Source organism: Trachypithecus francoisi, unplaced genomic scaffold (assembly GCF_009764315.1).
Source record: "Trachypithecus francoisi isolate TF-2019V2 unplaced genomic scaffold, Tfra_2.0 Lachesis_group4, whole genome shotgun sequence".
Classification (NCBI taxonomy): domain Eukaryota; kingdom Metazoa; phylum Chordata; class Mammalia; order Primates; family Cercopithecidae; genus Trachypithecus; species Trachypithecus francoisi.
In genome coordinates, this window is record NW_022681469.1 from 150,935,647 (window position 1) to 151,004,737 (window position 69,091).

The 69,091-nt window shown below is 47.8% G+C and overlaps 3 protein-coding genes and 2 non-coding genes across 17 annotated transcripts; 1 reads left to right on the forward strand and 4 right to left on the reverse strand.

Annotated features, from left to right (window-relative positions):
- Positions 1–2,833: 2,833 nt before the first annotated feature.
- LOC117073532 (phosphorylase b kinase gamma catalytic chain, skeletal muscle/heart isoform) lies at positions 2,834–15,762 on the forward strand. 4 transcript variants are annotated; one of them, XM_033194567.1, is made up of 11 exons: positions 2,864–2,997; positions 6,867–6,983; positions 8,033–8,211; positions 8,762–8,816; positions 11,467–11,568; positions 12,013–12,078; positions 12,286–12,449; positions 13,457–13,547; positions 13,664–13,817; positions 13,955–14,080; positions 14,401–15,762. In XM_033194567.1, exons 2-11 carry the CDS (start codon positions 6,901–6,903, stop codon positions 14,644–14,646), a joined length of 1,266 nt encoding a protein of 421 aa, XP_033050458.1. In that variant the 5' UTR covers positions 2,864–2,997; positions 6,867–6,900; the 3' UTR covers positions 14,647–15,762. The 4 variants fall into 4 exon arrangements, with proteins under 4 accessions (XP_033050454.1, XP_033050458.1, XP_033050455.1 ...); XM_033194563.1 differs by lacking the exon at positions 11,467–11,568 and having other exon boundaries at positions 2,834–2,997; XM_033194564.1 differs by lacking the exon at positions 11,467–11,568 and having other exon boundaries at positions 8,033–8,171; positions 8,767–8,816.
- Positions 15,024–31,030, reverse strand: LOC117073533 (inactive C-alpha-formylglycine-generating enzyme 2). Of its 9 annotated transcripts, none has more exons than XM_033194577.1 (9): positions 30,698–31,030; positions 27,700–27,856; positions 22,006–22,120; positions 20,898–20,942; positions 20,397–20,547; positions 18,820–18,875; positions 17,490–17,574; positions 17,170–17,314; positions 15,024–16,156 (listed from the first exon to the last, which is right to left on the reverse strand). In XM_033194577.1, exons 1-9 carry the CDS (start codon positions 30,813–30,815, stop codon positions 16,072–16,074), a joined length of 957 nt encoding a protein of 318 aa, XP_033050468.1. In that variant the 5' UTR covers positions 30,816–31,030; the 3' UTR covers positions 15,024–16,071. The 9 variants fall into 9 exon arrangements, with proteins under 9 accessions (XP_033050468.1, XP_033050463.1, XP_033050464.1 ...); XM_033194572.1 differs by lacking the exon at positions 30,698–31,030 and adding an exon at positions 30,419–30,686 and having other exon boundaries at positions 15,031–16,156; positions 20,898–20,957; XM_033194573.1 differs by lacking the exon at positions 30,698–31,030 and adding an exon at positions 30,419–30,683 and having other exon boundaries at positions 15,031–16,156.
- Positions 31,031–31,381: 351 nt separating this feature from the next.
- LOC117073529 (T-complex protein 1 subunit zeta-like) lies at positions 31,382–44,354 on the reverse strand. 2 transcript variants are annotated; one of them, XM_033194560.1, is made up of 14 exons: positions 44,004–44,354; positions 43,508–43,571; positions 41,515–41,649; positions 40,329–40,406; positions 39,300–39,403; positions 37,610–37,720; positions 37,192–37,351; positions 37,016–37,098; positions 36,086–36,182; positions 35,315–35,462; positions 34,479–34,612; positions 33,563–33,665; positions 32,625–32,697; positions 31,382–32,364 (listed from the first exon to the last, which is right to left on the reverse strand). In XM_033194560.1, exons 1-14 carry the CDS (start codon positions 44,138–44,140, stop codon positions 32,292–32,294), a joined length of 1,500 nt encoding a protein of 499 aa, XP_033050451.1. In that variant the 5' UTR covers positions 44,141–44,354; the 3' UTR covers positions 31,382–32,291. The 2 variants fall into 2 exon arrangements, with proteins under 2 accessions (XP_033050451.1, XP_033050450.1); XM_033194559.1 differs by having other exon boundaries at positions 40,233–40,406.
- LOC117073869 lies at positions 34,822–34,955 on the reverse strand. Its single transcript, XR_004433419.1, has one exon. It is a non-coding gene; the product is annotated as a small nucleolar RNA SNORA15 (small nucleolar RNA).
- Positions 40,528–40,658, reverse strand: LOC117073877. Its single transcript, XR_004433427.1, has one exon. It is a non-coding gene; the product is annotated as a small nucleolar RNA SNORA22 (small nucleolar RNA).
- Positions 44,355–69,091: the final 24,737 nt, after the last annotated feature.

Genomic DNA, 69,091 nt, shown 5'->3' on the forward strand with positions numbered 1-69,091 from the left:
ATTAGCCCGCCTTGGTGGCTTGCGCCTATAATCCCAGCTACTCGGGAGGCTGAAGCAGGAGAATCACTTGAACCCCGGAGGTGGAGATTGCAGTGTGCCAAGATCGTACCACTGCACTCCAGCCTGGGCAACAGAGTGAGACTCCATCTCAAAAAAATAAAATAGGCTGGGTGTGGTGGCTCACGCCTATAGTCTCAGCACTTTGGGAGGCCGAGGCGGGCGGATCACCTGAGGTCAGGAGTTCAAGACCATCCTGGCCAACATGGCGAAACCCCATCTGTACTAAAAATACAAAAATTTCTGGATGTGGTGGCGGGCGCCTGTAATCCCAGCTACATGGGAGACTGAGGCAGGAGAACCGCTTGAACCCGGGAGGCAGAGGTTGCAGTGAGCTGAGATCACACCACTGCCTTCCAGTGCAGGCCACAGAGCAAGATTCCGTCTCAGTAAAATAAAACACATAAAACACATAAATAATTTTTAAAACCCACAAATCTGATGTAAAATTAAAGGAAGGTTTTTTGTTTTTTCTTTTTTGTTTTGAGACAGAGTCTCGCTTTGTCACCCTGGCTGGAGTGCAGTGGCATGACTTTGGCTCACTGCAACTTCTGCTTTCCAGGTTTAAGTGATTCTCCCGCCTCAGCCTCCTAAGTAGCTGGGATTACAGGTGCTCACTACCATGCCTGGCTAATTTTTATATTCTTGGTAGAGATATGGTTTCGTCATGTTGTCCAGGATAGTCTCAAACTCCTGACTTCAGGTGATCCACCCACCTTGGCCTCCCAAAGTGCTGGGATTACAGGCGTGAGCCACCGTGCCTGGCCTTAAAGGAAGGTTTTTTAGATGAAATTATGGAGGGTAGATCAGAGGTGGATTCCCGCAGGGGAAATCCCTTTTTGATTGATTGATTGATTGAGACTGAGTCTCTGTTGCTAAGGCTGGAGTGCAGTGGCATGATCATAGCTCACTGAAGCCTTGACCTCCCAGGCTCAAGTGATCCTCCACACTAAGCCGCATGAGTAGCTGGGACCACAGGTGTGTGCCACCACACCTGGCTAATTTTTTAATTTTTTTGTAGAGCCAGGGTCTCACTTTGTTGCCCAGGCTGCTGTCAAACTCTTGGACTTAAACAATCCTCCTGCCTTGGTCTCCCAAAGCGTTGAGTGTGAGCCACTGTGTGGGGAAAAGAAAGAAAGATCAGACTGTTACTGTGTCTATATAAAAAGAAGTAGACATAAGAGACTCCATTTTGTTCTGTATTTGAGATGCTGTTAATCTGTGACCCTACTCCCAACCTTGTCCTTGCAAGAGACGTGTGCTGTGGTGACTCAAGGTTTAATGGATTTTGGGCTGTGCAGGATGTGCCTTTGTTAAACAAGTGCCTGAAGGCAGCTTACTGGTTAAAAGTCAGCACCATTCTCTTAATCTCAAGTACCCAGGGACAAGTATACTGCCAAAGGTTGCAGGGACTTCTGCCTAGGAAAGCTAGGTATTGTCCAAGGTTTCTCCCCATGTGATAGTCTGAAATATGGCCTCCTGGGAAGGGAAAGACCTGATCATCCCCCAGCCTGACACCCGTGAAGGGTCTGTGCTGAGGAGGACCAGTACAAGAGGAAAGAAGGCCTTTTGGCGGTTGTTTGCAGTTGAGATAGAGAAAAGCATCTGGGCAATGAAATATCTCCGTATAAAAGCCAATTGTATACTCTGTTTACTGAGATAGGAGAAAACCGCCTACAGCAAAAGGTGGGACTTGCTGGAGCAATGCTGCTAAAAGGTTTATGGAGATGTTTGCATATGCATCTCATTTTCCTTTAAACTTATTCATGTCACAGAGATCTTTATTCATATGTCTTTTTTTTTTTTTTTTTTTTTTTTGAGACGGAGTCTCGCTCTGTCGCCCGGGCTGGAGTGCAGTGGCCGGATCTCAGCTCACTGCAAGCTCCGCCTCCCGGGTTTACGCCATTCTCCTGCCTCAGCCTCCGGAGTAGCTGGGACTACAGGTGCCCGCCACCTCGCCCGGCTAGTTTTTTGTACTTTTTTTAGTAGAGACGGGGTTTCACCATGTTAGCCAGGATGGTCTCGATCTCCTGACCTCGTGATCCGCCCGTCTCGGCCTCGCAAAGTGCTGGGATTACAGGCTTGAGCCACCGCGCCCGGCCTATTCATATGACTTACTGCTGATTTTCTCCCTACAATGATCCTATTATCCTGCCACTCCCTTATCTTTAAGATGGTAAAGATAATTATCAATAAATACTAGGGAACTCAGAGACCGGTGCTGGCGCTGGTCCTCTGTATGCTGAGTGCCAGTCCCCTAGGCCCACTTTTTCTTTCTCTATACTTTGTCTCTGTGTCTCATTTATATTCTCAAGTCTCTCGTTCCACCTAAGGAGAAACGCCCACAGGTGTGGAGGGGTAGGCCACCCCTTCACCACTGCACCTGGCCTCCCTAATCTGTACGGGTATGCATTATATAGGGTAATCATGCACACTGTTCCTAAATGTCCCTGGGACAGCCAGGGCAGTCAGCTGCTGCAGTCGTTCACTGAGAAAGCCTCCAGGGCAGTGCTGTCAGCATACGGGGAAATCAAAATTGCTCCCAGTGAAGCAAGTGCCCTCCGCACAAGGCTGGATTTATGTTCTCTGGTCCTGGAGGCCAAGGGAGCTCCAGAGGGAGGATCAATACATCCTGTCTGGCCCCGTCTCAGGCCACCCGAGCTTCCCTCATCCTCCACCAGAGGTCCCCCCCAGTGATACTCGGCCCCATGCCCTGTCACTGCGGAGCCTTGGCCTGCCTCCCGGGTTTGCAGTTGTGATTTATTTTTGGCACGTTAGCCTCCGGTCATCAAATAGCAAAACCCAAAACAACAGCAGACGATATCTTCCAAGTGTCTGCTCAGGACACGGCTTCAGCCCTCTGTGGTCCCCTCTCCCTGGGGGCTCTGAGGCCTTTGGGATTCTTGTCAAGCTCCTTCAAGAGCCTGCAAGGACTTAACCGTGAGTAGCTAGCCCGTTGATGGACAAAAGCCAGGTGACAGGCAGGGAGCAGGGAGGAGTGAGGGTAGAAAAGATAGAAACTCCCATATCCATTCCATCCATGTCTCTTTTCTGAAGGCGAATGGACCGGGGAGAGTGGCAGCATTGACCCTTGAAACCCCCATCTGGGGGACTTCCCTACCGAAAAGAGGTCCCTGAGGCTGATCTGGTTTTTGGACTTTCAGAGTCCAGGGGAGGGAAGTTATGTGCCAAAAAGGACCAGGCCAGGTAGGCACAGTGGCTCACACCTGTAATCCCAGCACTTTGGGAGGGCAAGGTGGGAGGGTCACTTGAGGTCAGGAGTTCAAGACCAGCCTGGCTAATATGGTGGAACCCCATATCTACTAAAAATACCAAAATTAACTGGGTATGGTGGCTCATGCCTGTAGTCCTAGCTACTCAGGAGGCTGAGGCAGGAGAATCGCTTGAACCCAGAAAGCAGAAGTTGCCGTGAGCTAAGATCTTGCCACAGCACTCCAGTCTGGGTGACAGAGCGAGATTCTGTCTAAAAAAAGGACTGGGCTGCCTACTCCCATGTGGGAACCCTGTCCACAGGGGTCTTGGGAAAAGTGTGAGGGTTGGGTGGGGCAGTAGACAGAGGCACTAAGTTGGCCCCAGTCAGAGCTGGAGCTGGGGCAAGATAACCACCTCCTCAGCACCCCAGGAAAGGTGAGTGTAGCCACAACTTGGCCAAGTTGGCTGTGCCAAGGACTGGAGCCTTAGGCCTAGGCTGGCATCTCATAGGGGGTTCCAGGTGTACTTTCTGCTCATGGAGGGCTGGGGGAGAGGACAGAACTGGCACTACCCAGCTTTGGGAGGTGATGAGGCACAGATGCCCATTGTGAGGACTTAGAAGGACTTACCAGCAAATGGGCTTGTTTTTATGGGAAAGAGACAGTCCCAGGCTCCACCAAGTTGCTGATGGGGCAAGCAGAGAAGGCCTGTGCGTGAGCAGCCCAGATGCCTGGCACCAGCAGAGGGTACTTGTTATTCTAAACCTTCCTCTGGTAACCAGGCACCCAGTAGTGGGGCCACCAGGATTTCTGGAACAGCCTGCCCAATCCTGGAGGCAGCCAGAGCTGCTGCTTGGCTGGTCAGCACATTGGCTCCTTTGAGAGGCCAGGCCTTCTTAGGCCCAGAAGCAGTGGGGAAAAGGGGGTTGGAAGCAGCTTTGGCCCTGCTGAGTGGCAGGTTGGGCCTGTTTTCTATCTGCCCTTTTCCCTGTTGGTAAATGATATTTTCTGCATTCCTCAAATCCTGCATCTGATTTTGTTTTGTTTTGTCCCGGTTTTTTGTTTTGTTTTGTTTTTGAGATGGAGTCTCACTATGTTGCCCAGACTGGAGTGCAATGGCACAATCTTGGCTCACTGCAAGCAACGTGTCCCGGGTTCATGCCATTCTCCTGCCTCAGCCTCCCGAGTAGCTGGGACTACAGGTGCCCACTACCACGCCCAGCTAATGTTTTGTATTTTTTAGTAGAGACGAGGTTTCACCGTGTTAGCCAGGATGGTCTCAATCTCCTGACCTCGTGATCCTCCCACCTCGGCCTCCCAGAGTGCTGGGATTACAGGCATGAGCCACCGTGCCCGGCCTGTTTTGTTTTGTTTTTTGAGGCAGAGTCTCACTCACTCCGTCACCTAGGCTGGAGTGCAGTGGTGTGATCTCAGCTCACTGCAACCTCCACCTCCTGGGTTCAAGTGATCCTCCTGCCTCAGCCTCCCAAGTAACTGGGACCACAGGTCCGAGAGCCATCATGCCTGGCTAATTTTTGTATTTTTTGTAGAGATAGGGTTTTGCTATGTAGCCCAGGCTGGTCTCGAACCTCAAGTGATCTGCCCACCTCAGCCTCCCAAAGTGCTGGGATAACAGGTGTGAGCCATCATGCCAGGCTCATCTGAAGCAGGAGCTGAGTTCCCTGGTAGGAGCCTCCATGTTCCTGACGCAAGGCGGGGTAGCTCAGCGCCTCTGTGTCCAGGCCTGAGTGCCCTGTATTGCCTCTATGCTGCAGCAGGACCACTCAGGGCTCACTGGCCATTGTTAGCTAGGACATGGGGCATTCTGCCAGCAGGACCCTGAGCACCAAAGGGGTACCTGCCCAACCATTGACTTACATTCAAGGAATAGCCCCTGCCAGACACCCGCACTGGGTATGGGGGGCAGAGACAGCTAGGACATCCTAGAGGTGACAGTCTAGCGGGGGAGGTGAGAGCATACACTGGTGAGTGACACCAGAGGTAGGGACCGGGATGGACCCACCCAGCTCTCCATCCCTCAGAGCACCCAGCATAGTGGTTGGCGAAGAGTGGGTGTTCAGTGTCTGCAGAATGGAGATGTAATGAATGAGTGAGTGAGTGAGTGATTATGAAAGTCCCAGTTATGGATAGAATACATGAGGAAGGGCCCGGTGCAGTGGCTCATGCCTGTAATCTCAGCACTTTGGGAGGCCAAGGTGTGTGGATCATTTGCGGTCAGGAGTTCGAGACCATCCTGGCCAACATGGTGAAACCCCATCTCGACTAAAAATACAAAAATTAGCCAGGCATAGTGGTGCGTGTCTGTAATCCCAGCTACTCTGGAGGCTGAGGCAGGAGAATTGCTTGAACCCGGGAAGGGGAGGTTGCAGTGAACCAAGATCACACCACTGCACTCCAGCCTGGGTGACAGACCGAGACTCCATCTCCACACACACACACACACACACACACACACACACACACAAAACATGAGGAAGGAGCAGTGGGATGGAGTGCAGGAAACCTGTCCTAGAAGGGGGTGTGTTTTCAGGAAGCACAGTCACAAGGGGAGATAAGGAGAGGCTACAGGAGTGGCCTATTAAAAAGGAAATTGTGGCCAGGTCCAGTGGTAGCTCATGCCTATAATCCCATCTCTTTGGGAGGCTGAGGCGGGAAGAATGCTTGAGGCCAGGAGTTTGAGACTAGCTTGGGCAACATAGGGAGACCCCGTCTCTACAAAAAACTTAAATATTAGAGCTGGGCGTAGTGGTTCACGCCTGTAATCCCAGCACTTTGGGAGACCAAGGCGGTCAGATCACCTGAGGTCAGGAGTTCGACACCAGCCTGGCCAACATGGTGAAATCCTGTCTACTAAAAACAGAAAAAATTAGCCAGGCGTAGTGGTAGGTGCCTGTAATTCCACCTACTTGGGAGGCTGAGGCAGGAGAATCGCTTGAACATGGGAGGTGGAGGTTGCAGTGAGCCGAGAGCCAAGATTGCACCACTGTACTCCAGCCTGGGGGGTACTTTAGTCCCATCTACTCAGGCGGCTGGGGGTGAGGATCACTTGAGCCCAGGTGGTTGAGGCAGCAGTGAGCTATAATCGTACTACTGCACTCCAGCCTGGGTAACAGAGCAAGACCCCATCTCTACAAAGAATTTATTTTTTTTGAGCCGGAGTCTGGCTGTGTTGCCCAGGCTGGAGTGCAGTGACGTGATCTCCGCTCACTGCAATGTCTGCCTCCTAGGTTCAAGTGATTCTCCTGCCTCAGCCTCCCAAATAGCTGAGACTACAAGCGTGTGCCACTGCACCCAGCTAATTTTTGTATTTCTAGTAGAGATGGGGTTTCACCATGTTGGCCAGGCTGGTCTTGAAATCCTGGCCTCAAGTGATCTATCTGCCTCAGCTTCCCAAAGTGCTGGGATTATAGGTGTGAGCCACCATGCCCGGCCTCAATTCACAAACATTTATTTGGAACATTCACTATAGGCCAGTGTGGTGCCAGATATAAGGATGAATGAGAAACAGTTCCAGGCCCCAAGGAGAACACCCCCTGGGTCAGGAAGGCTGACAGCTTCTTTCTGTTCCCCTCTCAGAGCCACTCAGAGTTCCCCTGCTGAAGATCTGAGCATGACCCGGGATGAGGCACTGCCAGACTCTCATTCTGCACAGGACTTCTATGAGAATTATGAGCCCAAAGAGATCCTGGGCAGGTAAGGCCCAAGCTTTCCCCACGAAGTGCTGTCCTAGGATCCAGCAGGCCCTGTAGGCTACAGCCAGCTCCGCTCCACCCCGAGTACCGACCCCACTTTCATCCCCAAAGCGCTGTTCTCTTGGAGAAACCCTTGGTTTGGGGTCCTGCCCTCCTGAAGCCAGGAAAGATAAGAGAAACCTCTCCCAGCCAAAAGTTCCCAGGGGTAGGTGCAATGGCTCACACCTGTAATCCCAGCACTTTGGGAGGCTGAGGTGGGAGGATTGCTTGAGGCCAAGAGTGCAAGATCAGCCTGGGCAACATAGCAAGACTCCGTATCTTTTTTTTTTTTCTTAAGATAGGGTCTTGCCTGTAGTCCAGGTTGGAGTACAGTGGCATGATCTTGACTCACTACAGTCTTTGCCTCCTAGGCTCAAGTGATCCTCCCAACTCAGCCTCCCTAGTAGCTGGGACAACAGGTATGTGCCACCAGGTCTGGCTAACCATCTCTATTTAAAAAAAAAAAGCGAGGGGCTGCCGGGCACAGTGGCTCATGCCTGCAATCCCAGCACTTTGGGAGGCCAAGGCAGGAGGATCACCTGAGATCAGGAGTTTGAGACCAGCCTGGCCAACATAGTGAAACCCTGTCTCCAGTAAAAATACAAAAATTAGCTCTGTGTGGTGGCAGGCGCCTGTAGTCCCAGCTACTCAGGAGGCTGAGGCAGGAGAATTGCTTGAACCCGGGAGGTGGAGGTTGCAGTGAGCCAGGATTGTGCCACTGTACTCCAGTCTGGGCAACAGAGTGAGCCTCTCTCTCTCAAAAAAAAAAAAAAAAAAGAGCACTGAACTAGGAGTTACACGGCCTGCGAGCAGGCTTGATACTCACCAGCTCTGGGCAAATCACCTGACTGTGCCTGTATTTATTCATCCACCATTTCCAAAAGCTCAGAGGAACTTGGGGGAAAGTGTAAATCTATTGACAAGGGCAGGACATCTCTGCTGCAGCCTTGAATCTGGGACTCCCCATGGGGTGAGGGGCCCCCCGAGGTCATTTGTCCTCTGCACTCCCAGGGGCATTAGCAGTGTGGTCAGGCGATGCATCCACAAGCCCACGAGCCAGGAGTACGCAGTGAAGGTTATCGATGTCACCGGTGGAGGCAGCTTCAGCCCCGAGGAGGTGCGAGAGCTGCGAGAAGCCACGCTGAAGGAGGTGGATATCCTGCGCAAGGTCTCAGGGCACCCCAACATCAGTGAGTGATGACCCCAAGTCACATGGCGGGGTGCGCCCCTGTGATTCTGCCCTGACAGCCCAAGCCAGGGAGTGTGGCCCCACCACACAGCCAGCTAGAACCACCCAGGCTCAAGGCTCCCAGCTCCACCCTCACTGCTCTGACAGAAGGGGTCCCAGACTGGGATGGATGCAGGCAGGGGAATGGGGGTTTGATGTCCCCGGGCTGAATTAGCCAGGCGTGCTGATGCATGCCTGTAATCCCAGCCACTCAGGAGGCTGAGGCAGGAGCATCACTCGAGCCCGGTAGTTTGAAGCTGCAGTGAGTTATGATTGCACTATTACACTCTAGCCTAGGTGACACAGTGAGATCCTGTCTCTAATGATAATAATAATAATAAAGTCCCTGGGCCTGCCCATACCCTGGGTTGATGTCCTTTGAGCACCCTCCTGATTCCCCTGTCAGCTTTTGAAGTTAGCCCACAGCAGCCTCGGTCCCTGACCCCTGTGCCCCGGCTGCCCCTACCTGGGCTCCCCTGCTACTTGAGACAAGCTAGCCATTTCCATTTCAGTACAGCTGAAGGACACTTATGAGACCAACACTTTCTTCTTCTTGGTGTTTGACCTGTAAGTACCCAGCCCTGGAGCAAGCCACACCTGAGAGAACCTCGACTGTCAACTGTCATCCGCTCCCCAACCCCAGGGCTGCCTGGAGACCACAGCCAGCTCCTGAGCTGAGGATGCCAAATACAATCACGGTGTTTAGACAGATCAGCCCCTGGGGTCCGGCTGCTGGGTTTGGAAACCTGGGTTCACCACTTGTGGGCTGGATCATTTCTTTAAATCTCGGTTTTCTCATCAGTATTATGGGAGTGATGATAGCACAGTGAGTGGCATAGTGTGAATGCTAATAATTACTAGCCTCAGGCCAGGCACAGTGGCTCACAACTGTAATCCCAGCACTTTGGGAGTCTGAGGCTGGAGAATTGCTTGAACCCAGGAGGTGGAGGTTGAAGTGAGCCAAGATCGTGCCATTGAACTCCAGCCTGGGTTACAAGAGCAAAACTCTGTCTCAAAAACAAAAACAGAACAAAACAAAAAAAAACCCAAAACTCTTGGCCTCATGCGATTCTCTCACCTCAGTCTCCCAAAGTGCCGGGATTACAGGCATAAGCTACCACGCAATTGTTCTATTTTATTATTGGCTGTTAATCTCTGTGCCTAATTTATAAACTTTATCTTAGTATGTACATATAGGAAAAACATAGTAAGTATAGACTTCAGTGCTATCCATGGTTTCAGGCATCCACTGGGGGTCTTGGAACATATCCCCTGCAGATAAAGAGGGAGAACTGTAGACATATATAAAGTAGAACAAGGGTTAGCAAGAGACAGGGGCTTCCTTAGACCGAGTGGTCAGGAAGGCATGTCCAGGAAGTGACCCAAGCAGAGGATGGCAGGATGTAAGGTCGGTCAGCACCAAAGACCAGGTCCTGCAGGCATTTTAGCCATGGTAAGGAGTCTGGAAGGTCAAGACTGGGCGGCTGACGTGATCTGATTTATTTATTTTTTTTTTTGAGACAGAGTTTTGCTCTTGTTGCCCAGGCTGGAGTGCAGTGGTGTGATCTCGGCTCACTGCAACTTCTGTCTCCCGGGTTCAAGCGATTCTCCTGCCTCAGCCTCCCAGGTAGCTGGGATTACAGGTACCCACAAACCACCATGCCCAGCAAATGTTTTATGTGTATACTTTTTTAGTAGAGACAAGGTTTCGCCATGTTGGCCAGTCTGGTCTCGAACTCCTGACCTCAAGTGATTCATCTGCCTCGGCCTCCCAAAGTGCTGGGATTACAGGCGTGAGCCACCGTGCCCAGCCTGACTTCCTTTTGAAAAGATCTCACTGACTATCTAGGGATGACTGTAATGAGGTGGGATTGGAAAAAGGGAGGCCAGCAGTATCGAGGAGAGAGGCAGGTGGTAGAGGTTGCACCTGGGGTGTGGTCCAAAGGTCAATATCATTATCACCATCACCACCATCATCATGCCCCTACTTCTGCATCAATAGGATTAGTAAGATGAGCCCGTTATTGCTAAGCATCAAACGTGAACACCACAAAGTACTCTGTGAAATATGGATTCCAGACTTATCGGCCAGGCACAGTGCCTCTCACCTGTAATCTCAACACTTTGGGAGGCCGAGGTGGAAGGATTGCTTGAGGCCAGGAGTTTGAGACCAGCCTGGGCAACAACGCGAGACCCCATCTCTACAAAAAAATGTAAAATTAAGGCCGGGTTCACCCCTGTAATCCCAGTACTTTGGGAGGCTGAGGCAGACGGATCAGATGAAGCCGGGAGTTTGAGACCAGCCTGGGCAACATGGCGAAACCCCATCTTTACAAAAAACAAAAATTAGCCCAGCATGGTGACGGATATCTGTGATCCCAGTCACTCAGGAGGCTGAGGCACAAGAATGGCTTGAACCCAGAAAGCAGAGGTTGCAGTTAGCTGAGATTGAGCCACCGCACTCCAGCTTGGGCAACAGAGGGAGACTTTCTCAGACCCCTCCAGACTCACCAGCAGCAGCTGTCTTGACTCTGCTCTGTGGCACTGTCCTGTATAGCCCTTGGGGGCAGCTCAGATGTCTTTAACCTTTGAAGAAGTTGCTGTGGGAAGCTATTTTTAATGCTGCCCTGAGGAGCCCTCCAGGGTATAACTAGATGGTTCTAGCAGAGAGTTCTTTCTAGATCATCCCAGGAGGTAAGAAGATTGAACCTCAATTCTTAATCCCGTAATTGGCAAACTTTGCACCTGCAACTCTTGCACAGCCAATTCTTCCCATTTGTTTCCTGGGAAAAAATCGGGATACTCAGCTGGGTGTCGTGGCTCAATGCCTGTAATCCCAGCACCTTGGGAGGCTGAGGCGGGTGATCACCTGAGGTCAGGAGTTCAAGACCAGCCTGGGTAACATGGCAAAACCCTGCCTCTACTAAAAATACAAAAACTAGCTAGGTGTGGTGGGCACCTGTAATCCCAGCTCCTCAGGAGGCTGAGGCAGGAGAATCCCTTGAACCTGGGAGGCGGAAGTTGCAGTGAGCCGAGATTGCGTCATTGCACTCCAGCCTGGGGCAAAACTCCATGGCGGGGGTGGGAATAATCGGGATACTCATGTCCTTCTGATCTGGGTCTCGGCTCCTGGGCCAGTGGTTCATGGTCCTCTCTTTCAGCCTCCAGCCATCATTTAGGCCCCGATACATCCCAGTCCACACTGTCACTTCCGCAGATGGGAGAACCCCCACACTGAAACAATGGAGATGGAACAGAAATGGCACTTGGGCTGGGGCTCCCCCAAATCCACCTACTTCAGGGCCCAGGGCTGGGAGAGGTACTGCTCACAGAGCCACCAGCTCAGGGCCCATTGCGTCCCTGGTCACTTCTAGCCATCCTGGCCTGGAACTAGGGTAATCGGAACCTGGGGAGAGGACTTAGCTGAAGAAATGCCCACCCCATGAAATGGTGGGAAAAACTTTTCCAGGGGAAAAATTAAGTCGGGGAGAAACCTAGGCCATCTCTGTTCCTCGGAGGGTTGATGAGAGTCTGAGCCCCTGACATGGGCCACTTCTCTCCAGCCTCCTTTGCTTTTCTCCCGGTTCTTCCAGAACACTTCTCTCCTCACTTCCCCGGTTTCTCTCCCCAGACTGTGGTTCTCCACGGGGAGTGGCCCACTTAGCTTCTAGAGGTATCAGGGCGGAAGGCAGCTCTCTGGGAGCAGGGTAAGGAGGGTGGTGGTCTTGGGACCGATCCAGCTATCAACCGTCTGTTTCCACAGGATGAAGAGAGGGGAGCTCTTTGACTACCTCACTGAGAAGGTCACTTTGAGTGAGAAGGAAACCAGGTGAGCGTCCCTTTGCCCCCTCTCCGCTCCCTCCCACTTGGCCTAGGGCCACACGCATTGGGGCCTCAGGGGAGGCAGGGCGTGCAGGTGTCTGGGCTGGGCGTGTGTGCTGCTCCGTTGCAGTGTGGCTGAAATGTGAGCTGTGTCTCCCTGCCTGTCGCCTGACTCTGCGCAGAGGAAGAGTGACAAGTGTGTGCCCCACCCTAGAAAGATCATGCGAGCTCTGCTGGAGGTGATCTGCGCCTTGCACAAACTCAACATTGTGCACCGGGACCTGAAGCCCGAGAACATCCTCTTGGATGACAACATGAACATCAAGCTCACAGACTTTGGCTTTTCCTGCCAGCTGGAGCCAGGAGAGAGGCTGCGAGGTCTGGTAACATGGACTCGGCCCACGTCCGGGCCTCGGGCGCTCCATCAACCCTCCGCGGAATAGAGATGGCCTGGGTTTCTCCCCTAACTTAATTGTTCCCCAGAATAAAAATTCCACCATTTCAAGGGGTAGGAATTTTTTTTTTTTCTTTTTTTTTTTTTTCCCCCGAGATGGAGTCTTACTCTGTCACCCAGGCTGGAGTGCAATGGCGCAATCTCGACTCACTGCAACTTCTGCCTCCCGAGTTCAAGCGATTCTCCTGCCTCAGCCTCCTGAGTAGCTGGGATTACAGGCACGCGTCACAACGCCCTGCTAATTTTTGTATTTTTAGTAGAGACAGGGTTTTACCATGTTGGTCAGGCTGGTCTCGAACTCCTGACCTTGTGATCCACCCGCCTCGGACTCCCAAAGTGCTGGGACTACAGGCGTGAGCCACCATGCCCGGCAGGGCTAGACATTTCTTCAGTTAAGTCCTTTCCTAGGTTCCCATTACCCTTGTTCCAGGCCAGGATGGCCCTAAGCTGGTGGCCCTGTGGGCAGTACCCCGCCCTGCCCTGGGCCCTGAAGTTGGTGGATATTGGGGGAGTCCCAGCCTAAGCTCCATTTCTATTCCATCTCCATTGTCTCTTTGAACTTCCTCTTTTCTTTTCTTTTTTTTTTTCGTTTGAGACAGAGTCTCATTCTGTTGCCCAGGCTGGAGTGAAGTGGGATGATCTCAGCTCACTGCAACCTCCGCCTTCCAGGTTCAAGCGATTCTCCTGCCTCAGCCTCCTGAGTGGCTGGAACTATAGGCATGTGCCACCACACCTGGCTAATTTTTGTATTTTTAGTAGAGACGGAGTTTTACCATGTTGGCCAGGCTGGTCTCGAACTCCTGGCCTCAGGTGAGCTGCCTGCCTTGGCCTCCCAAATTGCTAGGATTATAAAAATGAGTCACTGCAGCCGGCCTGGACTTCCTCTTCTGAGTGCCCTGCTGATCTGTCTTGATGATGACTGTTCCTGCAGAGGTCTGCGGGACCCCCAGTTACCTGGCCCCTGAGATTATCGAGTGCTCCATGAATGAGGACCACCCGGGCTATGGGAAGGAGGTGGACATGTGAGTGCACCGAGGAAGGAGGATCACCTGCCTGGGCTGGGCGAGGGAGGGAGCCAGCAGGGCTGGGTTGGTGCCCCTGGCGCTGGGTAAGTGGCCCTGGGCCCTCACACGTCCAGGTGGAGCACTGGCGTCATCATGTACACACTGCTGGCCGGCTCCCCGCCCTTCTGGCACCGGAAGCAGATGCTGATGCTGAGGATGATCATGAGTGGCAACTACCAGTTTGGCTCACCCGAGTGGGATGATTACTCGGACACTGTGAAGGACCTGGTAAGAGGCCAGGCCAACTGGCTCCTGGGCTCAGGACTGCGATGCCAGGCTCCCCTGCCCGGGGAGGCCCCGCCTCTCCTGACATGCTGGAGGGGACCTGCCTTGATGTTCTCGGTTCCCCTCTCCTCCCCTCCCAGGTCTCCCGATTCCTGGTGGTGCAACCCCAGAACCGCTACACAGCGGAAGAGGCCTTGGCACACCCCTTCTTCCAGCAGTACGTGGTGGAGGAAGTGCGGCACTTCAGTCCCCGGGGGAAGTTCAAGGTATGAAGAGTCCTGACCCAGACCCGCCTCTAAGTGCAAACCTCTAAGCCCTCTCCTCTCCCAGGGGTCCTTACACCCTGTGGGTTTCCAGAGTACCCACCCCACCCCTCCCAGCCACCCTGTGATGGCTTCAGAGATGGCAGGTGTCAGCCCACTGGCTCCTCCCTGCGGATGCTGGCCAAGTGGGAAGTGGAGGACACTAGGAGGGTCCCGCAGAAGGTACCCAAGGCTTCGTGGCAGAGCCTAGAGCGTCCCTGTGCTGGAGGGGCAGGGCCTGGCATGGGGTTGCTGCAGCCCAGCTTCTCCACCTGGCCCTGCAGGTGATCGCTGTTACTGTGCTGGCTTCAGTGCGTATCTACTACCAGTACCGCCGAGTGAAGCCGGTGACCCGGGAGATCGTCATCCGAGACCCCTATGCCCTCCGGCCTCTGCGCCGGCTCATCGACGCCTACGCTTTCCGAATCTATGGCCACTGGGTGAAGAAGGGGCAGCAGCAGAACCGGGCTGCCCTTTTCGAGAACACACCCAAGGCCGTGCTCCTCTCCCTGGCCGAGGAGGACTACTGAGGGCCTGGCCAGTCAGGGAGGGCTGGGGCGCAGGTGGGGAGGGGAAGTCACGGAAATATAAGTCCAAGGGGTGAGATGTGTGCAGTCCTCTGCAGAAGGAGCACTTGGCCTTGGCTAGGAACCCCTGGAGCTGAGGCCATGATCTCCTCTCAAAGGCTGTGCACAAGGGAAGCAGTGTTCCCACCACAGAGCAATACCTGCAGGCTGGGGCAGGCCCTGGGTGGGCAGAGATCACAGGTGGCCTGAGAACCAGGAACCCCCTGCTCCTCCACTTCCTGGATGAGCCACCATCTCTGTTTCTCTTTAGGGAAGGCCCAGAGTTACTGACACTTGGGCCCTCTTAGGGTCCCAAGGTGAGAATCAAAGACACAGAAATGTCTGAGATACACAATCACAGGAGATTTTATTGACCCCATGACATCCAGTGACAGTGTGGGAGCAGGCTACTCTCCAGGGACATATTTTTGGAGGCATATGGAGAAGGGGGCCCAGGCGAGGTGGCTCACACCTGTAATCCCAGCACTTTGGGAGGCCGAGGTGGGAGGATCGCTTGAGGCCAGGAGTTTGAGACCACCCTGGGCAACATAGTGAGATCCTATCACTACAAAAGTTCAAAAACTTAGCCAGGCCTGGTGGTGCACACTTAGTAGTCCCAGCTACTCGGGAGGCTGAGGTGGGAGAATTTCTTGGGCCCAGGAGTTCAAGACTGCAGTGAGCAGTGATCACCACTGCACTTTAGCCTGGGCAACAGAGCAAGACCCTGTCTCAAAAAAAAAAAAAAAAAAAAAGAATGGGAAGCTTCTGATATTTGTCTTTCTGGAGTACTATTTGCTTTGTGATTCCCACAATGCACCGCTTCACCTAATACATCATTTGGTTCTCCCAGACCCTTTTAGGACTGAACTGTGCTTTAAATAGTTACATGTCTGCCTGTTACACAGTGGAAACTAGTTTCCTTCTAAAGAGGGACACAAAACCACAGATGAGGCCACCAAGAAAGCATTCTCCTTCCACAGCAATTGGCTGAGAAAACAGAACAAGGGAAATTCTGCCTTGAAGAAACAATGTCAGCTTCCTGAATCATCCAGGGAGAAAGAGAATAGATTTTAAAATGCTCAACAAATGGCCTTTCAGAGCCCTCTGTTCCAATTGTTTGCTTATTTGCCCGTGTCAATAATACTTGGCCTCTAAGAGAAACACCTGGCTCCCAGCCACCTTCAACATGTTGGGCCCCTTCTCCAAAACACAGGAGGCTGAGTCCTCTCCTGCCCTGGTGAGAGGCGCCTGCCAGAGGGATGGGAGACAGAGAAGGGGAAGTTCTTTCCTGAGGCTGAAGCTCCCGAGCTTGGAATTGGGCTGTTTGCAACATGGCCAGGGAATGACAGTGACCCTGGAGGGCTTTTCTCCTTGTCACCACCCAGCTGCTTATAGCTCCCCTGGCAGCCGGCCTGCGTCTGCAGCACAGCGGAAACCGAGGTTGTCTGAGGCTGAATCTGGAGTGTTGCCCATCCTGCCAGCAGAGAAGGGGAGAGAGGAAGGACACATCCTGAGAAAGAGTCCTGGGGGCTGATCCATCTTCCCCGCCTCACCCGCAGGGCTCGCCATGATCAGGGAGCCTGAGGGCTGGTGAGGGCATGGTCTGGAAGGAAGCCTGTGCCAGTCCTGGGAGAAGGGGAACAAGAAGGGGCTTTGGGACAAAAGGGGCCTTGCCAGAGTAGGGGGAGGGACAGTGGCCCCAAGAGACAGCACTGGAGGGCAGAAAAGACAGTGACTAACTTCTGTGTTAGCAGTTGAGAACAGCTCAGTAGAGAAAACCTGTCCGCAAGCTATGAGAATATTGTGGCCACGTGCGGTGGCTCACGCCTGTAATCTTAGCATTCTGGGAGGCCAAGGCGGGCTGATTGCTTAGTCCAGGAGTATGAGACAAACCTAGGCAACATGGCAAAAACCCATCTCTACAAAAATTAGCCGGGCATAGTGGTGCATGCCTGTAGTCCCAGATACTTGAGGAGCTGAGGTGGGAGAATCGCTAGAGCCTGGCAGTTTGAGGCTGCAGTGAGCTGAGACTGTGCCACTGCACTCCATCCAGCCTGGACAACAGAGCAAGACTCTGTCTCAAAAAAAAAAAAAAATTTTTCATGTGCCCACCAGTCTGAAGAGTCAGTAAGTCTATGACCACCACTAATGACCTACTGGTGTGGTCATTCTACTTCCCTCCCTTTGCCTACCTAGTGGTAAGGAACAGAGGAAAAACCCCATAAATAAGATGCCACACACAGTCTCCCTGGGTACCAAGAGCTGGCAGGAGAGTCACAAGGTGTCCTGGGCCCCTTTGCTTTTCATAGCAAGTGCTGCTGGCTTTCTTTTCTGTACCCACAACTGGGCACAGGCTCAGGGAGGTGCTGGGACCAGCTCACTGCACACAGACGGTTGGTGGTATGAAGGTTGGGGCACTCTGGGACCGGGATTCAGACCTCAGTCCCAGCTACTAAGCCGCGCGTTGCCTGGGACAAAGTCCCTCACCTGGTGGTGACCCGGGCCCGGTGATTGGCAGAGCCGTCAGCTGTGTCGATCCACGACGCCCCCCGGAGGACACGCATGTCCTGCTCAGCGGCCTGGTACGGTGATGCTGTCCACTCCCACACGTTGCCCAGGAGGTCATAGAGCCCTGCAGCCCCACCGGCGGGTCAGGCCAGGCTGGGACCCGCGGACCACCCTGCCTACCCTCTGAGGTCCTGGGGCCAACTCGGGGAAGGGAGGTGCTTCCCTCTGCCTCCTCTCTAGACACGATGGTCCCAGCAGCCAGTTCGTGGGCATGGACACAAGCCCAAGAGAGCTCTTACCATAGTTGTTCTGGGCGGGGAAAGCATTCACTGGGGAGACTCCATGGAAGCCATCCTCAGCTTTGTCGCCCTTGGGGAACCTTCCCTGATAGGAGAAAGGCAGGGTAAAAGATTTACCACCTGTCCCAAGCCAGGTCCTCATGCCTATCCAGAGGAAAACCAAAGTCGTCTTGCTGTCACATCTGGGGAAGGGGAAGGGCACGGGGCGGTGACTTAAGATTCCTATCCAGAGCTCCCAAACCCATCACCTCACATCCCCAGGGTGACCCCCCTGCTGGATTAGGAAGAGTGTTTCCCCTGTACCCACAGGGCTCTAGGTCAAGCCCAGCCCACACCTGACTTCTCCACTCTCAGCAACATCCTGCCCTCTGCCTGGAACCCCACGTGCCATGGAGCCTCGAGAAGACAGTTTCTCCCACGCTCCTCCACAGCCTGCCTCCACGCCCCATGCCTGAGCACTGTAGCCTGCTCCTGCCGGCCTTCTCAGGACAGTGCTTTTTTATTTGCTTAGTTTAGTTTTATTTATTTAGTCACTTTTTTTTTTTTTTTTTTTGAGGCAGGGTCTCATTCTGTCGCCCAGGCTGGAGTGCTGCGGCAGCATGACCTTAGCTCACTACAACCTCCGCCTCCTGGGTTCGAGTGATTCTCCTGCCCAAGTCCCAAGCAGGTAGGATTACAGGTGCCTGCCACCATGCCCAGTTAATTTTATATTTTTAGTAGAGACAGGGTTTCACCATATTGGCCAGGCTGGTCTTGAACTCCTGACCTCAGGTGATCCAACCCCCTCGGCCTCCCAAAGTGCTGGGATTACAGGCGTGAGCCACTGTAAATCTTTAATAGAAAGTACAAATCCTTAATAGAAAGTACTTATGCTGGCTGGGCACAGTGGCTTATGCCTGTAATCCCAGCACTTTAGGAGGCTGAAGCGGGTAGATCACCTGAGGTCAGGAGTTTGAGACCAGCTTGGCCAACATGGTAAAACCTGATCTCTACTAAAAACACAAAAAAATTAGCTGGGCATGGTGGCAGGGACCTGTAATCCCAACTACTTGGGAGACTGGGGCAGGAGAATCGCTTGAAACTGGGAGGCGGAGGTTGCAGTGAGCCGAGTTCGCACCACTGCGCTCCAGTGTGGGTGACAGAGAGAGACTCTGTCTCAAAAAAAAAGAAAAAAAAGTACTTACGACCCATTGTCTTTTGCTTTACCAGCTTATGAGTCATCAGTTGCAAAAGAACCCAAGCCTTCTGGATGCCGCGGCCTAACAACACAGTACCTAGCCTCCAGCAGGTCTCTGTGGATGCTTGGTGAAAGGAGGAATGTCAGTCTTACCTGCCACAGGTTGGTGCGGTTTGGCTGGAATTGGTTTCCCCATGGGTAAACTTGACCTGCCAGGAAAGCAAGGAGGCAGCAGAGGAGGGGGAGGTGAAGAATTAGGGAAGGAAAACAAAAACACAGAAAGAGTGAGGGAACCAAAAGGAAGTTAGAGGGAGATGAGAAAAAAAGAGAGTGAGATGACCTGCTTTTATTTCCCATGCCTGTCCTTGCCACTCTCTGAACAGCATTAGAGGCCCTGGCCTCCTCATGTGTTCCAGGGCTCTGGGATCTGAGCCAGTTTATAAAGCATCTCTTATCAGTTCATGTTGAGAAAAGTACAGAAATTGAGAAACTTGAAAATTGGACTTAGAGTGCATAAAGGAACGAGCCAGAGGCAACCTCACAAGTCATATTAAAAACTTTGATCATTGGCCACACGTGGTGGCTCACACTTGTAATCACAGCACTTTGGGAGACCGAGGCAGGTGGATCACGAGGTCAGGAGTTCAAGACCAGTCTGGCCAACACAGTGAAACCCCCGTCTCTGCTAAAAATACAAAAATTAGCCAGGCATGGTGGCAGGTACCTGTAATCCCAGCTACTCGGGAGGCTGAGGCAGGAGGAATCACTTGAACCTGGGAGGCAGAGGTTGCAGTAAGCCGAGATCATGCCACTGTACTCCAGCCTTGAGCGACAGAGCTAGACTCCGTCTCAAAACAAACAAACAAACAAAAACTTTGATCATTGATGTACCTGGTGTTCACTGAAAGACTGTGTAAAGGGGTTTAATGTGGGGAGCTGCTTTTTGCTGTCCTAACTTTCTGTGTAATTAGGATTGCAGAATGACAAATGACCGAGTTAGGAGCAAACAGTGATTCTTAACATTAACCCTTGTATCCCAAAGGCAGAGGTGTGTAGTCTAACATTAATCCCTGTACCCCAGAGGCAGAAGTGTGTAGTCTTGGTAATTCTTCTTTTTCCTTATGCCATGTTGCTCTGGTTATATTTATTGAAATGTAATATGTCTGTGGAATTTCCAATAAAATATTTTATGTCTGTTCTTTCAATTTCTCCAGTTACTAATTTTTATGGTATTTCATAAATATATCAGTCTGAGATGGACTAGAAAAAATAATTTTAAAAAACCTGGTCCTCTACCACAGATAGCTTAAGAAGCACTGCTCTAGGGAACACAGACCCTTCCTGCCCCACCCCCCCCACTTTTCTTCTTGAGACAGGGTCTTGTTCTGCCACTCAGGCCAGAGAGCAGCGGTGTGATCATAGCTCGCTGCAGCTTTGAACTCCTAGGCTCAAAGGATCCTCCCACCTCAGCCTCCCGAGTAGCTGCGACTAGAGGCACATGCCACCAGGCCCAGTTCATTTTTGTATTTTTCGGAGAGACGAGGTCTCCCTATGTTGCCCCGGCTGGCCTTTCACTGCTGGCCTCAAGCTATCCTCCTGTCCCAGCCTCCCAAAGTGCTGGGATTACAGGCATGAGCCACCACGCCCAGCCCCTTCCCACTCTTTAAAGCCCCTCATGCTGGGCAGGATGGGGAGAAGAATGAAAGAAAATCGCCTCATCATCTGGATACCCTTCAAGCCCCCTCGGGCAGCAAACTCCCACTCTTCCTCCGTGGGCAGCCGTTTTCCCCGCCAAGCACAGTAGGCACGGGCGTCATTCCAGCTCACGTGTAACACTGGGTGCTCCAGTCTCTCTCGGATGCCAGAGCCAGGACCTGCAGGCTGACAGCCAGGATGAAGTGAGACAGGCTTCGGGGAGCGCATTAAGTCGGAGGCAGGCTAGGTTTAGGGCGCCCGCGTTTAGCTTTTACCACTAGATGGAGGAAGGGAGCTGGAAGAGAGCCAGGTGAGTGAGGAGCGGTCGGAGTCAGAAAAAAGATTACAGGAGGCTGACAAGGGAGAATGGATGGGTAACGGGAAAAAGAGGCCTGCTGAGTGATTTCCCTGAAATTCCCCTGTCCTCCTTTGAAACTCAGTGTTCCTGGATGTACGAGGGGTAGAGAGGAGGCTGGGCCTGGAGAATAAAAGAGTCAAGCAGGGGTAGAAAATGAGGTAGTGGAATCAGCCCTTACCTGCCTCCAAAACGCCTTTTCCACTGGAAGCCACCAGAGTACAGGCTGCAAAAAAGGAGACTGCAAGATGCTCTGGCCCAGCAAAGGCACCTCCCCGACTGAGCCACAGGACGCAGAACAGAGACGTCAGGCTGAGACTCAGGTAGTCTAAGTGAGGTTATGGCTGAAATTTTATTTATTTTTTTTGAGACAAGATATTGCTCTGTCACTCAGGCTAGAGTGCAGTGGCACCATCACCACTCACTGCAGTCTCAACCTCCTAGGCTCAGGTGATCCTCCCACCTCAACCTCCTGAGTAGCTGGGACTACAGGTGTACATCACCATGCCCAGCTAATTTTCTTTCTTTTCTTTTCTTTTTTTTTTCTGTAGATATGGGATCTATGTTGCCCAGGCTGGTCTTGAACTCTTGGCTCAAGCAATTGTCCCACCTCGGCCTCCCAAAGTGCTGGGGTTACAGGCGTGAGCTGCTGTGCCCAGCTGAGACTGGAATCTTTATAGAGTCCAATCTTACCACCCTTATTAGAGGTTGGCTTGACAAGGTGATCTTTTTTTTTTTTTTTTTTTGAGACAGAGGGTCTCACTCTGTCACCCAGGCTGGAGTACAGTGGCGCTACCTCGGCTCACTGCAACCTCTGCCTCCCGGGTTCAAGCGATTCTCATGCCTCAGCCCCCTGAGTAGCTGGGATTACAGGAGCGTGCCACCACGCCTGTCTAATTTTTGTAGTTTTAGTAGATACAGGGTTTCGCCATGTTGGCCAGGCTGGTCTTGAACTCCTGACCTCAGGTGATCCACCCACCTCAGCCTCCCAAAGTGCTGGGATTACAGGCATGAGCCACCACACCCAGCCCACCAAGGTGATCTCTTGATTCAAGTTCCTTGAACCCTATCCTGACTTGGACCTTAAGGCAAGAGCTAACTTTGGTTCAGGGTTAACTTCCTGGGAGTACGTATTGATCTGACGCTCCATGGTGGGTTTCTCTTGCTTCCCTTCTGCCTCCAGCTCTCAGGTCTGATTCTCCACTGTGCCCTGGGTAACCCATGTCCCACAGGATTCCCTGTCTAGGTCCCACTCCTATCCCCTCAGTCACAAGACCAGGTTCTCTCACCTTCATTGGCTGGGTGGCTTTGTTTCTCAGCTTATCGGAGACAAAGTCCTCAAAGACAAAGCTCCATCCAAACATCTCAGCCTCTGTCCGGTACTTTTTCTCCCTGACAAAATCCCTGCAAAGACATAGTTCAGCTGGTTCGGCTGATGAGGTTCGGTGCCCGTCCCACCTTCTCCTGCTCCAGGAAACCTCAGATATCCCTGTCCTGTAAGTTACACACCACAGAGTGTTCATGACCGCCAAAGAATTAACCTGAAGCCTGGTGATTTTCTTTTAAATTAGAATGCAACAAATTCACATACAGTAAAATTCACTCTCTTCAGTGTTTAGTTCTGTGAGGTTAATTTATTTTTTATTTATTTGTTTGTTTAGTTGTCTATTTATTTATTTAGAGATGGAGTCTCGCTCTGTTGCCCAGGCTGGAGTGCAATGGCATGATCTCGGCTCACTGCAACCTCCACCTCCTGGGTTCAAACGATCCTCCTGCCTCAGCCTCCCTAGTAGCTGGGATTATAGGCGCCTGCCACCACGCCCAGGTAATTTTTGTATTTTTAGTAGTGACAGGGTTTCACCATGTTGGCCAGGGTGGTCTCGAACTCCTGACCTAGTGATCCACCTGCCTTGGCCTCCCAAAGGGCGAGGATTACAGGCGTGATCTACCACACCCGGCCTATTTATTTATTTTTTTGAAACAAAGTCTCACTCTGTTGCCCAGGCTGGAGTGCAGTGGCACAATCTCAGCTCACTGCAACCTCCACCTCCCGGGTTCAAGTGATTCTCCAGCCTCAGTCTCTCAAGTAGGTGGGATTACAGATGCATACCACCATGTCCAGCTAATTTTTGTACTTTTTGTAAAGATAGGGTTTTGTAATGTTAGCCAGGCTAGTCTCGAACTCCTAACCTCAGGTGATCCTGCCACCTCGGCCTCCCAAAGTGTTGGGATTACAGGCGTGAGGCACAACACCTGGCCAATTTTTTTTTTTTTTGAGACAGAGTCTTGCTCCGTTGCCCAGGCTGGAGTGCAGTAGCACAATCTCGCTCACTGCAACCTCCATCTCCTGGGTTTAAGTGATTTTCTTGCCTCAGCTTCCCCAGTAGCTGGGATTACAGGTGCACACCACCATGCCCAGCTAATTTTTGTATTTTTAGTAGAGGTGGGGTTTCACCATGTTAGCCAGGCTGGTCTCGAACTCCTGATCTTGTGATCTGCCCGCCTCGGTCTCCCAAAGTGCTGGGATTACAGGTGTAAGCCACCATGCCCAAATTAGTTTTTATTTATTTTAATCATTTATTTATTATTATTATTTTTTTTTAGATGGCGTCTCACTCTGTGGCCCAGGCTTGAGTGCAGTGGGGTGATCTCTGCTCACTGCAACCTCTGCCTCCTGGGTTCAAGCGATACTCCTGCCTCAGCCTCCTGAGTAGCTGAGATTACAGGTGTGTGCCACTACACCCTGCTATTTTTGTATTTTTAGTAGAGGTGGGGTTTCACCATGTTAGCCAGGCTGGTCTCGAACTCCTGATCTTGTGATCTGCCCGCCTCGGTCTCCCAAAGTGCTGGGATTACAGGTGTAAGCCACCATGCCCAAATTAGTTTTTATTTATTTTAATCATTTATTTATTATTATTATTTTTTTTTAGATGGCGTCTCACTCTGTGGCCCAGGCTTGAGTGCAGTGGGGTGATCTCTGCTCACTGCAACCTCTGCCTCCTGGGTTCAAGCGATACTCCTGCCTCAGCCTCCTGAGTAGCTGAGATTACAGGTGTGTGCCACTACACCCTGCTAATTTTTGTATTTTTAGTAGTGACAGGGTTTCACCATGTTGGTCAGGTTGGTCTTGAACTCCTGACATTGTGATCCGCCCGCCTCAGCCTCCCAAAGTGCTGGGATTACAGGGGTGAGCCACCGTGCCCAGTCGATCATTTATTTTTTTGAGACCAGGTCTCACTGTCACCCAGGCTGGAGTGCAGTGGTGCAACCATGGCTCACTATAGGATCGACCTCCTGGGTTCAAGCGATTCTTGTGCCTCAGCCTCCCGATTTATTTTAATTATTTATATTTTGGACTGGGTCTCACACTGTCACCCAGACTGGAGTGCAGTGGCACAATCACAGCTCACTGCAGCCTTGACCTCCTGGGCTCAAGCAATTTTCCCTCCTCAGCCTCTCAAGTAGCTGTGACTACAGGTGCACGCCACCATGCCTGGCTAATTTTATAGAGATGGGGTCTCACTATGTTGCCCAGGCTGGTCTAAAAATTCTGAGCTCAAGTGATCCACCCACCTCGGGCTCCCAAAGTGTTGGGATTACAGGCATGAGCCACTGCGCCCAGCAGTTCTGTGAGTTTGACAAAGCATATAGTTACTACAATAATCAAGATACAGAATAGTTCCATTGGTCACCTCTAAAAAAATTTCTCTGCAACTCACCAACCACGCACCAGGTTTTTTGGTCCCTATAGTTTTGCCTTTCCCAGAACACCATATAACTTGAATCATATAGTATATAGTCTTCTGGGTCTGGCTGTGGTTTCCTTCACTTAGAAAATGCTTCTGAGATTCATCCATGTTGTTGCCATTAGTAGTCTGTCCCTTTTTATCAATGAGTAGTATTTTATTGTATGGACATACCATATATTGTTTATACACTTACCAGCTGAAGATCATGTGAGTTATCTCCTGTTTTTAGAGATCATGAATAAAGCCACTGAGCAGGAGACTTAAGGGTGGGGAATTCGTCTCTTTTCTGAAAGGTCTCCAGCACCTATCTTTTTTTTTTTTCTTTTTGAGAAAGGATGTTGCCCAGGTTGGAGTGCAGTGGTGCAAACATGGCTCACTACAGCCTCAACCTTCTACACTCAAGTGATCCTCCTGCCTCAACCTCCCTACTGGCTGGGACTACAAGTGCATGCTACCATGAGGGGCTAATTTTTTTTTTAAGACGGAGTCTTGCTCTGTCACCCAGGCTGGAGTGCAGTGGCCGGATCTCAGCTCACTGCAAGCTCCGCCTCCCGGGTTTATGCCATTCTGCCTGAGCCTCCAGAGTAGCTGGGACTACAGGCGCCCGCCACCTCGCCCGGCTAGTTTTTTGTATTTTTTAGTAGAGACAGGGTTTCACCGTGTTAGCCAGGATGGTCTCGATCTCCTGACCTTGTGATCCACCCGTCTCAACCTCCCAAAGTGCTGGGATTACAGGCTTGAGCCACTGCACCCGGCCTTTGTAAAATTTTTAGTAGATATGGGGTCTGTGTTGCCCAGGATGGTCTCGAACTCCTGGGCTCAAGTGATCCTCCCACGCCAGCCTCCCAAATTGTTGGGATTACAGGCGTGAGCCACTGCATCCAGCCCTTCATCACATATCTAATCTCACAACAGTCATCAGAGGTACGTAACAGGTTTTATTGTTATTATCTCCATTTAACAGATGAAAAACACTGAACCAAATAGAAGTGAAAAATTGGGCTTTTAAAATGGATTTTCGACTGGACGTGGTGGCTCACAGCTGTAATCCCAGCACTTCACGAGGCCAAGACAGACGGATCACCTGAGGTCAGGAGTTCGAGACCAGCCTGACCAACATGGAGAAACCCTGTCTCTACTAAAAATACAAAAATTAGTTGGGTGTGGTGGTGCATGCCTGTAATTCCAGTTACTTAGGAGGATGAGGCAGGAGAATCACTTGAAACCAGGAGGCAGAGGCTGCGGTGAGCTGAGATCGCACCATTGCACTCCAGCCAAGGCAACAAGAGCAAAACTCATCTCTAAATAAATAAATAAATAAATAAAATAAAATGGATTTTCAAGGCCAGGCATGGTGGGTCACACATATAATCCCAGCACTTTGGGAGGCCAAGGCAGAAGGATCACTTGAGCCCAGGAGTTCGAGACCAGCCTGGGCAACAGGGCAAAACCCTACTCTACCAAGAACACAAAACAAAATAAGCTGGTGTGGTAGAGTGCACCTGTAGTCCCAGCTACTCAGGAGGCTGAGATGGGAGGATGGTTTGAGCCCAGGATGCAGAGGCTGCAGTGAGCTGAGATCATACCACTGAACTTCAGCCTGGGTGACAGAGCCAGACCCTGTCTCAAAAAATAATAATGATAACAATAATAATAAAATGAGGCTGGGCGCGGTGGCTCAAGCCTGTAATCCCAGCACTTTGGGAGGCCGAGACGGGCAGATCACGAGGTCAGGAGATCGAGACCATCCTGGCTAACACGGTGAAACCCCATCTCTACTAAAAATACAAAAAATTAGCCAGGCGAAGTGGTGGGCACCTGTGGTCCCAGCTACTCGGGAGGCTGAGGCAGGAAAATGGCGTGAACCTGGGAGGCGGAGGTTGCAGTGAGCTGAGATCCGGCCACTGCACTCCAGCCCAGGCGACAAAGCAAGACTCCATCTCAAAAAAAAATAAAAATAAAAATAAAAATAAAAATAAAAATAAAAATAAAAATAAAATGAATTTTCATATACTTTGGTATGGTTTAGTAAGTTTCAGCAGGCAGATTGTCAGGGTAAGATGGATTGTTACATATATATACATTTATATATATAACAATATGTACAAATTTATATACTTATTTACTTATTTTTACTTATTCATTTATTTTAGCAGAGATAGAGGTCTCCCTATGTTGCCAGGCTGGTCTCAGACTCCTGAGCTCAAGCAATCCTCCCACCTTGGCCTCCCAAAGTGCTCACATTGCAGGTGTGAGCCACCACACCTGGCCTATAAGGGGAATTTAAAGGACTCTCTACTATGATGTTCCTTCTCCCAATCCCTTTCCCCATGTAGAAGAGGGTTCTGTTGAGTGACTGGCATTTGCTTATATTTCTCAGTGCTATGTCCAGTGTAATAGAAAATGCACTGGCTCAAGAGCCCAGGGATTTGAGTTCCAGGCCAAGCTCATCTACTAATTGAGTCAGTCAAACCTCTTGGGATTTCAGGTTCTTCATCTGAATAACGTATTTAACACTTATCCCATAGTACACTGCAAAGATGACATGTAACAGTGAACAAGTTAGTATTCCTTTAGATATTAAGAATGAGGCCAGGTGCAGTGGCTCATACCTGTAATCCCAGCACTCTGGGAGGCTGAGGTGGGGAGATCAGTTGAGGTCAGGAGTTCGAGACCAGCCTGGCCAACATGGTGAAATCCCATCTCTACTAAAAAAAATACAAAAAAAAAATTAGCTGGGCGTGGTGGTGAACACCTGTAATTCCAGCTACTCGGGAATTGCGGAGGCAGAGGCAGGAGGCAGAATTGCTTGAACCCAGGAGGCGGAGGTTGCAGTGAGATCACACCATTGCACCCCAGCGCCTAGGTGACACAGTGAGTAAGTCTCTAAAAAAAAAAATAAAGAAAGAAAGAAAAAATAATGAGATTAGAGAGGGCCTTCATTCCTCCTGGAAGAACATCTGATGTACCTGAAATCTTTGTTGGTGACAGGAAATATGTCAATGGAAAAGGGTTTCACTGTCGCCTCCTGCACAGGACCTTCACCATCTCTGCTGTCTGGAGAGGAGGCAGGAGAATTGCTTGAACCCAGGAGGCGGAGGTTGCAGTGAGCGAGATTGCGCCATTGCACTCCAGCACCTGGGTGACAGAGTGAGTAAGTCTCAAAAAAAAAGAAAGAAAAAATAATGAGATTAGAGAGGGCCTTCATTCCTCCTGGAAGAACACCTCATGTACCTGAAATCTTTGTTGGTGACAGGAAATATGTCAATGGCAAAGGGTTTCACTGTCGCCTCCCGCACAGGGCCTTCACCATCTCTGCTGTCTGGAGAATTTGTTCCCATCAGGAATCTCCCACCTGGCAGTTGGACCATGCTAGTAGCCTGTCCATTTCCTGCAAAGAAAAAAGAGAGTTATCAGTAATACATGCATATATATAAAACAAGTGGTAATATTTGGATCGTATGCAATACTCATGATGGTATAATAAAACACAACAAAAAATGTGGAGGCTTAAAAATCTGGCTTTAAATTCCTTTTGGGACGGGTGCGGTGGCTTACGCCCTGTAATCCTAGCACTTTTGGAGGCCGAGGCGGGCGGATCACGAGGTCAGGAGATCAAGACCATCCTGGCTAACACGGTGAAACCCCTTCCCTACTAAAAATGAAAAAAAAAAAAAAAAATTAGCTGGGTGTGGTAGCAAGCGCCGGTAGTCCCAGCTACTCGGGAGGCTGAGGCAGGAAAATGGCGTGAACCTGGGAGGCGGAGCTTGCAGTGAGCCAAGATCACACCACTGCACTCCAGCCTGGGCGACAGAGCGCGACTTCATCTCAAAAAAAAAAAAAAAAAAAAAATTCCTTTTGCGTTTTGTTTGGCTTCACATTCTTGTTCTGCCACTTGATTTGCTGGGAAACCTTAGGCAAATTACTTAATCTGAGATTCAATTTCTTTTCTTTCTTTTTTTTCTTTTTGTGACAGGATCTCGTTCTGTCACCCAGACTGGAGTGCAGTGGTGCAATCTGGGTTCACTGCAATCTCTGCCCCCACCGGCTCAAGCAATCCTCCCACCTCAGCCTCCTGAGTAGCTGGGACCACAAGTGTGCACTACCATACCTGGCTAATTTTTGTATTTTTTGTAGAGATTGGGTTTTGTTGTGTTGCCCAGGCTGGTCTCAAACTCCTGAGCTCAAATGATCCTTCTACCTCAGCCTCCCAAAGTGCTGGGATTATAGGTGTGAGCCAACACGCCCAGCTGAGATTCAATTTCTTCATCTGAAAAATGGGGATATCTATGAACGACCATAGCTTGTTAACAAAAGAAAAAATAATAAGTATGAAAAATAGGGATAATATCTCACTATCTCTTAGGTAGTAGCTGTGCCAATTAAAATAACATGGAACCAGGAACAATGGCTCAGAGACACGGTGCAGAGGCTAAGGCAGGAGAATTGCTTGAGCCCAGAAGTTCAAGGTCGTAGTGAGCTATCATTGTGTCACTGCACTCCAGCCTGGGTGACACAGTGAGACACTGCCTCAAAAAATAAAAAATAAAAAGATAATAATAACAATAAAATAGCATGGGTGAAATGTTGACCACATGGTAGATTTGCACGTACCTCTTTCTTCCTCCACACAAGCCCTTGTCCCAACCCAGCTAGGCGAATTTAGACACTCTACCCTAAAATACACCTAGCACTTTCTTTCCATCCTTCTGCTCATGCTGTTTCTCTGCCTCTTCCACTCCACTTACTGAACTCCTATCAGTTATTAGTGATTCTAACCATTATATGTGCCAGAAGAGAAGCATATAATACATACATGTTTGACAGTATATCCCTGGCTCCTGCCACAAGTGCACAATTATTGCCAAATAGTTGAATGAGCACCTTTAGATTTGTATGAATGCCTCAGAAAATCATAGAATTAAAAAGGAAAAAAGGACGGGCCAGGTGCAGTGGCTCACGCCTGGAATCCCATACTTTGGGAGGCCAAGGCGGGCAGATTACCTGAGGTCAGGAGTTCGAGACCAGCCTGGCCAACATGGCGAAAACCCATCTCTATCAAAAATACAAAAATTAGCCGGGCGTGGTATTAGGTGCCTGTAATCCCAGCTCTCAGGAGGCTGAAGCAGGAGAATCGCTTGAACCCGGGAGGCGGAGGTTGCAGTGAGCTGAGATCACACCACTGCACTCCAGCCTGGGCTGACAACAGTGAGATTCCGTCTCAAACAAGCATAACAAAAAATTAGCTAGGTGTGATGGTGTCCACCTGTAATCCCAACTACTCCAGAGACTGAGGCAGGAGAATAACTAGAACCTGGGGGCAGAGGTTGCAGTGAGCCAAGATCGCGCCACTGCACTCCAGCCTGGGGGTAACAGCAAGACTCTGTCTCAAAATAAATAAATAATAAACAAAAAAGGGTCTTTGCTTCAACCTCCTTACTCCACAGGAGCAAACCAAGACCCGAAAAAGAAATACGACTTAAAGAGCTAGTTAGCAGGAGACAGAAATAGATTCAGGTCTCTCTACGGTGCTGTTTCCAATGGGCCACACTTCTTCAGCTTGATGCATCACTTCACAGTGTCTTTCCAAGAAAGTGTCTAAGCACTACAACTTCTTTCAAGGCAGAGCCCTCGTCTTTTGATGTTCCTCAAGATCCTATCTTTGGCTCTCTTATTCTGCCACATTCACACTGATTTCATCCATTTTCAGTTTTTCGCTTTTTTTTTTTTTTTTTTTTTGAGGCAGAGCCTTGGTCTGTCAACCCAGTCCAAGTGCAGTGGCCCGATCTCGGATCACTACAACCTCCGCCTCTCGGGTTCAAGCGATTCTCCTGCTTCAGCCTCCTGAGTAGCTGGGACTACAGGCCCCCGCCACCACGCCCGGCTAATTTTTTGTATTTTTAGTAGACACGGGGTTTCACCATATTGCCCAGGCTGCTCTTTAACTCCTGACCTCGTGATCCGCCCGCCTCGGCCTTCCAAAGTGCTGGGATTACAGGCTTGAGCCCCTGCGCCCGGCCTCTCTTTCCCTTTTTTAGGTTTGAACGATTCCAGCGCACGAAGTTGAAAGTACAAGGCAGTGAGACGCCACGGGCGCCAACAGCGACCTCCCCAGCCGACTGCTGCAGCCGCATCCCGAAGGCGGGCAGAGAGGCCTCGGGCTCTCTCTCGCCAGGGTGGAGCGCCCCATCTCCTTCCCAGCGCCCCCGGGATGGACAGCCGGTTCACTGACCTAGCTTGAGCCATGCGCCGACCAGAAGCAACAGCAGGGACAGCAGGGGTACCAACCAAGCCATGTCGGAATCAGGACTGGTGCGCTGCGCCGCGCACACGCACGGCCCACTGCGCATGCACCCTCATGCACATGCGCAGGCTGCTCCACCACCCGCCCCGCACCCTGCAGTTCAGCAGGGGGAAACTTAGAGAGCCAGGCGGACTCACCGCACCACCTTCAGGCCCGCCCAGCGAATTAAGAAAAACCACGTTTAAGGGTCCCTTCCGTTCCAGAGACCCTCTCACTACTTTTTTAAACTTTTGGACAGTTTACATTCCCCTTAAGATTGCTTTTGTGGCCGGACACGGTGGCTCAAGCCTGTAATCCCAGCACTTTGGGAGGCCGAGACGGGTGGATCACGAGGTCAGGAGATCGAGACCATCCTGGCGAACACGGTGAAACCCCGTCTCTACTAAAAAAAAAAATACAAAAAACTAGCCGGGCGAGGTGGCGGGCGCCTGTAGTCCCAGCTACTCGGGAGGCTGAGGCAGGAGAATGGCGTAAACCCGGGAGGCGGAGCTTGCAGTGAGCTGAGATCCGGCCACCGCACTCCAGCCTGGGTGGCAGAGCAAGACTCCGTCTCAAAAAAAAAAAAAAAAAAAAGATTGCTTTTGTGCGTCATACCATTGCAAGACCAGAAAGGAGGTTTCAACTTAACATTTATTGCACAACTCACTTCAGGCCACTGCTGACCCCCCAAAACAGCCTAGTAACACACAACTTCACCTTCAAGGGCTGCTGAGATAGACCAACTATATAATCTCGTGGAACGCAGTAATTTGGGTGAGAAAAATATGACATTAGAGGCTTTGGGATATTTTGCATAAGCAAAAGTTCAGAAGCTTGAAAACACAGTCGGCCTACAATCTCAAATTTCACCCAATAACCATAGCCCTTAGTCACCATGCCTTGCATCATCTTTTTACCTCTGCCTGTTTTTTTGCCTCTTTACACTTGCAGCTCTCTCTCAACTCCCTCGCCTCTAGCTTACTCCTCTTCCCATTTCCTACAACTTAACATTGTGGAGGGGGCCGAGCATTTTAGCAAAGCCATTTCAAAAGCATTCAAAGTCCAACTGACCCAATGCATTTACTCAGAAATTTACACTAACAAGGATGCTTTCAAAATTTTAAATTACTTGTTTATATTAGCATAAAAATTTTAAAACCAAATGCTTAACAATAGGGTACTGTTGGGTAATTTAACATACGTCTACATAAAATTAAGCCATTAAAATTTGCTTTTCAAGGAATATTTAATAACAAGTAACATATGCTTATCTAACATGGAATTTTATGTCACTGCTGCTAAAGCAAAACATCCTGTTTACTGGGTAAAAGAGCTGCTTTATGTGTATACGCTTCAGTGCAATTTTTAAAAATACGGTAATTTCAGAACTTCCAAATTTCAACAGATGCCAGCGTTCTCTCCTTTTGTCATATGGGAAAATTCCTTTGGAAATCATTTGAAGCCTGGACAAAAATCCACAGCTGTATTCTCTCAGGATCACTTTGCAGAGTCTTCAAGACTCAGATACAGAGGAAGCTTCAATTCAACCTTTCAGAGAAGACATTCCAGCTCGCATGATCTCATCAACCAAGAGAATGTTGGTGGCAATCACAGTGCTGAAAGGGGGACAAAAATAAGATGGCTCAGATGATTGGGAGTCCTAATTCGACTCAACTTCCCACTTCCAACCAAGCTGTACACATTACATCCAATTAAATTTCCCCCTTCCCCTCTAAACATCAGAGAGGGCTAGTTCAGTTTCCATACTTCCAGCTGATTACATTATTCATGGGGGAAAAAAGGAGCAACTAAACAGAACACACCAAATGAAGAGTATGATTCTCTAACAGTTTAGTTTTCATTTTCCCAAACTTACCAGGAGTGAAGAAGCTGTTTCTTTACACAATAGTTATCCCATACACCTACTTCTGCTGCTACCATTGGCTCACCTAAAAGGCAACCAAATCTTCTTAAAGTAAGTTCAGTCAATAAGAACCAACAATATTGTGTGTGGCTTTGCTTATCACTGATGATGACTCATTTCCTCCAGTATTAACTATGAGAGTTCAAAGCTTCTCTGTTAGCCCAATTTTCTACTCTAAACCATGACCCCTGTCCACAATATTTGATGAGTGTCTGACTTCTACTGAGAACTCCTGAACACCCCCTCTCTTCTTCTGGAAAGATTTCTGTTTACTCATACTGAAGTACAGCACTTCAACTATCATCTGGCTAAAATGGACTGATCATTTCCCTCATTCCAGAAACCTTTTCTATTAAATAATAATGTTGACAACAATAGGTCTTGCACATACTGCATGGATGTACCTGCTATCTCCTACTTGTACTTAATTTGTGTTGTTTTGTTTACAGGAACCTAAGATTAGGGCTATCACCATTTCACTACATTTCGAGATCCCCTTTTCTGGCATTAATTGCTATCTTTAGCTGGTTTTCATCCAGGAATATAATCACCAAATCTATTTTATCATAGTACTTGATTAAAAACTAAGTAAGGCAAATGCAGTATGAAAATCCTTCAACATTAATCTGAACCATCTACCACCACTCAACATCTCCAAAATTGTATCCCCAAATTACTCATGTCTACTCTAGTCCCTTCGTTATACCTAGTCACTCCATTTTTTATTAATATCCTATTTTATCGTATTTTAGAACCCAGAGTTCCCTAATAGTACTGGTGTCAAATTGCAAAGCAAAATATTTTTTTTGGTCCCCATTTTCAATCTTTCCTGGCTTCAACTCACATATATTACATCTAGTTTTCCCTCTACAACAGTTGCATTCTCTTACCTGTGTTCAGGTCCACACCCACAAGCTGACCTGATTCTGAATGTTCTGCTTGAATTTTAACTAATGTTTCCTGAAGGTCAAAACCAGAGTTCTGAGCAAGAACCTAAAGTAAACAAATTCAATTCTTGAGAAACCAGGAATAACTGATAGTAAAAAAAAAAAAAAAAAAAAGATAAGAAAAAAAAAGAAAATCTTGGCTTGGTGCAGTAACTCACGCCTGTAATCCCAGCACTCTGGGAGGCCATGGCAGGTGGATCACCTGAAGTCGGGAGTTCGAGACCAGCCTGGCCAACATGGTGGAACCCCATCTCTACTAAAAATACAAAAAAAAAAAAAAAAACCCACAAAAACCTAGCTGGGTGTGGTCACAAGTGCCTGTAATCCCAGCTACTTGAGAGGCTGAGGCTGCAGTGAGCCGAGATCGCACCATTGCACTCCAGCCTGGGCAACAAGAGCAAAACTCCGTCTCAAAAAAAAACAAAAAAATCTCATTGCTGAAGACAGAACATTTATGCTCCCTTCAGAGAATAACCAGACACAAGTTACTGATCAATTCTCTCATCTACCTCAAACCCAGCAGCAATATACCAGTCATAAATTATACCTCAAATTAGTATATAATAGAAAATAGTATCAGTTTAAAACAAAAGCAAAAAGCAAGTTTGTACTCAAGTATAACCCCTAATACTGCAAATATTAAACTACAGGTTATCTCTTGTTATCTGAAATGTCAGTTATTCAGGCCTCCCAGAGAAACCAAATACATTTGGATGATGAGGAATATCTGTTCTAGAGTCAGGAAGAAAACTGATCAAACTTGCTTATCCAAAATCCACACTATCAATAAAGGCTACATCATCAAAAAGGTTTGATCAGCTAAATCTTTTGGAAGATTGACTGTTAAAAGCGTGCACACCTTGGGAATAATGAGCAATGCATCAGCAAATGCTTGGACTCCAAGCTGTGCCCTGCCCTTTACACTGGGCTTATATTTAATCAGGGCTTCTGCCATTGCCACTTCCACAGCACCAGCACCTGGAACCACACAGCCTGTTGAATGGGGGAAAAGGAAAAATGCTAAGAAAACTGCAGAACTAATTATGAACAACAACTAAAATACACATATGAAAGCCATTAATTTCTTACAAATTTACTATGACAAAATACAAGCGACTAACATATCAAATAGGAGAATATTTCAACAGAATGGCTTCACTAGCCGCTGGCAGCTCTTTCAACAGATCAGTATTATTTCATTTATCTGTATTCACCTTTAATAATGATATGCTATGAAAAATCTTAGCATACCACTGGCCATTCTAAAGGGAAGACTGCTTTTGCATGGTGTCTGGCTGTGTAAACTACTGATAAAAGACACAGTATTCGGCCATGCCTTTCAGACCAGCAAAACAATATAATAGGGCCAGGCGCGGTGGCTCAAGCCTGTAATCCCAGCACTTTGGGAGGCCGAGACGGGCGGATCACGAGGTCAGGAGATTGAGACCATCTTGGCTAACACGGTGAAAACCCGTCTCTACTAAAAAAAATACAAAAAACTAGCCAGGCGAGGTGGCGGGTGCCTGTAGTCCCAGCTACTCGGGAGGCTGAGGCAGAAGAATGGCGTGAACCCGGGAGGCGGAGCTTGCAGTGAGCTGAGATCCGGCCACTGCACTCCAGCCTGGGTGACAAAGCGAGACTCCGTCTCAAAAAAAAAACCAATATAATAGAATTGAAATATGGTGAGGATCTTACCATCATCAATAGCATTTTTGACAGCCCTCAAGCCATCCCTCACTGCATCTTTGATCTGAGTGAGTGTGTGCTTATTTGGTCCTTTGATCAATAATGTGACAGAACGAGGGTTGTTACATTTCTCAATAAAGGTGAACTTCTCTTCTCCCTATGTGTAGAAAAAATATGATTTTCAAAAACAGGATTTGTGCAGAGTGAAGACAGAAGAGGGACTTACAGAGAATGACAAGCAGCATATTAATAAGGAACAAACTTGATCACATTAAAGCAAATTATCTCCTTTTGAAAAATCACATATAAAAGAAATGGGATTTTCCCCATCAATGGCTTCCCATTACTACAAATAAACCTTCAAATTGTATATAAACAAAAATCTGATCCTGAATTTCAATTAATTTTTCTGCTCAAGACTTCATGAACACAGTGGCTCATGCCTGTAATCTCAGCACTTTGGGAGGCTGAGCGTGAAGGACAGCCTGAGCCCAGGAGTTTGAGACCAGCCTGGGCAACACAGTATGAACTTGTTTCTACAAAAATTACCAAAAAAAAAAAAAAAAATTTAGCCAGGGATGGTAGCACACATGTCTGTGGTCCATTTGCTCAGGAGCCTGAAGAGGGAGGATCACTTGAACCCAGGAAGATGAGGCTGCAGTGAACTGTTATCACACCACTGCACTCCAGCCCGGGCAAGAGTGAGACCTCATCTCACACAAACAAAAATAATTTATGAGCTAAAAGGTTTTATTACCTTGAAGAAGAAAATACACTTACCAATGTATACTCATACACAAGTCCTGCATGTCCCAAGCAGTCAGGACTTAGGTCGTCAAAAGAATTCAGGGCTACCCCACCACAAGCAAGAGTCAGCCTGAAATAGCATTTTAAGGGAGATGGATAAGCAATGTTACCAGTGAATTTCAAAGACAAGACCAGTAATTTTTAGGAAGGAATTTTCCAGAATTACACACAAAATTACATTTCAAAATGTACTTTAATCTAAGCCTTTCCATTTGCCATCAACCAGCTGAAAACTAGTATTTTCTCTTAACCCTCCATTTAAACCACTCTCCCCAAGTCAGCAAATGAAATCAAAGGTGGACAAGAACTCTTTATTAGCCAGGCATGGTAGCTCACACCTGTAATCCCAACACTTCGGGAGGTTGAGGTGGGTGGATCACTTGAGGCCAGGAGTTTGACAACAGCCTAGCTAACACGGCAAAATCCCATCTCTACTAAAAAAACACAAAACAATTCAGTGGGCATGGTGGCAGACACTTGTAATCCCAGCTACTCGGGAGGTGGAGAATCCTATGAACCCAGGAAGTGGAAGATGCAATGAACCACTGCACAACAGGGCAAGACTGTCTCAAAAAATAACAATAAAATTAAAAAAAATTTTAAAAAGCTTCTTATTGTGGTGAGCTCTTTGGGAAAAAGTATACTGAATCAGAGACAAAAAGTAAAATAATGTTTACAAGGGGCAAGGGGGAGGGAGAAATGGGGAGTAACTATTTAATGGGTATACGGTTTCAGTTTGTGATTATGAAAAAAGTCCTAGAGATGGACAGTGCTGACGGGGTGCACAATGTGAATATAGTTAATGACAATTCATTGTACATTTGAAAAACCTGAAAATAAATTGTAAGGAAAAATAATCCCAATTCACTTGCAAAATGAGTAAAAGTCAAATTACTCAGATACCTCTCCATATTTCTCCTTTTAGCTCTGCGCAGAGCAACTATGCCTTCTTTTGAAAGAGCATCTAAGGAAAAGGGGTCAATTCCCTATAACAAAAATAAAAATTAATTTCAACATCTTCCACCTTAAAAGCAAAAAGGATGATACATACTATTTATACATTGGGTTTTCATTCTCACCTTTTGATTAATAACAACAAATCCTTTATCTGAATCACCACAGACTTTCCTTTTCAGTTCTATTATTTTTTTAACTTTATCTTCAATGAATTTTCTTTCAGCTTTTACGAGTTTTTCTCTCTCTTCTGCACTTTTGTAAAAAAAGCCAGAACTCACTTCTCTATTAAGGAAAAAAAAAGGTTACAGAAAGCAAGGAAACATTAAGAAAGTAGCTTCTGACACTGGTTTAGTCCTAAGATTTAACAGTTCACTGAGCTCCAATCCTGTCCCTTATACATCTTCAGAGACTATTTCCTGTAAGTCCCTCACACCAATTTGAGCATTATTGTCCTTACAGTGGGAAACAAAGTTTCACAAAAAATAACTCCCCTAAAATACGAAGCTCCTTGATTTCACTGTTAAGGGGCTATAAACTTACGTTTTTTCATACTCTAATGATACGTTACAAGTGAGGACATAGGCATCCTCCACCCTTTTCTTCATATCAGGATGCCGTGCTCCGTGGTCCAAAACAAGCCCTCTGATTAAGCTGTTCAAACACACACAAAATTACGGTTATTGATTTTCACATGGGTGTATAATATGTTAAACACTGAACTAAGAAGGTATTGATATTTCATGCAGTCACACTTCTTTTTTTTTGAGACGGAGTCTCGCTCTGTCGCCCAGGCTGGAGGGTAGTGGTGTCGTCTCGGCTCACTGCAAGCTCCACCTCCTGGGTTCACACCATTCTCCTGCCTCAGCCTCCTGAGTAGCTGGGACTACAGGTGCCCACCACCATGTCCAGCTAATATTTTTTGTATTTTTAGTAGAGATGGGGTTTCACTGTGTTAGCCAGGATGGTTTCGATCTCCTGACCTTGTGATCTGCCTGCCTCGGTCTCCCAAAGTGCTGGAATTACAGGCATGAGCCACCGCGTCCAGCCTATTTCTTGAATTACTTGAAGATCCTATGCTGTACAGAAAAGTCTGCAGAGATAAGTCTCCCTGGTAGGCTGTCAAACTGTGATGACGTCCTTTAAAAATATGTTTTCTGCCAAGCGTGTGTAATGCCAGCACTTGGGGAGGCAGAGGTGAGAGGACACCTTAATCCCAGGAATTCAAAACCAGCCTAGGCAGCATAGGGAGACTCCATTCTCCACAAAAAAAAAAAAAAAAAAGAAAAACACATTTTCTAAGTCTTTGAAAAAAATTTTTTAAATTTCTCTACTACTTCTCATTATGCTTCGTACCTAGCAATTCAAAAAATGCCAAATGACTGATGTCATTCACTTTTCAGAATCATTCTAACTATAAGTATAACGTCACATTCACCTTATTTCAGGAGAAAATATTACTAAAAGTAAAAACAATATTCATCTAGCAATTTATCCAACTTACATCTTCAGGTAAATATACATTTTATACCCAAAGATATTTTAAAAATTGCCAACGATCTCATGCCTGTAATCCCAGCACTCTAGGAGGCCGAGGCGGGTGAATCACGAGGTCAGGAGATTAAGACCATCTTGGCTAACATGATGAAAACCCTTCTCTACTAAAAATACAAAAAAAATTAGCCAGGCGTGGTGGTGGGCACCTGTAGTCCCAGCTACTCAGGAAGCTGGAGCAGAATGACGTGAACCCGGAAGGTAGAGCTTGCAGTTGAGCAGAGATTGTGCCACTGCACTCCAGCCTGGGCCACAAGAGTGAGACTCGGTCTCAGGGGAAAAAAAAAAAAAAAAGCCAACCATATATTGTACAAAGCACCCCTAAATTTCTAAACACAGTTTATTTTTTATTTTTTTGGGATGGAGTTTCGCTGTTGTCACTCAGGCTGGAGTGCAATGGTGTGGTCTCAGCTCACTGCGACCTCCACCTCCCAGGGTCAAGCGATTCTGCTGCATCAACCTCCCGAGTAGCTGGGATTACAGGCGCGTGCCACCACGCCCGGTATGCCCAGCTAATTTTTGTAATTTTAATAGAAACGGGGTTTCCCCATGTTGGCCAGGTTGGTCTGGAACTCCTGACCTCAGGTGATTTGCCCGCTACGGCCTCCCAAAGTGCTGGGATTACAGGCGTAAGACCCCACGCCCGATCATTAGTATTTCACAGTATTCTACCACCTACCTTGTATCAGTTTCAGATTTATGTTTCATCTCCATGATCTCAATCATGAAGAGATCAATAGGTTCATCTTGTTTTTTAATGGCCAAAATGGAGTCCACTACAGCCTGCAATTGGAGGAGCATAACCATTAAGTAAATTCAATTTACAGCAGCAGAAACATGTTGCTTTTCCGAAAGCTAAAGTAGACAGTTTCATTTTACAATTATACACTGATTTAAGTCTTTTTCTATGAGCGAACAGAATGTATTATATGTAAACAGCAACAACTGAAGTAATTTACATTTCTGAAATCTCAATCTGTAATTCCCAAACATTAACATTAATTAACGTTAACATTCCTCTTGTTTTATTAAAAATACTGGCAACTTGGAAGCTTTTTTTTTTTTTTTTTGAGGCGGAGTCTCGCTCTGTCACCCAGGCTGGAGTGCAGTGGCCGGATCTCAGCTCACTGCAAGCTCCGCCTCCTGGGTTCATGCCCTTCTCCTGCCTCAGCCTCCCGAGTAGCTGGGACTACAGGCGCCCGCCACCTCGCCCGGCTAGTTTTTTTTGTATTTTTAGTAGAGACGGGGTTTCACCGTGTTAGCCAGGATGGTCTTGATCTCCTGACCTTGTGATCCGCCCATCTTGGCCTCCCAAAGTGCTGGGATTACAGGCTTGAGCCACCGCGCCCGGCCAACTTGGAAGCTTTCTAATAACAAAATCTCCACTTTATAAATCTTTTAATGAAAGCTTCAATTTTACTTTTATAACCCGGTTACGTATACTATTATTTGAATTTCCTCATTTTAAAGACACAAATTAGGTATCATTGCCCCAAAAACGAACCTATACAGCACTTTGTAATTGAAATTGGGAATTATATTCATGTTTCTACTATCAGAGATTTTCTATATAGGTGTACTATACCAGACACAGACAACATTTAATACATACCTCTGTTAAGACATCTGCAAGTTCAGCATGAACTTTAGTACGAAGAGATGTTCTGGCCACATCTATAAGTGTTTCCCTGTCCATCTCTCTGCTTACTTTGACTTCTTCCAAAAACTGAAGGGCCTTTTCCTTCACAGCTTCAAATCCTTCAGTGATTATTCTGGGATGAAGGTCCTACAATAAACACACATTAACACTTGCATCTTCAAGTAGGTGCAACTATAGTTCATGACAAAGTTCAGATAATTCTTGGAGGGATATTCTGGATCATCGTACCTTTGAACATGCAGTAATATAATGTGCTGGCTTTCTGAATACATTTAAAAGGATAAATATTCCTTTCAATGCAGAGGAGAACAGGTAATGCTCTAACACAGGGTCAAAGCCAAGGAAACTATAAAGCACACTTGGGTATTCACTGTGCAAACCACTCTGAATCATTTCAAAACCGACACTGTGTCCCAACCAACAACTCACAGATGGTAACACTATTCTATCTTTTCTTTTTTTTTTTTTTTTTTGGAGACGGAGTTTCACACTTGTTGCCCAGGCTGGAGGCAATGGCACGATCCCAACTCACCACATCCTCCGCCTCCTGGGTTCAAGCGATTGTCCTACTTCAGCCTCCCAAGTAGCTGGGATTACAGGCATGGGCCACCATGCCCAGCTAATTTTTGTATTTTTAGTAGAGATGGGGTTTCTCCATGTTGGTCAGACTGGTCTCGAACTCTCGACCTCAGGTGATCCGCCCACCTCGGCTGGGATTACGGGTGTGAGCGACCACGCTTGGCCTATTCTATCTTTTCTATAGATAATCTCAAACTAATTCACATCATTTACTAATAAAAATAAAGACTGCTCTCTTTTTCCAGGAAATTCTGACAACAGATTCATACTCACTGAGGTTTGTTTTAACCTTGGAACTAGTCAGGGCTTAAAAAAGTGGAATTTATCCAAATATAAGCTTTTGGATGCTTTTTTCCTAACAAATATTCCTAGTCCTAAACATTCCACTTTTAGATCTAAATTATTAATCTACACTAAGGACAGATACAAATCACATAGGCAATGCAACTTCATTACAAAATTATTTTCAGGCCAAGAAAGGTTCCATAACCTGTCCAAGGTCACAATTTGTTTTAGATCAGGACAAAGACCCAGATTTAAGCCCCCTAGTTCTACCGTATGGCCTCAGCTATTAACAGCACATCAATTTGTATAAATAAGTATCAGACACTTCCTATATACAATAAAATATTACAGAAACAAGAGTTGTGCATACTTCAGAAATGTAGAGATCCGCCTGTTTCAGTAGTTCTCCAATGATTAGGACATTGGAAGTTGTACCATCACCAGTTATATCATCCTGGGCTGTTGCTACCTTTGCTATTAAAGAAGCTGTTGGATGTTGAATTTGCTGAAAGTAGAAAAAGAATGAATCACTTAAAACAACATGAAGCAGTCTAAATATACCCCAAACAAAATGTAGGAAGGGCCTCTTTAAGTGCTATCTACTTGAAAAAGCTACTCAAGTGTTTGGCTACAAATTACTTCGATTAGGTATCACGCACATGCAATTATGATTGAAACGTTTTCATGTGTAACTTATTTCCCAGGTTATCTCTACTCTACAGATGAGGAAGCTTGAGGCTAAAAGTTAAGTCAAAATGACAGAGCTACCAGTTAACAGTAAAACATAATTTTACATACTTGCCTCTTTATGGCAAGTGTATGGCTCTAGTGAGAATAAGTCAGGTATCTCCTAAAGGGCACACACATCATAATTATTTTTGTAGGTTTGTAATTTTTTCAAAGAAAACTGAAAGACTTCTGGAGATTGGAGAGAAGTTCCAGTGGGAGGAGACTTCTGAGGTGGTAGGAACAATTTATTTCTTAGCTACAGCAGTGGTTGTGTGTGTCCATTTTATAATTATTTCTTAAATTGTAAATGTTCAATGTGCTTCTCTCTACTTACGCTGTATTTCTCACACACTAAAACCCAAATAATTTTTTGTTTTGTTTTGGAGACAGTGTCTGTCACCTACGTTGGAGTGCAGTGGCACAAACTCGGCTCAATGAAACCTCAGCCTCCCAGGTTCAAGCAATCGATTCTCCTGGCTCCGCCTCTGGAGTAGCTGAGACAACAGGCGTGCAGGACCACGTCCAGCTAATTTTTGTATTTTTCGTAGAGACAGAGTTTTACCATGTTGGCCAGGGCTGGTCGTGAAATCCTGGCCTCAAATGAGCCCTCAGCCTTCCAAAGTGCTGGGATTACAAGCATGAGCCACCACACCCAGCCCCCAAACAATTCTGACGTCAAGTTTAACTGTAGCTCCAGTTTTCCAACACGGGCCACTATTGAGCCCACTAAAAACAAACACTACACCTCCTAGGTTAGCAAGTCCTTACTAAAGATATTTCATTTGGATGTTGATAGCTTGGTACACTACTAGCAAAATCCTAAGTATTATTCTGAACTCAAATCAGCAGGAAATCATTTCCTGTTCTTGAACTGCTAAGTTTTGGGAATTTAGGGGATGAGTAAAACGCATACTCCCCTCAATAATCTCATATTCTCCATCCCTAAGACTTGCAAAGAGACAGATTTCAATCCCCTCCACTTGGAGATGAGACCTAACACAGAAATTGCTGTTTTAAAAAGAGAAAAACCGGCTGCGTGCGGTGGCTCACGCCTAGTAATCCCAGCACTTTCGGCGGCTGATGCGGGCGGATCACCTGAAGTCAGGAGTTCAAGACCAGCCTGGCCAACACGGTGAAATCCTCTCTCCACTAAAAATACAAAAATCAACTGGGAGTGGTGGCCCGAGCCTGCAATCCTCGCTACTTGGGAGACTAAGACAGAGGAATCGCTTGAACCTGGGAGGTGGAGGTTGCAGCGAGCCAAGATTGTGCCACCGAGCAACACAGCAACACTTCATCTAATAAAAACTAAAAAAAAAAAAAAAAAAAAAGAAGAAAAATCATTCTCATGCATTTTGCCCAAGTGATTGTGTCAACCTCTCTTAATTTTTCAAATTTTATAATAATTAACTTTAATATACAATTACAGTCCTTTAGCCCAGACTGTGAATAGCAAAAAAGCAGGGATTCAAAGGCAGAGCTGTCAGACTCCAGGCACTGTGAGTACTATTACTGGTTACATGCCACTTCTAAATGTTCTCCTACCTTGAAAACGGACACTGCAAATCTTTCTACAAAGCAAACAATCTACGGAAAATCAAGACCATTCTGACCTAGAGCAGAGCACCTCTCACCATTTCGTGAAGCAGTACATTGCCGTCTTTAGTAAGTTTGATGTCTCCAGCGCCAGAAACGAGCCTGTTTAAGGGACAGAAATGAATCAGACTGTGACTTTTTCAACGATAACTAAAAGTCCCATTAGAAAACGAGATCTTCCCAGATCTTACGGAGCCAGGGATATGGGGCTAGTTATCTCCCGAGGCTGGAGGACAGGTGTAGTGCCCACCCGTCCCCGCAGAGATTGTGCCGAGTCCTCAGGATGCCTGGAAGCCCCAAAGGGCGGGGAACGCCGCGCTCTAGAGCCGCTTTGTTCTCCCCGGAGACGGCATCGACGCTGGAAGAAATGGCCGGGACGGTGGGGCTTAGCAGAGAACAGGGCCGACCCCGAAGGACGCGGAGAAGGGCGGCTGCGGAACTCCGAGGCGGCGGGCTCCAGCCCGCGGTCCCGGGCCAGCCAGGTGCGTGGCGGCGCGCGGTGCCCACCCGTCCCTCCCTTCAGCCCCGCCTCACATCTTCATGGTGCCCTTGGGCCCCAGGTTGGTCCTTAGCACGTCCTGTAGACCCCGCGCCGCGCTGATGTTGACCGCCAGGGCCGCCTGCGCTCGGGCCACCTCGGCCTTGGGGTTCAAGGTTTTCACCGCCGCCATCGCTGCTCCAGCGGAGGAAAAGGAAACGATGCTGAGAGCCCAGAGCCGGCGCGGCGTGGCTAGGAGGAACTATCCGGGTCTTCTGGAAAAGTCGGCGCGTCCGGCCCGCCCCCAGCGTGCCCGCGCGCCTCCGCCATTGGGCCACAGGTCGTCTGGCGCCCGTCCATTGGTCTATGGCTGCATGGCGCCTACGGTCCCACCCCTCGCGCGGCGGCCGTGGCGTCATCGCGCACGGGAGGAGCCTGTTCCCTGCCGACCGTGCTCCTTGGTTCAGGTGTCGCAACTCAGTGGGGCCCAGCTTTGTGGACCCGGAGCCCAGGACGCAGTCGGTGCTTGTGCTCCGGGGGGGCAGGGCGTAGGGTGGGCCTCCTCCCGCCTCTACTCTCGCGGTTTGCCCCTCAGTCTCCTTTCTTTGCTGCTTTTATGCCTTTTTTTTTTTTTTTTTTGAGACGGAGTCTCGCTCTGTCGCCCAGGCTGGAGTGCAGTGGCGCGATCTCGGCTCACTACAAGCTCCGCCCCCCGGGTTCACCCTTTTATGTCTTTCATTGGAGCTTTCTGGACCGTGTGCTTGATGGTGCCTTAGGTGCCGTGGGGACACACGCGAGTCTGATAAGCACCCTCCCCCGGAATCATGCGGTGCTGTGAGGCCTAGCGAAGATGAAGATAGAATGCAAGGTAGAAAGTGCTGGATACCTTTAGAAAGCTACAGAACTGGTGCGATGGGAGTTGAGACGTAAGAACCTGCCCGTCCGTAGGGCTCTGGATGCTGCTGAGGCCCGAGGCCCCCATGGCAGATTTGAAAACTCACCCTTGTAGAGTCATTCCTGCCTTTGAGAGGACTCCCTGTTAAGGTAAATTTCCAAAGAGCTCCACAGTTGTCTCCAGTATCCAGTGTCCCGCCAAATACCAGGGATTCCGTAACACGTGATATTTTACTTTATTTATTTTCTTTTTGTAGACATAGGGTCTCACCATGTTGCCCAGGGTGGTCTCAAACTTCAGAGTTCAAGTGATCCTCCCGCCTCCGCCTTCCAAAGTGTTGGGATTATAGGCGTGAGCTGCCGCACCCGGCTGGTATTTTATTTTTAATAAATAATGGGAATTGTTCTGAATTCAAAAGGCACCAAAGGGCATGTGGTGGAAATCAAATCTTCCTCCCACCTCTAGTTCAACACTAGAGGCAAAGTTACCCCCTGGATACTCTATGAATTTTTGGAATGCTTTCTGAATTTATAAACTTACGTATGAATATAATCATTTCCTCACACAAACAGCAATTCATAATACACACTGTAGGGTGTGTTATACTTTAAGTGTCTTGGAGATTGTGCCATATCAAGACTAATGGGAAGTCCTCGGTAACAGCTGCGTGATGTTCTTTGTAAGAATGACACAACTAGGGGCCAGGGCTCAGTGGCTCATGCCTGTAATCCCGGCACTTTGGGAGGCTGAGGCGGAGGCATCACTTGTGCCTGAGAGTTCAAGATCAGTCGAGGCAGCATAGCGAGACTCCATCTCTACAAAATATACAAAAATTAGCCGGGCGTGGTGCTGCACGTCTGTGGTCCCAGCTACTTGGGAGGCTGAGGTGCGAGGATCGCTGGAATCTGGGAGGCGGAGGTTGCAGTCAGCTATGATCTTGCCACTGCACTTCAGCCTGAGCGACAGAGCTGACCCTGTCTCAAAAAGAATGACACAACTAACCGGTCACCTACTGACTAATGTTTAAGTTGTTCCCAATCTGCTATTCAGGCTGCAGTGAATATCTGGATATATGATGCTTTTAGGTGGTTTGTGTATTTGAGAATCACAAAAACATCTATATATATGACTAGTAGCACTGCACAATAGAAGATTAGTTATTAGTTCCATAGGCATTACATGGTGTGCATTCAGATTTATTATAACTGCTGTTAAAAATGTTATGAGGAGGCCAGACATGGTGGTGAATGCTTGTAATCCCAACACTTTGGGAGGCCGAGGCGGGCGGATCACTTGAGGTCAGGAGTTCAAGACCATCCAGGCCAACATGGTGAAACCCCGTCTCTGTAACAATACAAACATTAGCCTAGCCTGGTGGTGTGCATCTGTGATCCAAACTACTAGGGAGGCTGAGGCATGAGGATTGCTTGAACTCAGGAAGCAGAGGTTGCAGTGAGCCAAGATCATGCCACTGCACTCCAGCCTGAGTGACAGAGCCAGACTCTGTCTCAAAAAAAAAAAAAAAAAAAAAGGCCAGCCAGGCACAGTGGCTCACACCTGTAATTCCAGTACTTCGTGAGGCCGGGTGGGCAGATCACTTGAGGTCAGGAGTTCAAGACCAACCTTGCCAACATGGTGAAACCCCATCGCTACCAAAAATGTAAAAAGTTAGCTGGAGGATGGGCGCGGTGGCTCAAGCCTGTAATCCCAGCACTTTGGGAGGCCAAGATGGGCGGATCACGAGGTCAGGAGATCGAGACCATCCTGGCTAACACGGTGAAACCCCGTCTCTACTAAGAAATACAAAAAACTAGCCGGGCGAGGTGGCGGGCGCCTGTAGTCCCAGCTACTCGGGAGGCTGAGGCAGGAGAATGGCATAAACCTGGGAGGCGGAGCCTGCAGTGAGCTGAGATCCGGCCACTGCACTCCAGCCTGGGCGACAGAGCGAGACTCTGTCTCAAAAAAAAAAAAAAAAAAAAAAAAGCTGGGTGTGGTGGCGCACGCCTGTAATCCCAGCTATTTAGGAGGCTGAGGAAGGAGAACCATTTGAATTCTGGAGATGGAAGTTGCAGTGAGCCAAGATCGTGTCACTGCACTCCAGCCTGGGCAACAGAGCGAGACTCCTCAAAAAAAAAAAAAAAAAAAAAAAAGGCCAGGCACAGTGATTCATGCCTGTAATCCCAGCACTTTGGGAGGCTGAGGTGGGCGGATCACGAGGTCAGGAGTTCGAGACCGGCCTGACCAACGTGGTGAAACCCCGTCTCTACTAAAAAATACAAAAAACAAATTAACTGGGCATGGTGGCAGGCGCCTGTAGTCCCAGCTACTCGGGAGGCTGAGGTAAGAGAATGGCATGAATCCAGGAGGTGGAGCTTGCAGTGAGCCGAGATGGTGCCACTGTACTCCAGCCTGGGCGACAGAGTGAGACTCTGTCTCAAAAACACACAAACAAAAAAAACCTAGAGGATGGGTTAATGGGTGCAGCAAACCACCATGGCATATGTATATCTATGTAACAAAACTGCACATTCTGCACGTTTCCCTGAATTTAAAGCAAAAAAAAAAAAAAGCCAGGTGTCATGGCGCATGCCTGTATTCCCAGCTACTTGTGTGGCTGAGGCAGAATTGCTTGAACCCGGGAGGCGGAGGTTGCAGGGAGCCAGAATCGCAGCACTACACTCCAGCCTGAGTGATAGAGCGAGACCCTGTCTCAAACATAAAAAGGCCGGGCGCCATGGCTCAAGCCTGTAATCCCAGCACTTTGGGAGGCCGAGGCGGGCGGATCACAAGGTCAGGAGATCGAGACCATCCTGGCTAACATGGTGAAACCCCGTCTCTACTAAAAAATACAAAAAACTAGCCGGGCGAGGTGGCGGGCGCCTGTAGTCCCAGCTACTTGGGAGGCTGAGGCAGGAGAATGGCGTGAACCCGGGAGGCGGAGCTTGCAGTGAGCTGAGATCTGGCCAGTGCACTCCAGCTTGGGTGACAGAGCAAGACTCCGTCTCAAAAAAAAAAAACATAAAAAGAATTTGTGAAAAACAGTAAGAAGAATTCCCATACTCTACCCACAGATCCCTCTATTGTAAACATCACATTTAACCCCGGAATAAGAAATTAACATTGATGTAGGATCCAATCTATAGATTTCATTCAAATTTTTCTAATTATAACATGAATGTTCTATCTCTGGCCCAGGATTCTATTTATCCAGAATTACTCTTCACATTTAGTTGTCACATTCTTCAGTCTGGAACAGTTCTGCAATTTTTCAGTCTTTAATGATCTTGGCATTTTTTTTGAGTACTGGCCTGTTATTTTACAGACTGTTCCTTACTTAAGGGTTATTTGATGTTTCCTTATGATTTTTTTTTTTCAAATTTTTTAAAGATGGAGTCTCGCTCTCGCTCTTTTGCCCAGGCTGGAGTGCAGTGGCGCTATCTCTGCTCACTGCAGCCTCTGCCTACCGGGTTCAAGTGATTCTCCTGCCTCAGCCTCCGGAGTAGCTGGGATTACAGGCACCCACCACCATGCTGGGCTAATTTTTGTACTTTTAGTAGAGATAGGGTTTCGGCATGTTAGCCAGGCTGGTCTCAAACTCCTGACCTCAGGTCATCTACCTGCCTTGGCCTCCCAAAGTGCTGGGATTACAGGCGTGAGCCACTGCGCCTGGCCTGATGTTTTCTTATGTTTAAATGCAGGTTATGGCCGGGTGCAGTGGCTCACGCCTGTAATCCCAGCCCTTTGGGAGTCCAAGGCGGGTGGGTCATGAGGTCAAGAGATTGAGACCATCCTGGCCAATATGGTGCAATCCCGTCTCTACTAAAAATACAAAAAATTAGCTGGGCATGGTGGTGCACGCCTGTAATCCCAGTTACTCAGGAGACTGAGACAGGAGAATCACTTGAACCCAGGAGGCGGAGGTTGCAGTGAGTCGAGATCACGCCACTGCACTCCAGCCTGGGCTATAGAGCAAGACTCCGTTATCAAAAACAACAACAACAACAAAAAAAAAAACAGGTTGTTCCTTTTTGGCAAGAACACCAGAGAATGTGTCCTTTTCAAGGCATCATAGGAAGAGTCACATGATGTCAGTTTTTCTCGTTCCTGGTGATGTTAACTTTGTTCACTTGGTTAATGTTTGCCAGATTGCTCTACTTTAAAGTTACTAGCTTTTCTTTGTATTTAGTAAGCATTTAATAAACATTTTGTGGGAAAATATGTGACTGTTCTGTTTTTCATCGTAACAGTGCCTACTAATTTAAGCATTCATCGATTTTGTTGTTGTTTTTGAGACAGGGTCTCACTTTGTCGTCCAGGCTGGAGTGCAGTAGCTCAATCACACAGCTTACTGCAGCCTGAACCTCCTGGGCTCAGCTTCCTATCTCAACCTCCTGAGTAGCTGAGACTTCAGGTGTACACCACTATGCCTGGCTAATTTAAAACTTTTTTTTTTTTTTTTTTTTTTTTAGAGATAAGGTCATGGTATGTTGCTTGGGTGAGTTTCAAACTCCTAGGCTCAAGCAGTCCTCCTGCCTCAGCCTCCCAAAGCGCTGGGGTTACAGGCATGAGCCACTGTGCCCAGCCCATCAATAATTTTTGCCTGAAACAATTATTACTGTGATCTTTGTATTGAAAGTCCTCCATGGATCTGTTGCGTGCTTACATGTCTTGCTGTGTATGCCAAGAATGCAAGGCCCAAGAATGCTCTTTATTTGGGGCTTTTCTCAGAGTTGTTTATACAACTACTAATCTTCAGAGACAAGTTAATGTTTCCTCCTGGACAAAGAGCAGGCTTGCCCACTGCTTGGTATAAAAACAATAGATTTCAGCCTGGCGTAGTGGCTCATGTCTATAATCCCAGCACTTTTTTTTTTTTTTTTTGAGGTGGAGTCTCACTCTGCTCACTCTGTTGCCCAGGCAGTGGTGCGATATTGGCTCACTGCAGCCTCCACCTTCTGGGTTCAAGTGATTCTCCTGCCTCATCCTCTTGAGTAGCTGGGACTACAGGTACCTGCCACCACACCTGGCTAATTTTTGTATTTTTGTAGAGACAGGGCTTCACCATGTTGGCCAGGCTGGTCTCAAACTCTTGACTTCAGGTGATTTGCCCCCCTCGGCCTCCCAAAGTGCTGGGATTACAGGTGTGAGCCACTGCGCCCAGCCATCCCAGAACTTTGGAAGGCGAAGGTGGAGGATCCTTTGAGGCCAGGAGTTCGAGACCAACCAACACAGTAAGACCCCATCTCTACAAAAATAAAACAATAAACGAGGTGGGCAGATCACCTGAGGTCGGGAGTTCAACACCAGCCTGACCAACATGGAGAAAACCCGTGTCTACTAAAGAAATACACAGTGAGCCAGGTGTGATGGCACATGCCTGTAATCCCAGCTACTGGGGAGGCTGAGGCAGGAGAATAGCTTGAACCCAGGAAGCAGAGGTTGCGGTGAGCCAAAATAGCGCCATTGCATTCCAGCCTGGGCAACAAGAGCGAAACTCTATCTCTAAAAAATAAAAAATAAAAAACAATAAACAAAAACAAAAATAGTAGATTCCCCGAGCTGAGTGTTCCTTAGCTGTGATCCAAACCCACCGTCTTTGAGGCATCCATCTGGGTCATGTCGTGTTACCCCGTGGAAGTTGGAGGGAAAAGGAAAATGATGCAATTATCCTACTGCCTGTGCTGCTTGCTGTTCTGTAAGCAATAAAGTTCTTTGTCTCTGAGACAGGAGACTTGTTTCTTTCTTTTTTTTTTTTTTTTGAGACAGAGTCTTGCTCTGTCACCCAGGCCACAGTGCAAGGGCACGATCTTGGCTCACTGCAGCTTCTGCCTCCTGGGTTTAAGTGATTCTCCTTGCCTCAGCCTCCTGAGTAGCTGGGACTACAGGCACGCACCACCACACCCGGCTAATTTTTGTATTTTCAGTAGAGACAGGATTTCACCATGTTGACCAGGATGGTCTCGATCTCCTGACCTCATGATCCACCTGCCTCAGCCTCCCAAAGTCCTGGGATTATAGGCATGAGCCACCGTGCTTGGCCAGGAGTCTTGTTTCTTAGGCCACATCCATAAAACAAGCAAGAGGCTAATGTATTAGTTTGTAAGTAGGGTAAAATCAAATCTCAAACCTAACAGTTTGCAAGTGGTAATTTTCTATTCATTTTTATTTCATATATATTTTTGAGATAGGGTCTCATTCTGGTGCCCAGGCTGGAGTGCAGTGGCGCAGTCACTGCTTACTGCAACCTCAGCCTCCTGGGCTCAAGTGATACACCATCGTGCCTGGCTAATTTTTTTTCAGAGACAAGGTCTCCGAAAAGCTGTGTTGCTTAGGCTGGTCTTGAATTCCTGCCTCAAGCCATCCTCCCACTTTGGCCTACCAAATTGCTAGGTAGGATTCAGAAGTGAGCCACTACACCTGGCCAATTTTCTGCTTTCATCATTCATTTTACACTTATCGGTTGGAATTCTGCTGTAAGGAAGAACTTTCCCTTCTCCTCCATGAATGAGTGAATGAGTGAATGAATTTGTATCAGTATGGATTCAAGAATTCTTTTTTTTTTTTTTGAAACAGAGTTTCACTCTTGTTGCCCAGGCTGGAGTGCAATGGCGCCATCTCAGCTCGCTGCAACCTCCACCTACCGGGTTCAAGCGTTGCCCTGCCTTAGCCTCCTGAGTAGCTGGGATTACAGGCATGCACCACCATGCCAAGCTAATTTTGTATTTTTAGTAGAGATGGTGTTTCTCCATGTTGGTTAGGCTGGTCTCGAACTCCCAACCTCAAGTGATCTGCCTGCCTGGATTATAAGCATGAGTCACCACACCTGGCCCTTTTTTTTTTGAGATGGAGTCTCACTGTCACTCAGGCTAAATAAAGTGCAGTGGCGCAATCATTAGCTCACTGCAGCTTTGAACTCTTGGGCTCAAATGATCCTCTCACCTCAGCCTCCCAAGTAGCTAGCCTCAAGCGATCCTCCTGCCTCAGCCTCCCTAAGTGCTGGCATTACAGGTGTCAGCCATGGTGACTGACCTATTATCTGATTTTAGCCAGCAATGTTTTTCTTGATATTGTTCTTACACTGTTAATTAAATGTGATTTAAATAATCTTTTAACTCTCAGTTATTATAGATGAAACAGCCTGCAAAAACTCACCCTACTTCGTTGATTCCATAATCTTTGTCCTCCTAATTTTTCTATTGCATCATTTCTATATTGTCAGAGTAGGTAACATTTACATTCTGTTTTTTCTCCCCAAAACCTGGGTTTGTTTAGTCTTAGTTTTGCAGTTCTATACACTCAGTGCTCCTGCTTGTCCCTTTGCTGAAGTTCCCTTTGCTATCCATTGGTGAGTAATGTTTATTCATTAGCAGTTTCCTCAAGAAAAACATTCCCATGGGAGGCCGGGCACAGTGGCCCATGCCTGTAATCCCAGCACTTTGTGAGGCCAAGGTGGGCAGACCACCTGAGGTTGGGAGTTCGAGACCAGCCTGACCAACATGGAGAAACCCTGTCTCTACTAAAAATACAAAAATAGCCAGGCGTGGTGGCACATGCCTGTATTCCCAGCTACGTGGGGGGCTGAGGCAGGAGAATCGCTTGAACCTAGGAGGCAGAAGTTGCGGTGCGCCAAGATCACGCCATTGCACTCCAGCCTGGGCAACAAGACGAAACTCTGTCTCAAAAAAAGAAAAATATTCCCATGGGAAAAATATCCCCAGAATTCCTGTATGTTCAAAACTATCATTTGTAGCCTTTGTGTGTGAATGATGGCTTGGCTTGTTTTAAAACAAAACATCACTGGCTCATACTTTATTCATTTATTTTTTTGAGACAGGGTCTTGCTCTGTTGTTCAGGCTGGAGTGCAGTGTCACGATCACAGCTCACTGCAGCTTCCACCCTGGGGCCCAAGCCATCCTCCAACCTTAGCCTCCCAACAGGTGTGTGCCACCATGCCCAGTGAATTGTTTTTTTTGTAGAGACAGGGGGTGGGTGGGTGGGGGGGGGGTGTCTCATGTTGCCCAGGCTGGTCTCGAACTCCTGACCTCCAGTGATCCTCCTACTTTGGCCTCCCAAAGTACTAGGATTACAGGCATGAGTCACCATGCCTGACCTGTATATCTTTAATATTTATTTATTTTTAGAGATGGGGAGTCTTAGTCTGTTGCTGAGGCTGGCCTTGAACTCCTGGCCTCATATGATCCTCCTACCTCAGCCTACCTAATAGCTGGGACTACAGGTTCAAGTCAGCACACCCAGTTAAATACTTATTTGTTCTGACGTTTTGGTTATCTTCATTGGAAATTTCAATTGTGCATGTTGGCTGTCTTTGGTCTGTCTTCTATAGCTATATATATACATATATGTGTGTGTGTGTGTGTGTGTGTGTGTATATATATATATATATTTTTTTTTGAGATAGAGTCTCACTTTATCGCCCAGGCTGGAGTGCAGTGGTGCCATCTCAGCTCACTACAACCTCCCCCTCCCGAGTTCAAGCAATTCTCATGCCTCAGCCTCCCAAGTAGCTGGGACTACAGGTGTGCACCACCTCACCTGGCTAATTTTTGTATTTTTTGTAGAGACAGGGTTGGTCTTGTTGGCCAGGCTGGTCTTGAACTCCCGACCTCAGGTGATCCACCCACCTTGGCCTCCCAAAGTGCTAGGATTACAAGCGTGAGCCACTGCACCTGGCCAACTATCATTTTTTCTCTAATTTCATTTAATTCCTTTCGTTTATACTGTTTGCTTTTCTCATTTTTTTTTTTTTTTTTTTTTTGAGACGGAGTCTGGCTCTGTCACCCAGGCTGGAGCGCAGTGGCCGGATCTCAGCTCACTGCAAGCTCTGCCTCCCAGGTTCACGCCATTCTCCTGCCTCAGCCTCCCGAGTAGCTGGGACTACAGGCGCCTGCCACCTCGCCCGGCTAGTTTTTTGTATTTTTTAGTAGAGACAGGGTTTCACCGTGTTAGCCAGGATGGTCTCGATCTCCTGACCTCGTGATCCACCCGTCTCGGCCTCCCAAAGTGCTGGGATTACAGGCTTGAGCCACCGCACCCGGCCAGCTTTTCTCATTTTTATCATCCATATTGGTTAGTATATTTTTCATAGTGTCCGCTTTTATTTTTGCTCCTTTTAGCTTCATCTTCACTTCTGTAATGGTTATTTTACCTGTTTTTTGGAGATGGTGTCTCAATATGTTTCCTAGGCCGGATTTGAACTCCTGTGCTCAAGTGATCCTCCTGCCTCAGCCTCCTGAGTAGTTGGCATTAGAGCCACGTGCCACCATGCCCAGTGTGATAGTTATGTTTTTTCCTTCTACATCCTTTTTTTTTTCCTTTCGAGACAGGGTCCCATTCTGTCGCCCAAGCTGGAGTGCAGTGGCATGAACATGTCTCATGAACTGCATGAACTGCAGCCTCAACCTCCTGGGCTCAAGCTTTACTCCTACCTCAGCCTCCTGTGTAGCTGGGACCACAAGCACTTGTCACCATGCCTGGATGATTTTTTGATGTTTTGTAGAGACAGTGCTTCACTTTGTTGCCTATGCTGGTCTTGAACTCCTGGCCTCAAGCAATCCTTCTGCTTTGGCCTCCCAGACTGCTGAGATTACAGGTCCCTGGCTCCCTTCTGTTTCTTTCCTGGATTTTATCACTTTTGTCTTGTCTTATTTTGTCATCTTTTCCATGAATCTCTATACTTGTATTTTTGTTTTTCCTTCTTGGAAATAATTCATTAAGTTTTTTTCAGACAGTTTTGTTTGTTTGTTTGTTTGTTTGTTTTTTGAGACAGAATCTTGCTCTGTTACCCAGGCTGGAGTGCAGGGATCTTGGCTCACTGTAACCTCCACCTCCTGGGTTCAAGCAATTCTCCTGCTTCAGCCTCCCAAGTAGCTGGGATTATAGGTGCACAACACCACACCCTGCTAATTTTTGTAGTTTTAGTAAAGACGAGGTTTCACCCTGTTGGCCAGGCTTGTCTCGAACTCCTGACCTCAGGTGATCCACCGGCCTCAGCCTCCCAAAGTGCTGGGATTACAGGCATAAGCCACTGTGCCCAGCCCAGATCTTTTTTTTTTGAGACAGAGTCTCACTCTGTCGCCCAGGCTGGAGTGCAGTGTGGCACAATCTCAGCTGACTGCAACCTCTGCCTCCCAGTTGAAGCAGTTCTCCTGCCTCAGCCTCATGAGTAGCTGGGATTACAGGCATGCACTACCACACCGGACTAATTTTTGTATTTTTATTAGAGACAGTGTTTTGTCGTGTTGCCCCAGCTAGTCTTGAACTCCTGGCCTCAAGTGATCTGTCTACCTCAGCCTCCCAAAGTGTTGGGATTGCAGGCATGAGCCACTGTGCCCAGCGCACTCACATGCTTCTGATGTCTCTCCATGTCCAAATTTTCTCTTCTTACAAAGACACCGGTCAGATTCGATTAGGGCTCACTCTGAAGACCTCATTTTAACATAATCACCTCTTTAAAGACATTGTCTCCAGGCCAGACTACGTGGCTCACACCTGTAATCCCAGCACTTTGGGAGGCCGAGGCGGGCAGATCACAAGGTCAAGAGATCAAGATCATCCTGGCCAACATGGTGAAACCCTGTCTCTACTAAAAATACAAAAATTAGCTGGGCATGGTGGCAGGCGCCTGTGGTCCCAGCTATTCAGGAGGCTGAGGCAGGAGAATTGCTTGAATCCGGGAGGCAAAGGTTGCAGTGAGCTGAGATTGTGCCACTGTACTCCAGCCTGGGCCACAGAAAGATTCTGTCTCAAAAAAAAAAAAAAAAAAAAAGTCTTGCTGTGATAACCAGGCTGGTCTTGCATTCCTGGGCTCAAGCAATCCTCTCGCCTTGGCCTCCCAAAGTGTTTGGATTACAGGCGTGAATTTCCATGCTGGCCAAAACAGAATGTTAGAGACACACATTGAATTTACTTGGAAGGCTGATTCTTTTCCCACGCCCTCCCTAGGAAGGTGAGCTGGGTGTTCGGACCTTAACTCTGCCCATAAGATGTTCAGACCAGGAGAGATGCCCTTGGGTTACACCCCTTGGGCATCTTCACCCCTTGGCTTACAAGGGTTTCAACTCCCTTTCTGCTTGATTGAGCCTTGCTCTCAGTTCTTTTTATCCCTGCTCTGCTCTGCTTGTTTCAAACAACACATTTTTGCACTGTGGCATGAACGGCTCATCTTCAGAGAGTCTATTTTTGCTGGTGTTTTCTGGGATCTGCATCTGCTTCCTCCCATGTAACTTTGGTAGCCCTTGTGCAGGTCTTGGAGTCTCCAGTGACTTTTTGTCTCCTAGTTTTGTTGAATATGGGATTTCTTCCTCATTCCCCCCCACCACCATATCTCCCTATCACTTTGCATAATTTCTAGGAGGAGGAAGGGGAAGATTCGGTCAAATATTGTCACAGTTCTTATATATAATCATCGCTTTGTAATATAAATTTCTCCCACTTTTTCCATTATAAAGATAACTCACACCAAAATCCCAGCGCTTGAACCCAGAAGGCAGAGATTGTAGTGAGTTCAGATTGCACCACTGAACTCCAGCCTGGACAGTGACAGAGCCAGACCCTATCTCAAAAAAATAAAAATTAAATAAATAAATAAACAGTGTTTCCTTTTTTATATAGATATATAGACATAGATATATAACCATATACCATACCTGGATATAGACACACATAGAGATTTCTTTGTTCAAAAATGGGGTCTCAAATGATAGATATGTTCTACAACTTCCTTTATTCATGTGACATGGGCATATTTCCATGGCATGACTTATTTTGAATGATAACGTTTATATTAAATCACATTTCAAACTGTGTTCACTGTGCTCTTTCAAGACATTTATATTATTTTAATGTATTGGTTTTTTTTTTTTGAGACGGCATCTTTCCCTGTCGCCAGGCTGGAGTGCAGTGGTGCAATCTTGGCTTACTGCAACCTCTGCTTCCTGGGTTCACACGATTCCCCTGCTTCAGCCTCCCGAGTAGGTGGGATTACAGGCACATGCCACCACGCCTGGCTAATTTTTTTTGGTAGAGATGGGGTTTCACCATGTTGGCCAGGATGGTGTCCATCTCCTGACATTGTGATCTGCCCTGCCTCGGCCTTCCAAAGTGCTGGGATTACAGGCGTGAGCCACTGCGCCTGGCTGGCAGTGTATTGGTATTTAATGTATTGATAAGAAATATTACATTTGTTAGCACGTATTTTACACACACAGATATAAAAAGCATCTGTATACCTACCATCCTACTTAAAGGAACATTATTATTATAATACCATTATTAACTCTACATACCTTTTCTCAGTCTCATTTCCTTTCTTACTTTCAGAAGTAACTACTGTCCTGAATTTTATGTTGTAAGTTATCATTTATGACATTAAATGATAGTCTCTTTTTAAAGTTTCCAGTGGCTATTGGAGTATCACAGTAACTGAGAATGTTCACAGTACTGCTGTGAAAATTCTTATATATGTGGCTCCTCCAATCATACAAGTGTCAGGGTTTTTTTTGTTTTGTTTTGTTTTGTTTTGTTTTGTTTTTTGAGACGGAGTCTCACTCTGTCGCCCAGGCTGGAGTGCAGTGGCGCAATCTCGGCTCACCGCAAGCTCTGCCTCCCGGGTTCACGCCATTCTGCCTCAGCCCCTGGAGTAGCTGGGACTACAGGCGCCTGCCACCACGCCCGGCTAATTTTTTTGTATTTTAGTAGAGACGGGGTTTCACAGTGTTAGTCAGGATGATCTCGATCTCCTGACCTCGTGATCTGCCCGTCTCGGCCTCCCAAAGTGCTGGGATTACAGGCGTGAGCCACCGTGCCCGGCCTGTTTTTTTTTGAGACAGAGTTTTGTTCTTGTTGCCCAGGCAGGTGTGCAATGGCATAATTCCGGGTCACCACAACCTCTGCCTCCCGGGTTCAAGCGATTCTCTTGCCTCAGCCTCGTGAGTAGCTAGGATTACAGGTATGCGCCACTACACCCAGCTAATTTTGTATTTTTAGAGGAGACAGGGTTTCTCCATGTTGGTCAGGCTGGTCTCAAATTCCTGACCTCAGGTGATCTGCCCGCCTCAGCCTCTCAAAGTGCTGTGATTACAGGCATGAGCCGCTGCACCCAGCCTCTTTTTTTTTTTTTTTCTTTTTTTGGGGGGTGGAGTCTCACTCTGTCACCCAGGCTGGAGTGCAGTGTCGTGATCTTAGCGCAGCCTAAGGCTCCTAGGCTCAAGTCATCCTCCCACCTCAGCTTCGCAAGTACTTGGGATTCGAGATGTGTGCCACCACGTCCAGGTAATTTTGTTTATTTTTGTACAGATTAGGTCTCAATATGTTGCCCAGGGTGGTCTTGAACTCCTGGGCTCAAGGGATCCTCCCATCCAGGCCTCCCAAAGTGCTAGGATTAGAAGCATGAGGCACCACACCCAGCCAGCTTAATCATGCAAGTTTCTCCTGAGTGTCTTCCTCAGGTGGAATTGCTGGGTCGTAGAAATTGCTTGTGTTCAATGTTTTTTGTTTGTTTGTTTTTTAGATGGAGTCTCACTCTGTCACCCAGGCTGGAGTGCAGTGGCGTGATCTTGGCTCACTGCAGCTCCGCCTCTTGGGTTCATGCCATTCTCCTGCCTCAGCCTCCGAGTAGCTGGGACTACAGGCACCTGCTACCACGCCCGGCTAATTTTTTTTTTTTTAATATTTTTAAGACGGGATTTCACCATGTTGGCCAGGATGGTCTCAATCTCCTGACTTCGTGATCCACCCACCTCGGCTTCCCAAAGTGCTGGGATTACAGGAGTGAGCCACTGCGCTCCACTGCTTGTGTTCAGTGTTACTGAATAACACCATATTGTTTCTGGAGGGCTTGTTTCAATTTACTATACTTTAGAAGGCTATTAGCACTGAATGACTTTTAAAAAGAGTACATGATTCTAACATAATTAGCCATTAGAAAATTTGTGGCTGGGCACGGTGACTCAATCCTATAATCCCAGCACTTTGGGAGGCTAAGGCGAGTGAATCACCTGAGGCCAGGGGTTCAAGACCAGCCTGTCTAACATGGTGAAACGCCATCTGTACTAAAAATACAAAAATTAGCCAGGCATGGTGGTGCATGCTTGTAATCCCACCTACTTGGGAGGCTGAGGCAGGAGAATCGCTTGAACCCGAGAGGCAGAGGTTGCAGTGAGCTGAGATCACGCTACTGCACTCCAGCCTGGGTGACAGAGCGAGACTCCATCTCAAAAAAAAAAACAAAAACTTGTTAGCTTACAAAAATGTGATCTATAGAAAATCTTTGAGAGCCGGGTAAAGTGGATCACGCTTGGACTTGAGCCCAGGAGTTGGAGACTAATGAGACCCAGTCTCTACTAAACATAAAAAAAAACAGCCTGGTATGGTGGCACACACCTGTGGTCCCACCTGCTCAGAAGGCTGAGGCAGGAGGATTGCTTGAGCCCAGGAGTTCGAAGCTTCAGTGAGCTGTGATCATGCCACTGCACTCCAGCCTAGGTGACAGTGAGACCCTGTCTCAAAAGAAAAAAAAAAGAAAACCTTTAGGAACAGTAGTATGACCTGTATTACTTTTGACTAACCAATTGTGATTAAAACTTTGCTAAATAATTTGCTAATATTTTTATTATACCTTCATTATGCTGTATTGTATTTGGTTCTCATGTGCTATTATTCCAGTAATTATGCTTTCATTATGCTGTATTGTATTTGGTTCACTTGTGCTGTTATTCCAGTAAGAAGAGCATTGAAGCTTTTTTTTTTTTTTTTTTTTTTTTTTTTGCTTTTTGTGTTTTTAGACTGGCTTTGTCACCCAGGCTAGAGTGCAGTGGTGTAATCTCGGTTCACTGCAACCTCTGCCTCCTGGGTTCAAGTGATTCTTCTGCCTCAGCCTCCCCAGTAGCTGAGATTACAGGTGCCTGCCACTAGACCTGGCTACTTTTTGTATTTTTAGTAGAGATGGGGTTTCATCATGTTGGCCAGGCTGGTCTCGAACTCGTGACCTCAGGTGACCGTCCCGTCTCGGCCTCCCAAAGTGCTGGGATTACAGGCGTGAGCCACTGTGCCCAGCCTGATGAAGCATATTTTAATCTGTTTCACAGTTTTGCTTTGTCTGGCAAGATTACCTCCTAGTTGTTATATGTGACCACTCATTAGTGTCTTCTAGGCAACTATATATATTTTTAATGTGATGTGCTCTAGCAAAACAATGTCTACAATACAGCCATGTCATGCCCACAAGTATTAATACAGGTGTGAATGTGAGGTTGATTCCAGGACCATGAATAGGTGACAGATTTTAATTAATTAATTTTTCAGAGACAAGGGCTTGCTCTGTTACCCAAGGTGGAGAACAGTGGCATGATCATGGCATACTGTAACCTTGAAATCCTGAGCTCAAATGATCCTCCCGCCTCAGCCTCCCAAGTAGCTGGGACTGTAAGCATGCACCACCACACCCAGCCAGATTTTAGTAAATATAAATATTTTATCTGAAATTTTTAAGAATATTTAATATTTTAAGGAATATTTAATATTAAACATTTATGAAATATAAATAGCATAAGTTAACTCTTCTAGCCTTCCACATTTACTTACTTGAGTTTCTTTTCCCCTCAAAATAAATTCCCAGTTACCACTTACACTTAGATACAAACATCTGGTGTTTAACATTTTGTTTTATTATGCTTTTGTTTTTTGTGTGTTTTTTTTGAGATGGATTCTCACTCTGTTGCCCAGGCTGGAGTGCAGTGGTGTGGTCTCACCTCACTGCAACCTCCGCCTCCCAGGTTCAAGCGATTCACCTGCCTCAGCCTCCCAAGTAGCTGGGATTACAGGCAGGCGCCACCATGGCAGGCTAATTTTTATATTTTTAGTAGAGACAGGGTTTCAAATTGTTGGCCAGGCTGGTCTTGAACTCCTGACCTCAGGTGATCCACCCGCCTCGGCCTCCGAAAGTGCTGGGATTACAGGCGTGAGCCAGTGTGCCCAGCCTATTCCGCTTTTTAAAAAACTACAGCAGGCTGGGCATGGTGGCTCATGCCCGTAATCCCAGCACTTTGGGAGGCTGCAGTGGGCAGATCATTTGAGGTCAGGAGTTTGAGACCAGCCTGGCCAACATGGTGAAACCCAGTCTCTACTAAAAACACAAAAATTAGCTGGGCATGGTGGTGTGCGCTTGTAATCCCAGCTACTGGGGAGGTTGAGGCAGGAGACTTGCTTGAACCCAGGAGGCAGAGGTTGCAGTGAGCTGAGATCACACCACTGCACTCCAGCCTGGGAAACAGAGTGAGACTCAGCCTCAGGAAAAAAAAAAAATTGTGTTTTGGTGAGGAGGGTCCTGTAGCTAAGGGCAGAGATGCTGTGACCAAGTGTCCCACCCCAGGGATTGCATCCTCTGTGTGGGTAAGCAACGTAGAGTGAGCCTGGAGTGCAGACTGTCAGCCTTTGAGGTTTCAGGTTGTGTTTTAGAGTGGACCTCGATGCCCAGCTCTAGCCAGCTAACTCTAGTGGTAAATGTTTGGGGGAAACACCCATTATTTGTTGTAGTTAACATACAAGGAGCTGGGCAAGTGACACATGGAATTTATATATATATTTTTAAACAAGTCTTACTCTGTTGCTCAGGCTGTAGTGCAGTGGCACGATCGTGGCTCACTGCAACCTCCTTCCCCGGGGTCAAGCAGTTCTCTGCCTCAGCCTCTCAAGTAGCTGGGACTACAGGCATGCACCACCATGCCCCGCTAATTTTGTGTTTTTGCTTGAGATGGAGTTTTGCCATGCTGGCCAGGCTGGTCTCGAACGCCTGACCTCAGATGATCTGCTTGCCGCAGCCTGCAAAAGTGCTGGGATTACAGGCTTGAGCCACCCAGCCTGGCCAGAAAAATTTTAAAAAGAAATAGGCCAGGCGCGGTAGCTCACACCTGTAATCCCAAGACTTTGGGAGGCTGAGGAGGGAGGATCGCTTGAGCCCAGGAATGGGAGCCCCCCCCACTCTATTTAAAAACATAAATAAAAATTAAAAATAAAATAAAAACAAGGTGCAAAGACTCATTTTGTTACTCATGGTTGCATTTTAATTGAGAATATAAGTAGTCTTGGCTGGGCGTGGTGGCTCACGCCTGTAATCCCAACACTTTGGGAGGCCGAGGTGGGCGGATCACGAGGTCATCTTGGCTAACACGGTGAAACCCCGTCTCTACTAAAAATACAAAAAAATTAGCTGGGTGTGGTGGCGGGCACCTGTAGTCCCAGCTACTTGGGAGGCTGAGGCAGGAGAATGCCGTGAACCCGGGAGGCGGAGCTTGCAGTAAACTGAGATCGTGCCACTGCATTCCAGCCCAGGCGACCGAGAGAGACTCCATTTCAAAAAAAAAGAAGAAAGAATATAAGTAGTCTTTGAAGTTCTTTTGGGACCTACAGTGCTGCAAGCGCATAATGCCAAACGTGGATTTCAAAAGAGGCTCCCCGACGGGGTTTTATTAATTGCAAAATCAGTGCAGCGGTCCCTTGCTTCCCTCACCTACCCTTATCCTAAGTGGTAGTGGCGGCAGCGCGGAGCAGCTGCTGAAGGTCCAGGAGCTTTTTTGTTCCTCTGCAAAGCGGAGGTGCCACAGGGCGCGGCTTTGCGGAAAAGCAAAAGCTCACTCCGCACCGTGCACCTCCCGGACTACAGGCACTGAGCCCCGGAGGAGGAGAGGGCTGGTTCGGGGAGCCCCTCCCCTGGGGCGGGGCCAAAGCGTCCTTCCAGCCCGGTTTTGCAGAACAGAGATCTGGTGTCTCCAGTTTACAGAAGCACTTGCAGAACTCATCAGAAGCCACCCCGCTTATCAGCAGATTTCAAGAGAGCGTTCAGTGGAGGCCCTGAGTGTGCACAGTTCACCTACCTGGGAACTGCTTGCCTGAGCGTTGGAGCCGGCGCTGGCCCCCTGCAGCCGAAAGGAGCCCCGGAGGCCCAGGACATAGCGTGAGTCCTGGCTTGTGCCTTCCCTGCACCCAACTTTCTGATTTTGCCGACTTTCCTTTTCCTTTTCCAGGCTTCCTCTCTGAGTCTACATTTCTTCTTAATCGCGTAGGCAGATCATTTCCTAGAATCTTCAGGCTTGCTTTTCATTGATTTATGTTTTGGGTAACTTCACTTGCCTAATCTTACAGCAGCCGCATGTTGCCAAACGGCATGAATCAATGATGCAATCCCTTGCACACAGGAGCACCTCAGTGCAAGATTGGGGCAATCCCCAAACAGAGTTGAAGTGTCTGAGTTTGTCTTCTTTCCCATTAGAATTAGAATTTTAAAATAAGTACTTACCGGATACATTGTTATAATGATACAACGTCAAGTTGGGAATTAAATAAATCATGCCTTCATTCATTAAATATATTTACTATATTTTCTTTTCTTTTTTAATTTTTTTTTTTTTTTGACAGAGTCTCATTCTGTTGCCCAGGCTGGAGTGCAGTGGCGTGATCTCGGCTCACTCCAACCTCCGCCTACAGGGTTCAAAGGATTCTCCTGCCTCAGCCTCCCGAGTAGATGGGTGTGCGCCACTATGCCCAACTAATTTTTAAATTTTTGTATTTTTAGTAGAGACAGGGTTTCACCATGTTAGCCAGGCTGGTCTCAAACTCCTGGCCTCAAGCGATCCACCCGCCTCTGCCTCCCAAAGAGCTGGGATTACAAGCATGACCACTGTACCCGGCCACTATATTTTCTTTATGTATGATTTGCATATTATTACTTTTTAAATATTTGATTGACTGATATTGGAATGAGGATCAGGGAAGAAAATAATAAAATCCAAGATTTCTGTATTACAGTGCCAGGTAGGTTTTCAATATCATGACCATAGCCTTGTCATTTTTATGTTGGTGAAACAAAGTAGTCAGGACTTTTAAAATGTTCAAATGATTTAATATATGCCTTCCTTTCCTTCCTTCTTTTCTTTTCTTTTTTTTTTTTAAGAGACAGGGTCTCACTTGGTCACCCAGGCTAGAGTGCAGTGGTACAATCATAGCTCATTGGAATCTCAAACTCCTGAGCTCAAGTGATCCTCCTGCCTCAGCCTCCCAAGTAGCTGGGACTACAAGTATGCACCACCATGTCTGGCTCATTTATTTTATTTTTTGTAGAGGTGGCGTTTCACTATGTTGCCCAGGCTGATCTGGAATTCTTGGGCTCAGGCGATCCTCCCTCCTCAGCCTCCCAAAGTGCTGGGATTATAGGTGTGAGTCCCCATGCCCACCCTTTTTTTTTTCTTTTTTCTTTTTTGAAACGGAGTCTTGCTCTGTTGCCCAGGCTAGAGTGCAGTGGTGAGATCTTGACTCACTGCAAGCTCTGCCTCCTGGGTTCATGCCATTCTCCTGCCTCAGCCTCCCGAGTAGCTGGGACTACAGGTGCCTGGTACCACGCCCGACTAATTTTTTTTTGTATTTTTAGTAGAGACGGGGTTTCACCATGTTAGTCAGGATGGTCCCGATCTCCTGACCTTGTGAAAAGCCCATCTTGGCCTCCCAAATGGTGCTGGGATTACAGGCGTGAGCCACCACGCCCGGCCTTTTTTATTTTTTAGAAAATCCTAGCCAGGCGCGGTGGCTCTAGCCTGTAATCCCAGCACTTTGGGAGGCCGAGATGGGCGGATCACAAGGTCAGGAGATCGAGACCATCCTGGCGAACACAGTGAAACCCCGTCTCTACTAAAAATACAAAAAACTAGCCAGGCGAGGTGGCGGGCGCCTGTAGTCCCAGCTACTTGAGAGGCTGAGGCAGGAGAATGGCGGGAACCCGGGAGGCGGAGCTTGCAGTGAGCTGAGATCTGGCCACTGCACTCCAGCCTGGGCAACAGAGCAAGACTCCGCCTCAAAAAAAAAAAAAAAAAAAAAAATCCTTGGACTAGGGTTAAAGGGATCCTCAAGGTTGCCTAGACCAGCCTCCCATGAGAGACTTTTTTAAAACCAGTGTTTTATTGATATATAATTAAATGCAATAAAATGCACTCTTTAAGTGCACATTTTGATGAATTTTGACAAATTTATTCATGCTTGTAATTATCACCACAATAACATGTCCATCACCCATAAGTTTCCTAGGGCCTCTTTCCAGTCAGCCCCTTGTCCCAACTCCTAGCCCTACTGATCTGATCTTTGTCATTATAGCATTTGTATTTTCTAGTGTTTCTTCTTTTTTTTTTTTTTTGAGACCAATTCTCGCTCTGTCACCCAGGCTGGAGTGCAATGGTGCAATCTCAGCTCTCTGCAACCTCTGCCTCCTGGGTTCAAGAGATCCTCCTGCCTCAACCTCCGGAGTAGCTGGGACTACAGGCGCCCACCAGCACGCCTGGATAATTTTTTTGTATTTTTAGTAAAGACGGGGTTTCACCATATTGGCCAGGCTGGTCTCAAACTCCTGACCTCGTGATCCACCCACCTTGGCCTCCCAAAGTGCTGGGATTACAGGCATGAGCCACCGTGCCCAGCCTCTAGTGTTTCATATAACTGAAACCATACACTATGTGCTCTTGTGTCTGGCTCCTTTCCATCAGTATAATTATTTATTTATTTATTTATTTTGAGACAGAATTTCGCTCTTGTTACCCAGGCTAGAGTGCAGTGGCCCGATCTCAGCTCACTGCAACCTCCGCCTTCAGGGTTCAAGCAGTTGTCCTGCCTCAGTCTCCCTAGTAGCTGGGATTACCAGCATGGTGGCCCAGCTAATTTTGTATTTTTAGTAGAGACAGCATTTCACCATGTTGGTCAGGCTGGTTTCAAACTTTTGACATCAGGTGATCCGCCCACCTTGGCCTCCCAAAGTGCTGGGATTACAGGCATGAGTCACCGTGCCCGGCCTTGCTGGGTCTTATGGTAAGTATATGTTTATAAGAACTGCAGGCCCAGTGTGGTGGTTCACAGCTGTCATCTCAACACTTTGGGAGGCCGATGTGGGAGGATCCCTTGAGGCCATGGGTTCAAGGTCAGCCTGGGCAACATAGCGAGACCCTGTTTCTACAAAAAATGAAAAATTATCTGGGCATGGTGGTGTGCATCTGTAGTCCCTGCTACTCGGGAGGCTGAGGCAGGATAATTGCTTAAGCCCAGGAGTTCTAGGATGCAGTAAGCTATGATTGCTTGGCTGTATTCCAGCCTGGGCAATAGAGCAAGACCCTATCTCAGAGACACACAACACACACACACACATATACACACACACACCCCTGTTGTCTTTGCTCCCTTGTAATTGGGCAGCAGATCCTTTCTCTGATTCATCTTGGAAGGCTGTTGTCTCTGTCCCCTCATTATATTTATTTATTGTTTGTTTATTTATTTATTTATTTTGAGATGGAGTCTCGCTCTATCACCCAGGCTAGAGTGCAGAGGCACGATCTTGGCTCTCTGCAAACTCTGCTTCCGGGGTTTATTAAGCAGTTCTCCTGCCTCAGCCTCTCGAGTAGCTGGGACCACAGGCATGTGCCACCATACCTGGCTAATTTTTTTTTTTTTTTTTGAGACAGAGTCTCTTAGGCTGGAGTGAAATGGTATGATCTTGGCTCACTGCAGCCTCTGAACCCGCTGGGTTCAAGCATTCTCCTGCCTCAGCCTTTCAAATAGCTGGGATTACAGGCACACACTGTTACCAGCAGGCTAATTTTTGTATTTTTAGTAGAGATGGGGTTTTACCATGTTGGCCAGGCTGGTCTCGAACTCCTGACCTCAAGTGGCCCGTCTGCCTTGGCCTCCCAAAGTACTGGGATTACAGGCGTCAGCCACTGCACCCGCCCAAGTCTGCTTCTTTGTCTATGCATTTAGTTCTCCCAAGAGATTCTCTTTCCCTCTCCCTTGCCTTTGTACCCTGCTAATCAGGTATATGTGATTTCCTGTCAGACCTGAACCTTGCAGAATTGAAGCCATAGAAAAGAGTATGTTGACTCTACAGTGATTAAAGGGGGTAGGAGTAAAGCATTTCGCAGAGGAAGCAGTCTTAGGAAATTTTGCCTCTGACCCGTTTTTGTGCCAGTCGTACCAGGAGAGAGTGAAGCCAGTCTCCCTCTTTCCTGTTTTGTGTGTGGACTACGATGTTCATTTCCTCATTCTCTCGTTCTAGGCTCTTGCTCTTGCAGAATCCACAGGTCTTTCTTGAAGAAATCTGTAGTCAGAACTTTGTTCTGCATTTTTTTTTTTTTTTTTTTTTTTTTTGAGACGGAGTCTCGCTCTGTCGCCCAGGCTGGAGTGCAGTGGCCAGATCTCAGCTCACTGCAAGCTCCGCCTCCCGGGTTTACGCCATTCTCCTGTCTCAGCCTCCCGAGTAGCTGGGACTACAGGCGCCCGCCACCTCGCCCGGCTAGTTTTTTGTATTTTTAGTAGAGACGGGGTTTCACCGTGTTAGCCAGGATGGTCTCGATCTCCTGACCTCATGATCCGCCCGTCTCGGCCTCCCAAAGTGCTGGGATTACAGGCTTGAGCCACCGCGCCCGGCCTGTTCTGCATTTTTATCTAGGGAAGGAATAGGAAGAGAAGAGTGTGGTCTACTAGAAATCTAGCACTGGAGACACGTGAGTCCGATTTGCCTTTTCTTGGTTTTGTTTTTTTGCTGTCATTGTAATGTTTTTTATGCATTGAACTGTTAAATGTTTGTCTATCTGCTAGCAGTTCACTCTTTTTTGAGACAGAGTCTTGCTCTGTCACCTGGGCTGGAGTAGTACAGTGGCGCAATCTTGGCTGACTGCAACCTCCACCTCCTGGGTTCAAGTGATTCTCCTGTCTCAGCCTCCTGAGTACCTGGGATTACAGGTGCAGGCCACCACACCTGGCTAATTTTTGTATGGTTAATAGAGACAGGGTTTTGCCATGTTGGCCAGGCTGGTCTTGAACTCCTGACCTCAGGTCATCCACCCGCCTCGGCCTCCCAAAGTGCTGGATTACTCCTGACCTGAATTTTAAAAATTGATGTCAACTATGTGGCATGCAGAAGATCTCAGCTTCCCAGAATAGCTGGTTATATTATATATCATTTCAACTTTTATTTTATTTTATTTATTTATTTTTTATTTTTTATTTTTTTTGAGACGGAGTTTCGCTCTGTCGCCCAGGCTGGACTGCAGTGGCTGGATCTCAGCTCACTGCAAAGCTCTGCCTCCCGGTTTACGCCATTCTCCTGCCTCAGCCTCCCGAGTAGCTGGGACTACAGGCGCCCGCCACCTCGCCTGGCTAGTTTTTTGTATTTTTTTAGTAGAGACGGGGTTTCACCGTGTTAGCCAGGATGGTCTCGATCTCCTGACTTCGTGATCCACCCGTCTTGGCCTCCCAAAGGGCTGGGATTACAGGCTTGAGCCACCGCACCCGGCTGGGTCAACTTTTATTTTAGCTTCAAGGAGTACACGTGCAGGTTTGTTACATGGGTATATCACATGATGCTGAGGTTTGGGGTATGATTGATCCCCTCACCCAGGGTTTGAGCACGGTACCCAGTAGGTAGTTTCTCAATCCATGCCCTCCTTCCCCTGCCTTCTTGTAGTCCTCAGTATCCTTTTTTTGTTTGTTTTTTTGTTTTTACACAGTCTCGCTCTGTCGCTCAGACTGGAGCACAATGGTGTGATCTTGGCTCACTGCAACCTCCACCTCCCGGGGTCAAGTGATTCTCCTGCCTCAGCCTCCTGAGTAGCTGGGATTACAGGTGCCCACCACCATGCCTGGCTAATTTTTGTATATTTAGTAGGGACAGGGTTTCACCATGTTGGCCAGGCTGGTCTCGAACTCCTGATCTCAAATGAGTTGCCCGCCTCGGCCTCCCAAAGTGCTGGGATTACAGGTGTGAGCCACTGCACCTGGCCATTACTGTGTTTTTCCCGTCTTTGTATCCACATGTACCCAGTTTAGCTCCCACTTATAAGTGAGAACATGTGGTATTTGGTTTTCTGTTCCTGCGCTAATTCACTTAGGATAACGGCCTCCAGCTGTATCCATGTTGCAGCAAAGGACATGATGTCATTCTTTTTTATGGCTGTGCTGGCTTTTTTTTTTTTTTTAATCGTAAAACATAGCATAAGGCTGGGCATGGTGGCTCACACCTGTAATCCCCACACTTTAGGAGGCCGAGGTGAGCAGATCACCTGAGGTCAGGAGTTCGAGACTAGCCTGTCCAACATGGTGAAACCCCGTCTGTACCAAAAATGCAAAAATTACCTGGGTGTGGTGGCACACGCTTCTGATCCCAGCTATTCGGGAGGCTGAGGCAAGAGAATCACTTGAACCCGGGA

Coding starts and splice junctions, on each gene's coding strand:
- LOC117073529 (XM_033194559.1), bottom strand. CDS start 44,140: ATGGCGGCGGTGAAAACCTTGAACCCCAAGGCCGAGGTGGCCCGAGCG. Junction 39,404..40,232: donor TTGCAGATGTCTTAACAGAG/GTATGTATTAAA, acceptor CTCCAATTGCAG/GCTGTAGTGGACTCCATTTT. Junction 33,666..34,478: donor CATTGCTCATTATTCCCAAG/GTGTGCACGCTT, acceptor TGTTTACTTTAG/GTTCTTGCTCAGAACTCTGG.
- LOC117073532 (XM_033194567.1), top strand. CDS start 6,901: ATGACCCGGGATGAGGCACTGCCAGACTCTCATTCTGCACAGGACTTC. Junction 12,079..12,285: donor TTGAGTGAGAAGGAAACCAG/GTGAGCGTCCCT, acceptor GCCCCACCCTAG/AAAGATCATGCGAGCTCTGC. Junction 13,818..13,954: donor CGGACACTGTGAAGGACCTG/GTAAGAGGCCAG, acceptor CTCCCCTCCCAG/GTCTCCCGATTCCTGGTGGT.
- LOC117073533 (XM_033194568.1), bottom strand. CDS start 30,599: ATGCGGCTGCAGCAGTCGGCTGGGGAGGTCGCTGTTGGCGCCCGTGGC. Junction 20,548..20,897: donor AAAAGGCGTTTTGGAGGCAG/GTAAGGGCTGAT, acceptor CCTGGCTGTCAG/CCTGCAGGTCCTGGCTCTGG. Junction 18,876..20,396: donor TGCCCGAGGGGGCTTGAAGG/GTATCCAGATGA, acceptor CTTTCCTGGCAG/GTCAAGTTTACCCATGGGGA.